The following is a 72,089-nucleotide window of genomic DNA, read 5'->3' as shown; positions in this document are numbered from 1 at the left end:
GCCCTGCTGGCGAGCGGCGCAAGAGGTCCTACACCACCGCGGCAACCGGCGCCAAAAAGACGCCCAAGAAGAGGAGGCAGCTCGCTGTCTCAACTAACGGGGGCAGACGGCGCGCCCTACCAGACGACAGCGGTGCTGGGTCGACGTGGACGACCGTCACGTCGAGACGTGCGGCCAGACCACGGACGACGCCTTCACCACCGCCCACATCGACTGCAAACCGTTTCAAGGCACTTGCGGTCGAAGAGAAGACCGAGCAGCTTACACCCGAGCAGTCGGCGCCCACGGCCGCTGCCCAAGCAGGCCGCTTGAACGATGAAGACGATGAAGAAGCCGTCCCTACCACCGGACGGTCACACCGGAGGCCGCCGCCCATAGTCTTCGAGGTGGCAGAAGACTATAAAGGGTTCCTGCAGCTCGTGAGGCAGTGGACGACTGCCGACTTCACCTTACGAGCTGCAACAGGGAACCTGGTGCGGCTACAAGTCGCCAACACCGAAGACTACATCCGGGTGACGAGTGAGGCATCAAACCAGGGCCTCCACTGGTACACACACGCCGCCGTCCCCGAGCGACTACTGAAGATTGTCTTTAAGGGACTACCCATGGCAGCTCAACCCGAGCTGCTACAAGAGGAACTGACGGAGCTCGACTTCCGCGTGCGCAATGTGACGCGCGTGAAGTCGCACGTCAGCCACAAAGAGTCTCCGTCACTTCTGGTGATCGCCACCGACACACCGGAAAACAGGCGGCTCTACCAGGTGACGAGCGTGGCCAACACAAAGGTCACCGTCGAAAACCTGAAGCAGAAGAGGGGCCTGGTACAATGCTTCCGCTGCCAGGGGTTGGGGCACGTGGCTCGCCACTGCTCCTTCCCCGAGAAGTGCGTGAAGTGTGCCGGGGACCATGCCAGCAGACTGTGTCCGCTACCGAGGTCGCACGCGCCCAAGTGTGCGAACTGCAGCGGCCCACACGTGGCGAGCTACCGCGGCTGCGAAGTCTTCAAAGCCGCAATAGCTCGCCAAAACGGGCAGCAGGCGACGACGTCTGCCGACCGCTCCCTCCGCCGTCCGCGCCCAGGCGCAAAACCGGCGAGGCGGCCGGCACACGCCAGACAGACGCCGGCAGCCAATGCTGCCAACCCCGTCCCCACTGAAGGGGGCGACAGAAGCTGGCGCACCCGCGTCAGAAAACGTGCACGCGAGCGCACACCAGACGACCAGCGCGCCTACCAAGTCCAAGGGAAGGCGCGCAAAGAAGACCACGCATCGACGGGAGGCGAAAGGCGCGGCAACGCGCCAGCCGCCTCACGTCACCCTGCAGCAACCAGCCAAGGCGCCACAACATCAGCACTTGAAGGAGGGCTGGCTGCAGTAATTTCAGCACTCTCTGCGGCAATCGACAAGGTAACACACCTTGCCGACACACTGCAGAGAGTGGCTGAAACAGTGATGACCGCCTCACCGGCGGCTGTTCAACAGCCGTCGAAATGAGGCGCTCCCAACGCCGTCCGCGCCGGGAGCACTGAAGTCGCCCTGACATGGGCCCACCCAGTGTCTGCAGCGCAGACACAGAGAAGTCTTCACAACCTGAGAAGGGCCCAAGAAGACACAGAAACGAGAAGAACCAACCATTCCAAATGAAAGAAGACTTGGAGGCAAAGTAGGGCAAGCCTACTAGGACTCCGCCAACCAGGGGTCGGGGAGCCCCTGCAGAAGCCCGGGTCGTCGTCGCATAGGAGGCTCCAGTTTGGAGTCCCGGCGCTGTCGGCACGAGAAGCGTTCTCGTAGTGTGGAGTGTACTCTATCCCACCCCGTCTTCTTCCCTGCTCCTCCTGGTGGCTCGTCTGTGGTGGACGGGCGGAACAGGCTGCAATCCCCCAGTGTCGTCGGCTCACCCGGTTGTGGCGGCGGATGCACAGGGCCTAGGACCCGCACGATCTCGACGACGGCTCACTGATGTGGTCAGCATTGGCGGCGAGCGAGTCTGCCGCGATGTCTGCTAATCCTTGCTTGATGACTGACAGCGGCAGCAGAGAGGACCAGAGCTGGTACTGTCCCCTCATGCCTGCTGCTGGATGGGCCGCCCTTACTGCAACATCTCCTTAATAAAGATTAACATGTCGATCACCGAGCTGAGCGCTATGCATCGACCCAGTACACATCTAACTGCAAGTCTAAGTGCGAGTGCCTTGTTGCTATCAAAGCTGGCGTATTTAAAGGAAGCACGAGCGACGTCCTGACGTCATGCTCGTTTGTAATGAACGCATTCGTTCCACTTATACTGCTGATTCGTCTGTCGTTCTCGCCCCTACGCGAAGTTGTGAAATACAGTACAGGTGACGCTATACCTCTGTCTTACACTCCACAAAAGTCTCTGTCTAACACAAACCCGCGTGCTAAGCAATTCTCTCTCGCCTGGTGTGTGTAACCAGGTCACTGCCCCTGCGTGACGACACATTCCTATACATGTGCAATACTCTTACCTCTTGTCTAACCTACTGCCTCTGGCTCCCGGCATAGGCAACGAAACTTCGACAATATTCCACGTTTCCAACTCTTTACTATTCCGCGCCACTACACATCTACGAAAAACGAGCGTAAGAGATGAAAGTACACTATCCCACAACGCAAGTTTACACTCCATGGATGCTGACATTTCACCTGACGAAGCCAAAGGGGACTGTCAACAGACCATTAATGCACATATTGGCGGTTTATCTGGTCGTGATTGGTAAATGTGGCTACATCACTAAACAAGATAAACGATGCATTTGTAGTATCCTGTCTTAATGCATATGTACAGAAGGTGACATTAGTCTCATAATCGTTTCCATGCAGTGACTGAGAGAGATATGACAGGGACGGAACCTATGTCGGTGAAGAATGCGTAGGACTTTTGCTCGACTCATGTCACTTCCTAGTGTGATTGCGCGGGTGCTGCAACAATAGCAAGAACAATAATTCCCCCTTTTCCGTCATCGTTTGTTTCCTTCCGTTGCCTAAGTGTTACACCATCATTTTCACGGAACTCGTTGCAGAGATTAATAAAAAACTGCTGAGACGGTTGACGTCTAGTGGGACAGCTTGCCGTGTACACCCTACGCGAATGAACTAAATTTTTGCAAACATTCACCATGTGCTATGAACATGTCGGTTTCTTCGGCATTGGTATATTCTATCGTCCACTCACGACCTGCTGCTTGGAATGTCACGCACTAACTGACTAGCAAGTCACGATGTACTCAAGACACCTTATTAAGTACACTGCAAGCAAACATAACAACGTCTTACCTAACAACTACACAGGCTGAATGACACAAACAAGTGTTGGTGTGGAAATTTTTCACAATACGTTATCTCATAAGCAACTCGCACTACAATCCTGCAACAAACACCAGTGACATTCTAATTTACCCTACGTTTAGTTTGCTAATGTCAACAGGCATTGTTCCATTTAAAAAGTGTAAGTTTACACAAAAAATTCGTTCTCCAAAAATTCGTTATTGATTAACAATACGACCCCCTGACTACCAATCCATTCTGTGAAAACCAAATATTAATAGCGCTTTCCATTTCTTCAATATTTGCGGTGCAACAATTAGGTGATCCACCTTGTATATTTTAATCTGTAGTATGTCACTACTTCTCAGTTTGATGATTCGCAAACATTTAGAAAACCTTCGCTCACTTTCACATGTATAACACTACACACAGATAGTTGGGGTGGACATATTCTATCTCAGTGGAAGAGGGTAGGGATAACCAGATGGCAATAGGAGTGGAATCCGGCTACTCCTTAAACTAACCATGCCAAACCCGTTAATAACCATGCCTACCCTGTACTGACGCGAGACAAACGCACAAGAAAAAGGAATTGTATCGGACGCGGCCTGAGTAGTCATGTCTGCAGGCCACAAAGAAAAAAAAAACGAAAAGAAAAAAGAACTCACTTGAAGTTAACACGCAGCCCCTGACGGCACTATTGTTGTATAGTTTAGTCTGCAGTGATGTCGACGCTTCAGAGGAAACTTTCTGATAAGTGAAACTGTGTGCCTGGCTAGCACCTTCACATTTTACAGGCATCGTTATTACCAACCGAAAACAACGCGGACGCTTCTCGGGCTCGCTTAGAGCTTGAGCAGTCCATACCCCTCTCCTGGTATTCTGCAGATCCCAACTTCGATAAAACGGAACGACGGCAGACTAGAGTTTAGCGTCCCGTCGACATCGAGGTCATTAGAGGCGGAGCACAAGCTCGGAAAGTTTCAGAGACGTTGATGAAACTCGGATGTGCCCTTCAAAACAACCATACCTTCATTTGCCTGGTGCTATTTAGGGCAACTACGGAAAACCTATATCTGGATGATCGGACCTGGATGTGAACCGTCTCACTTCCGATTGCGAGTTCAGTGTGCTAAGCACTGCGCCACCTCACTCGATTCAAGCTTTGAGTCGAGCCAATGGCGGTGCCCGAATGGCTCAGATGGCAATAAAGTTGCAAAGATGCATTTCCCACAACTGCTTTCATAGCTCTGGATGGGTTCCCCAGCATAGATGTGATTGTGTCTCAGTGGTGCAACTCCAGTCTACGGATCAGAGGTCTGTAAGTGAGTTGGTGCTGATGGAACGTTTTACGTTCCCTTCTATACTGCTAAGGGGCACACATGCCTAAGCGGTGTACTTCTTAAGAAAAATGACAATAAAAGACAGGGCGTACGGAAGAGCCGCGCAGGCTGTTTCTAACATACACTGAAGAGTCAAAGAAACTGGTACACCTGCCTAATACCGTGTGGGGCCCCGCGAGCACGCAGAAGTTCCGCATCACATCGTGGCATGGACTCGACTAATGTCTGAAGTAGTGCTGGAGGGAATTGACACCATGAATCGTGCAGGGCTGTCCATAAATTCTGAACGTGAGGGTTGTCGCATTGTCCTGCTGGAATTGCCCGTCGGAATGCACAAGGGATCCAGGTGATTAGACAGGTTGTTTACGTACGTGTCACCTGTCAGAGTCGTATCTAGACGTATCAGGATTCCCATATCACTCCAACTGTACACGTCCCACACTACTACAGAGCCTCCACCAGCTTGAACAATTCCCTGCTGACATGCAGGATCCATGGATTCATGAGCTTGTCTCCATACACGTACACGTACAGCCGCTCGATACAATTTCAAACGAGACTCGTCCGACTAAGCAACATGTTTCCATTCATCAACAGTCCAATGTCGGTGTTGACGGGCCCAGGCGAGGTGTAAAGCTTTGTGTCGTGTGGCCATCAAGGGTACACGAATGGTTCTTTGGCTCCGAAAGCCCATATGGTGTTTTGTTGAATGGTTCGCACGCTGACACTTGCTGATGGCCTACCACTGAAATCTGCAGCAATTTGAGGAAGGGTTGCACTTCTGCCATGTTTAACGATTCTCGTCAGTCGTCGTTGGTTCTGTTCTTACAGGATCTTTTTCCGGCCACAGCGATGTCGGAAATTTGATGTTTTACCGGATTCCTGATATTCACGGTACATTTGTGAAATGGTCGTACTTGAAAATCCCCATTTCATCGCTACCTCATACTGGGTCCCATCGCTCGTGTGCCGACTATAACACCACGTTCAAACTCACTTAAATATTGATAAGCTACCATTGTAGCAGCAGTAACCAATCTAACAACTGCGCCAGATACTTGTTGTCTTATATTGGCGTTGCCGACCGCAGCGCCGTATTCTGCCTGTTTACATATCTCTGTATTTGAATACACATGCCTATACCAGTTTCTTTGCCGCTTCTGTGTATTAATCTAAAAGATAACTACAATAGTAAAATTCAACGAAGTAATACCTCTTAATCAAGGAGGACCCTCGCTCGGGGTGGAGACTGGATCGGGCGGACAGTGAACGGCTTACAGTCTGCGTTCGGCATCGACTGGCGGCGCTGGAAAACCCGCTTCAACGGCGCGCTTGACGGCAAAAGGGTGCTGAATTCGAAAAATGGTTCAAATGGCTCTAAGCACTATGGCACTTAACATCTGAGGTCATCAGTCCCCTAGACTTAGAACTACGTAAACCTAACTAACCTAAGGACATCAGACACATCCATGCCCGAGGCAGGATTCGAACCTGCAACCGTAGCAGCAGCACGGTTCCGGACTGAAAGGCCTACAACCGCTCGGCCACAGCGGCCGGCAGGGTGCCGAAACTGCTGGGGATAGAATAGTAATAAAACCGCCTGATAGTCCTTACTTTACTTTACTTTTTCGTGTACAGAGATTTGTTTCAAAGCCTTTCAGCCCAATGTCGGGTCAAGTCCAATGTTTCTCTCTTCTCAAGCCATAGTTCGTCAAGGGTACACCTAGTGCGGCAGATGGTACACTGTAGAAGGTGTTCCATATCCTGAACTTCACCACAGTCGCATTTGTTGTCTCCTTCGTCCTTGAAGCCCCATTTGACTATGTTTGCTTTAACTGGTGCTACGCCTGTTCTGATGCGGTTCAGTGTTCTCCAAATCTTCCAGATTGATGTACTGCCGCTGGGTATTTTTCGTGAGGCAGGGTAGTCCTTCGGAGGCTCGTTCAATTCACTAGTGAGAAATCTCTTGCGGGATTTAAGTCTGCTACGTCCACATGAAGAACCATGCAGCGGGTGGCGCCCGTCGAAAATCTGTTTAAATTTTTCTGTATGTTCATGCGCGATTCTTCGGGATTCAGGAGATGAGAATCCAACTGCTTTGTATATTTTCCCAAGTGGAGTGGGTTTCATGCATCCTGTTGTTAGCCTGCATGTTTCATTAAGGACTGTAGTGACTTTTTTGGCATGCGTGGATCGGGACCATACAGGGCATGCATATTCTGCCGTGGAGAAGCAAAGTGCTTGAGCAGTTGTTCGTAATACAGTTGGACTAGCTCCCTATTTACTATTCGTCAGTTTTCTTAAAATATTGTTCCTGGCAGCAACTTTTTGGCAGGTTTTTTCACAGTGATATCTGTACGTCAGCGATCTATCCAGCACGACACCAAGGTATGTTGGTTTGTCCGTATGGTCCAGTTTGATGCCATTCCAGGTGACGTTCAGCTTCCTGTTTGCCTGTTTTGTGCGGAGGTGGAAAGCGCTAACCTGTGTCTTAGATGGATTTGGTTTGAGGGAGTTCTCTTTATAGTATTCAGACATTACGTGTAGCGAGCTTTCTAATTTCCCTTCTACTTCCTCGAAGGTATTTCCTTGCGCTGTAATGGCCAGATCATCGTCATACAAGAAGTGGGTAGCACGTTCCGGTGTCGGTTGATCATTGGTGTATAGGTTAAATAGTAGGGGGGCCAGCACACTGCCCTGGGCGAGACCGTTCCTTTGTCGACGCCATCGGCTTTTTTTTCCGCCCAGCATTACATAGAACAGTCTGTTTTGCAGCAGAGATTCAATGATTTTTGTGAACTGATGATCCTTAAATGTACAGTACAGTTTTTCCATGAGCTTTCTGTGGTTGACGGTGTCGTATGCAGAACTTAAGTCCACCAATGCTGCACCTGTTATTTGTTTGTTTTCAAACCCTTCCTCTATGTGTTCTGTGAGTGCTAGGATTTGACTGGTGCATGATTTCCCGGGTCTGAATCCAGCCTGTTGGGGAATGAGCTTTTGGTCTGCGATATTTGCTATGCGGTTTAGGATTATTCGTTCGTACAGTTTGTACAGATGGCACAGGAGTGCTATTGGACGGTAGTTCTTCGGTTGGCCTGCGTCTTTCCCAGGTTTTAGTAGCGCCACTACCTTTGATTTCCTCCACATCTTTGGGATCTTACACGTTTTTAAGCAATGATTAAAGAACTGCAGGATCCATTGCTTGGCACTAGGTCCGAGCTGCTTGATCTGTTCCACGCACATATCGTCGACTCCCGCTGCTTTCCCGTTTTTCATTGAGTTCATTCCATGATTAAGATCTTTCATGGTAAATGGTATTTCGAACATGCTTGACTCTATGAATTCCGCTGATTTTTATCTTCCGATACTCCTGGCGCGCACCGCACTTCACTGCACTGTTTGCGCTACACTGCGCGCAGTAATCCAATTGCTGATGCCGGGAGGAGGAACCGGGCGCCCAGCATCAGGCTTTGTACACCCGCAGTCAATAGAAGCACCTCGAGGAGACACAACTCGAGAAGGCGGCGTGCAAAAACATGGTAGCACTCCTCTTCTTCACGAACTGCGACAGAACACTGACACCGAGCGCGGGATAAGAGTTCTGCAGCTTGCGTATACCACGGCAAAACGCGGCAGACGACGACTCGGGTCATACGGCGTTGAGGGGGCGAGTTGCCGAGAGCACGGCAGGGGGTGGGCGCAAGAGGCTGCCCGAGCGACGGTTCGGCGTGCCTCGCGTCCGGAAAACCTGGCCACCTAAGTTCTCCCTCCGGCGGAAGGGACCCACGAGGGTGTTGGGGGGCTGGTTTCCGGTCTACACAGCCCGTCATCTGCTGCTACAGATGGAGGCGATGGAAGGAGTCGCCACAGTGCTTCTCGGTAATGTCCTTGACGCCGATGTGACGCTGACTCTAACTTCGTTTTCTTCTCTTTATCTTAAACTAGAAATCTGTATTTGCCGGTGTTCTTGAAGAAAGGAGAGACACGCAAACCGTAGCTCAAGGAGTGTAAGTAATGAGACCATTTTACAGAAAACAGGATCACCTTTATCACTGTTCTCTCACAATTCGGAAATATTAAAAAAATTGGCCTACGTAAAGTAGTGGACACTATGCTCACTGGACAAGCTGTTAGCCATCCCTAAGAGACATCGCGCTAATACCCACCTCCGTGGCCGACGTCGCTAACGAACACCAGTGCGTTGACTTTCGACTCGGAGATACGCCTGTTCGAATCCTGGGATAGGTGAAATTTTCAGTGCCAGTGTTTGGCCAGCCAGAGCAGGAGAGGTGGTGGCATAAGGTTGCCGATAGTCGGACTTGGCGCCAATGTCCTGGATTAAACTCCAAACCTCTCCACAGTGTCTCATGAAATGAGGGTGTGTGGCATTGTTGATGGTGAACCGTGTGTCGGGTGGAGACGTGAAGTTCGGCGGTTCCCTTGGTGGCATTCGAGAGGATTGGGATACGTGACCCCGCTGAGTTGCACCCTCTCCCTTCTTCCATGAAACAAGTGAGTAATGTTGATTTTATTATTAATTGTTCAATATGAGCACCGGAGACGTCGACGATATACTGTACAGCGCCAGATTTGCACCTGGTGTCCAAAATTGGAATCAATTTTGTTTTCCAGAGTAAGTCGGCTCCGCATTACTGCATTAGCGTATCTACTAAGTTTCGCTGCCATACGATAATTACAATCTACACTGGACAACCGTCAATAGCTGCACTTCAGTTACGACGAAATACGACATAATTAAGTTTATATGGTAACCCTATACCATTGCTTCCCAACCTTTCCGAGACCATTACCACTTAGTGCAATCAGATATTAGCTAGAACCGCCCTTTCCATTCTTGTCCACCTTACCACCAATATCAACCATCTACATTAGCGCCTAACTAATCTTCCTTTGAGCAATTCCACTTCTAAATGACGAAATATAAAAGGTATTTAGTGTTTGTAACTGTTTCATTAAACCATGACCTAACGAGCCGTTGAGACAATTGATACTTCTTATTCCTAACACCGCTTTTTTATAGAACGGTGAAGCAATTTTCACTGTATCGCGATTGCTACCTACAACACCATCTCGGTAAAGAAAGTTAACTACCCACATTGAGGGTAGACACTTGTTATAAAACATGCTTGCTGTGCACTACTTCTCTCCCTAGCGACACTTCCTTTATCCACACCCTGCACCCCCATTTAAAACCAACCAAATTAAAATACGAGCGTAAACTTCTTGCTTGAAAACAATTTGTTTGTTGGATTCTTTACTTCTGAATAGGCAAAAATTGGAGAGCTTCAGGCTGTGAGTGTATTGTGTATGAAGACTAAAGCTAAAAATAATAGAATTAATAACAGTAATACAGGGTAGGCCCTACAGCAGAGTCAGCCGGCCGGTGTGGCCGAGCGGTTCTAGGCGCTACAGTCTGGAACCGCGCGACCGCTACGCTCGCAGGTTCGAATCTTGCCTCGGGCATGGATGTGTATGGTGTCCTTAGGTTAGTTACGTTGAAGTAGTTCTAAGTTCTAGGGGACTGATGACCCCAGATGTTAAGTCCCATAGTGCTCAGAGCCAGCCCTACAGCAGAGGAGTAGCCATTATATACACACATCAAAAAAAGTTTTGCGTCACCTCGGTTCCGAGAGTTCCGGAACCTGTACAGAAAATTGGAATGGAGATCAACATAAACATCATTTCCGCCCTTTTTATTGCTCATGAAAATCACACATTGCATGTTGTACCACCATACAGCGAGACCTTCAAAGTTGGTGGTCCAGATTGCTGTACACACTGGTACCTTTAATACCCAGTAGCACGTCCTCTTGCATTGGTGCGTGCCTGTATTCGTCGTGGCATACTATCCACAAGTTCATCAAGGCACTGTTGGTCCAGATTGTCCCACTCCTCAACGGCGACTCGGCGTAGATCCCTCAGAGTGGTTCGTGGCTCACGTCGTCCATAAACAGCTCTTTTCAATCTGTCCCAGGCATGTTCGATAGGGTTCATGTCTGGAGAACATGTTGGCCTCTCTAGTCGAGCGATGTCGTTATCCTGAAGGAATACATTCGCAAGATGTGCACGATGGGGGCGCGAATTGTCGCCCATGAAGACGAATGCCTCGCCAATATGCTGCCGATATGGTTGCACTATCGGTCGGAGGACGGCATTCGCGTATCGTACAGCCGTTACGGTGCCTTACATGACCACCAGCGGCGTACGTCGGCCCCACATAATGCCATCCCAAAACAGCAGGGAACCTCCACCTTGCTGCACTCGCTCGGCAGTGTCTAAGGCGTCCAACCTGACCGGGTTGCCGCCAAACACGTCGCCGACAAGTGTCTGGTTGAAGGCATATGCGAGACTCATCGGTGAAGATAACGTGATGCCAATCCTGAGTGGTCCATTCGGCATGTTGTTGGGCCCATCTGTAGCGCGGTGCATGGTGACGTGGTTGCAAAGTTGGACCTCGCCATGGATGTCGGGAGTGAAGTTGCGTATCATGCAGCCTATTGCGCACAATTTGAGTCGTAACACGACGTATTGTGGCTGCACGAAAATCATTATTCAACATGGTGGCGTTGCTCTCAGGGTTCCTCCGAGGCATAATACGTAGGTAGTGGTCATACACTGCAGTAGTAGCCCTTGGGCGCCCTGAGCGAGGAATGTCATCGACAGTTCCTGTCTCTCTGTATCTCCTCCATGTCCGAACAACATGGTTTTGGTTCACTCCGAGACGCCTGGACATTTCCCTTGTTGAGAGCCCTTCCTGGCCCAAGTAATAATGCGGACGCTATCGAACCGCGGTATTTAGCGTCTAGGCATGGTTGAACCGCATACAACACGAGCCGTGTACCTCCTTCCTCGTGGAATGACTGTAACTGACCGGCTGCCTGACCCCTTCGTCTAACAGGCGCTCCTCATGCATGGTTGTTTACATCTTTGGGCGGGTTTAGTGAAATCTCTGAACATTCAAAGGGACTGTGTCTGTAATACAATATCCACAGTCAACGTCTATCTTCAGGAGTTCTGGGAACCGGGCTGCTGCAAAACTTTTTTTGATGTGTGTAGTTAATGTTGTGTTGCGCTGTCAGTTACTTCTTTTATTGTTGCGAAACGAATAATGAAAGAATTTCAGGTCTATTGTAGGAACTATATACATATCAGAAAAGACATTTTAATGAGATATTTATGTATATGAGATATGTAAGTCTCCATTTTACTGTTGTAGATGCATAGTAAGAAATATATAGAGGGTGAAAAATTATTGAACTATATGAAATAAAATTGTCATAACTTCTGAACGGTTTGCTTTAAGACGTTCAAATTGCGCGGTTGACCGCAGGGCATGATGGGAATTAGTATGCGCATGCGAACGCGCCTTGTTGCTGTAAACCGACTTCCATTTGAATGTGTTCGTCAATAAGCAAAACTGGCGCATTTGGGGACTGAAAATCCGCATTTCGCACTCGAAAAGTCTCTTCGCCTTCAACGGGTGACTGTATGGTGTGGAGCGTCCAATCACGCGACAATTTGAGCGACATTCCTTGATGGCACGGTGACTATCGAACGGTACCTGAAGGTTTTGGAAGATGATTTGGTTCCCATTATCCAAAGTGCCACTGATTTCCACACGATGTGGTTCATGCAAGACAGAGCTCAATCACATCGAAGTAGGAGAGTGTTCGGTGTCCTGGAAGAGCACTTTGGGGACCGCATTCTGGCTGTGGGGTACCCAGGCCATTTTCTCCGGATCTGAACACATGCGACTCCTTTTTGAGGGACTATAGTAAAGACAATGTGTACAGCACTAACCCCAAAACCATTGCTGAACTGAAAACAGCCATTTAGGAGGTCATCGACAACATCGATGTTCCGACACTTCAGTGGGTCGTGCAGAATTTCGCTCTTTGTCTGCACCACATCATCGCCAATGATGGCTGGCATATCGAAAATGCCATAACCTAAATCCGGAAACCTGTAGTGATGTTTACATGTAAAGTGTGTCGACGCCGTAGTTTGTAACTAATTTACTTTTTTTTATAGTTCAGTAATTGTCACCCTGTGTGTAGTGGATGGACTATGTGAGGAAAATGTTGTTCACAAATTCGTTTCAGAAGCTGTATTCTCAACCACAATGCTTCTCACGTTAATGCTAGTATTTAAAAAAATGTATATTTGGTAATTTATGTAATCAGTATTACAAAAAAATGGTTCAAATGGCTCTGAGCACTATGGGACTCAACTGCTGTGGTCATTAGTCCCCTAGAACTTAGAACTACTTAAACCTAACTAACCTAAGGACATCACACACATCCATGCCCGAGGCAGGATTCGAACCTGCGACCGTAGCAGTCGCATGGTTCCGGACTGCGCACCTAGAACTGCTAGACCACCACGGCCGGCTCAGTATTAGTCTCACGTATTAGCGATTACAGAAATAGCTTTTAAAGATTATTTGGGTTTCGTGACCGAAACTCCATATCCCTTAGAAGTTTTCGTTTTACGCCTCAGGAGGTAATTATCCCCAGGTAAGGGACTAGTGCCTTAGACCGTGAGTCCTACTAGCACCTTCCGGCTTTTTGAGGACGATGAAGACTTAAGCAACTATTGTCCTTTTAACACTTGCCTTAGGATGTGTTGATGTGTCTTGATACAATTACGTAGTTCTTCATACATGTCTCGCCGTCGTCTGTCACGGCTGAATGGCCGCTTTTGCGGATTGACAAATCCCCGCATAATCTGGCGATCCAATACAGCTCCGTAGTCGTCATGTGGTGGATCTTCACCTAAATTAGATAGGCGTTCATTGAGGATTTTGAGCTGCGCAGCCACGTGAACCATGCTCGTGACGAAGAACATGTCCAGCCCGACGCTGATAATATTCCAGAAGAACATGCAGTAAACTTGCACCACGTAGATGGCAACATACAGAGGAAAAATATTCGTCACACTCTCGCGCAAGTTGACGAACGGAAGTAGGCGTTCCTCTGAACCGAAGGCCCGAAGAATGAGAGGCATGAAGAACCAAGTGGGGCCCAATATATTGAGGTACACGAGGGGGCCGAACGTCAGCCACAAGCCCTTCCGGTACGCGCCGGTGAAGATCGCCATCAGCTTAGCGTCGTTCTCGCAGTACGGCCATTGTTCCCTGGCGACGTCCCGCAGGATCGAGACGAGCTCGCGGTAGCCCCGCACGTCACGGGAGAAGTAGATCAGCTTGATGTAGCCACCGAGCAGCGTGAACGTGTTGACGTACGTGAGCATGATCTCGTCGACGTCGCCCCACAGGTCGTACGTGAGCCAGATGCCCATGGCGATGGTGGCGCTCTGGCAGAAGTAGATGGTGGCGGTGTAGAGCGGGAACAGCCGGCGCAGACCGCGCCGCTCGCTTGGGGGCCACGCCCCGCCCAGCGTCAGCAACTTCACGTTGTGGCGCAGCACGTCGTCCGCGCACACTCCTGTTGTCGTGGCACGTCCGGTCTTCAGTTCTGCCATTGGCATGCTCTGCTCCCTATACAGAAAAGGAAGGGTCACCGGATACAGATCTGTATTATCTGTGCAGTCAACATCAAACGTCTACAAGAAGGGTAGTACACTACTGGCCATTAGAGTTGCTACACCGAGAAGAAATGCAGATGATAAACGGGTATTCATTGGACAAATATATTATACTAGAACTGACATGTGATTACATTTTCACGCAATTTGTGTGCATAGATCCTGAGAAATCAGTACCCAGAACAACCACCTCTGGCCGTAATAACGGCCTTGATAAACCTGGGCATTGAGTCAAACAAAGCTTGGATGATGTACAGGTACAGCTGCCCATGCAGCTTCAACATGATACCACAGTTAATCAAGAGTAGTGACTGGCGTATTGTGACGAGCCAGTTGCTCAGCCATTATTGACCAGACGTTTTCATTTGGTGAGAGATCTGGAGAATGTGTTGGCCAGGGCAGCAGTCAAAGATTTTCAGTATCCAGAAAGGCCCGTACACGACCTGCAACAGGTGGTCGTGCATTATCCTGCTGAAATGTAGGGTTTCGCAGGGATCGAATGAAGGGTAGAGCCACGGGTGGTAACACATCTGAAATGTAACGTCCACTATTCAAAGTGCCGTCAATGCGAACAAGAGGTGACCGAGAGGTCTAACCAATGGCACTCCATACCATCACGCCGGGTGATAGACAAGTATGGTGATGACGAATACATGCTTCCAATGTGCGTTCACAGCAATGTCGCCAAACACGGATGCGACCATTATGATGCTGTAAACAGAAGCTGGATTCATCCGAAAAAAGACGTTTTGCCATTCGTGCACCCAGGTTCGTCGTTGAGTACACTATCGCAGGCGCTCCTGTCTGTGATGCAGCGTCAAGGGTACCTGCAGCCATGGTCTCCGAGCTGATAGTCCATTTTGCTGCAAACGTCGTCGAACTGTTCGGGCAGATGATTGTTGTCTTGCAAACGTCCCCATCTGTTGACTCAGGGATCGAGACGTGGCTGCACGATCCGTTACAGCCATGTGGATAAGATGCCTGGTAATTGGATCTCGACCAACGCGAGCAGCAATGTCGCGATACGATAAACCGCAATCGCGATAGGCTACAATCCGACTTTTATCATAGTCGGAAACGTGATGGTACACATTTCTCCTCCTTACACGAGGCATCACAACAACGTTTCACCAGGCAACGCCGGTCAACCGCTGTTTGTGTATGAGAAATCGGTAGGAAACTTTCCTCACGTCAGCACGTTATAGGTGTCGCCACCAGCGCCAACCTTGTGTGAATGCTCTGAAAAGCTAATCATTTGCATATCACAGCATCTTATTCCTGACGGTTCGATTTCGCGTCTGTAGCACGTCATCTTCGTGGTTTAGCAATTTTAATGGCCAGTAGTGTAGATGTGATCCACAAAACTACCGTCCAACATCCGCGACATCGAATTATTGTAGAATCTTAAAACATATTCTGATCTCATATGTAATGAGGTATCTCGAACAGAATGACATCCGTCATGCCAATCACGACGGAATTCCAAAAGCCCAACTCGCACTTTTCTCACATGACATACTGAAAGTCTTGGATCAAGGCAGTGAGATAGATGGTGTATTTCTCGATTTCCGAAAAGCATTTGACTCAGGACCACATCTACGGTTATTATCAAACGTACGCTCGTATGAGGCATCAAGCGACATTTGTGGCTAGATTGAAAATTTAATTACGGGTACGACTCAACAGGTTATCATGGATGGAGGGTCATCGACAGATGTATTAGGTTGGTGCCTAAGTTCGTAGTGCTTTTATTTTGCGTGCTGGTATTTCGGTTAATATGGATTTACTTATCGATTGTCATTTTTTAACTGTAGTTCACTGTTGCTATCTAAATTTACATATTGTCATTTTGTCGTTTAGACGTAGTGATAGGAAACATAGACGCTAGAAAATGCAGTTCAAGTGGAGAAATCGGAACGTTTCCGACACATTCTTCTGTTTGAGTTCTATAGATGTATGACAGCAGCGTAGGCAGCCAGAAACATTTGTGTTTTTGTGGGGATAATGCCATTAGGTTGGTGAGCAAAATAACTGATGATGGTCGAAAAAGAGAGGATATAAAATGTAGGCTGGCAATGGCAAGGAAAGCATTTCTGAAGAAGAGAAATTTGTTAACATCGAGTGTAGATTTAAGTGTCAGGAAGTCTTTTCTGAAAGTATTTGTATGGAGTGTAGCCATGTATGGAAGTGAAACGTGGACGATAAATAGTTTAGACAAAAAGAGAATAGAAACTTTCGAAATGTGGTGCTACGGAAGAATGTTGAAGATTAGATGGGTAGATCACATAACTAATGAGGAGGTATTGACTAAAATTGGAGAGAAGAGAAATTTGTGGCACAACTTGACTAGAAGGAGGGATCGGTTGGTAGGACATGTTCTGAGGCATCAAGGGATCACCAGTTTAGTATTGGAGGGCAGCGTGGAGGGTAAAAATCGTAGAGGGAGACCAAGAGATGAATACATTAAACGGATTCAGAAGGATGTAGGTTGCAGTAGGTACTGAGAGATGAAGAAGCTTACATGGAGAGCTGCATCAAACCAGTCTCTGGACTGAAGTCCACAACAACAACAACAACAATGCCATTAGGCAGAGCACACCTTGAAAACGATGTTCTGTTTTTAAGAAGGGTCGTTTTGACATTAGTGTCTCCCCACGTTCAAGAAGACCTTCGGAGTTTGATGAAAATCTTTTAACGCATTAATCCACTATTTTCCATGTCATTGTACTCGAGAACTGGCAGATGTGATGAGCTTTGAGTACATCATCGAGCGACATTTGCATTTCAAAATTCCGGTGTATGGGAACTCCATGCTCTAAGCAAAAATCACATAAATCATCGAGTGCCCATACGTGCAGCTCTGCTTCCTTGTCATCAACTGCCTCGTGAACAGCACCGAGCATTCCTATCCTGTGCCGTTATTGGTGACGAGAAATGGTGTCTGTATGCTAACGTAAGGAAAAGAAAGGAATGGCTGAGCCCAATCAAATCAGCAAGTACCCATAGAAAGACCTGCGGGCATCCACAAAAGATAATGTTATGCGTCTGGTGGAACAGCGACGGTGCCGTGTAGTACGAATTCTTCCCTGAGGTGTAACATCACTGCTGAGATTTATTGTCAACAACTGAGAAGTTTTCAAACCCGGTCCAAGAACAACGGCCAGGAAGATTGCGTGAAGTGATGCTACACCACAGTAATGTGCGCCCACATTGTGCTAGACAGCCAAGAAACACTATACAGAAGATGACTTGAGAAGTCATTGCACACCCACCTTATTCATCTGCTCTTGCGCCCTCAGAGTTTCACCTTTTCCCCTCTCTATCGAACAACCTTCAAGGAATTTCCTTTCCGGATGAAACTGAGCGCCGAAAATGGCTGGACGAGTTCCTAGCCTCAGAACTACGTGATTTCTCCTGTCGCGGAATCGAAAAGTTACCTCAGCATTGGCAGACTGTTGTAAATAGTGAAGGAGAATATATTATTGATGACTAAAGTCTCCGTTTTTTTTTTTTTTTTCAAAGACAATTCCGCACTGTTTGTATGAATGATTTTTATTAAATCTGCGACCGGTTTCGCACCACTTATCGGTGAATCCTCAGGCAATCTGTTCAAAAAATAATATAATAAGAGCTCATATAAATTATTCTGAGGTATAAATTAAACTTCTAAACAACCAGTTTTTTGAATGAAACAAAAAAGTTGTCACATACGCTATTTATAACATAGTAACGTTGAACATTGCCCTGTAGCCACTCCCCACCATTCACGTCCAATATACCGTCATCTGGTGAAAGCGGTAGTTAAAATATAAAAATCTTATTTAAAATTTTTTTAAATGATGGGAGCGGCAATGACGTAGAAAATAAAAATAAAATACGATGCTGATAAAACTGCCCTAAACATTAACGACGAAGAGCGGAACATTAGCACGAACAAACAGCGGAATTAGGGTCATGTAAACAAATCAGAACGTACCGTGCAAGTTGAGAGGAGCCGCGCGGCAGCGGACAGGGCCGACTGGCCGAAACCCGGAGAGCGCTCACGCAGTGGCGCGAGAATCGCCAGAGGCCGGATGACGTGTGCAAGGTGTGAAGAGTGGGGGGTGCTCAACATTTGATAAACAGTTCCTTATGTCGATTTTTTTCTAAAGTCTAATACCATACTAGGTGGCCAATATAAAACATGGCAGTTAGTTAAAACCACAAGAATAATAAATGTGGTGGTTCTGAATGCGTAAGGCCCGTAGTATGCATAAAAAATATATAGGACAAAACCTACTAACAAGTAATCTATAGGGGTAAGGCTACCTGTTTAAGTAATCAAACTTTTCTAAAAGACCCTTGTGCCTCAGGTCGGTCTGTGCATTGAGTAAGGAGCGAGGGCATTTCTTCAGAACTCTGATGATTTCAACCTGTTCCAAAACATTAAGGGTGTTGCCCTTATTTTCCAAGTGTAACACCCGCATGTTGTTCTGAATACCGGTGATATGGCGACCCGTTTCCCGCAAATGCGCACCTACGGCCGATTTTGAGCCGGGTTCGCTGATGTGCTCCTTAAAGCGGGTGTGAAAACTTCTTCCTGTCTGGCCTATGTACTCCGCATCACAATCATCACGGGCGATACTAAATACCCCCTACGACTTGAAACTATTCCATGTTGCAGCCTCCTTTTGCCTTGTTTTTAGGAATACAAAAAGCCGGTCGCAGAGTTAATAAAAATCATTCATACAGCCAGTGCGCAATTTTCTTTGGAAAAATGTCGAAGTTTGGCTGTGCTTGCCCGCCCTACAAAACAACATGTTTAAGTCTCTGTTATGGCCGGCCGGAGTGGCCGAGCGGTTATAGGCGCTACAGTCTGGAACCGCGCGACCGCTACGGTCGCAGGTTCGAATCCTGCCTCGGGCATGAATGTGTGTGATATCCTTAGGTTAGTTAGGTCTAAGTAGTTCTAAGTTCTAGGGGACTGATGACCTCAGCAGTTAATTCCCATAGGGCTCAGAGCCATTTGAACCATTTCTCTGTTATGTGTATCTGTTGTGTCTATTAAACTTACGGAAAAGGCTAGGAACTCATGCACCAACCCAATACGAATGACTTCTGGTGTGCTCCAGGTAAGTGTGTTGCAACCCGCGCTGTTCTTTTTGTATATAAACCCTGTTAATACCCGAGCGAGGTGGGGCAGTGGGTAGACACTGGATTCGCATTCGGGAGGACGACAGTTCAATCCCGCGTCCGGCCATCCTGATTTAAGTTTCCCGTGATTTCCCTAAATCGCTCCAAGTAAATGCCGGGATGGTTCCTTTGAAAGGGCACGGCCGACTTCCTTTCCCATCCTTCCCTAATCCGATGAGACCGATGACCTCGCTGTCCCGTCTCCTTCCCCACACAACCCAACCCAACCCCTGTTAATGATCGCTTCTTCAGCGTTTTCAATCATTCCTGAGGCTGCAAATCACGCAGGACAGAGCACCAGTAGGGAGTATACACTGAAGTGGACGGCGTGCATTTGCAGTTTCAGGACTAATTGAAAACGTCGAAGAAGAGACAGCTGTGCACCACAGTGGACATGTGCACCAGAGGGTTAATGGCCTCGAGGACAATATTAATAGTAACTTCAGACATTTCGCAGGCGATGCAGGTATGATGAAGTACTGTGTGAAACAAGCACCATAATTATACTGCCAGATCTTCATAAGATTTCAAAGTGGTGCAAAGATTAGCAACTTGTATTAAATGTTAGTAACTGTAAAACTGTGCACGTGACAAAATGAAAAAAAAAAGTTAGTAGCCTATCGCTATAATATCAATGAATGACATTTGCAATCGGCCAGCTCATACAAATACCTGGGTGTTACACTTTGTAGGCATACGAAATCGAATGATCACATAGGCTCAGTCGTGGGTAAAGCTAGTGACCGACTTCCGTTTGTTGCTAGAATACTGGGGAAATGCAATCGGTTTCCAAACAAGGTTGCTTACAAATCACTCGTGCGACCCATCCTAGGATGTCGCTTAAGTGTGTGAGACCTGTACCAAATAGCACTAACACAGGATACTGAGCGTATTCAAATGTGCACAGTATGAAAGGTCACAGGTTTGTTTCACCCCTCACAGACTATTACGGAGATGCTGAAGAAACTGGATTGGCAGACTCTTGAAAAGAGACGTAAACTATCCCGAAAAAGTCGACTTATGAAGTTTCAAGAACCGGCTTGGAATGAAGGCTTTAGTAATGTACTACAATCCGCTATGTCTCATTCCCGTATGGATCATGAGGACAAGGTTACATTAGCTGCAGCACGGTTGGAGGCATATAAACATTCTTCCAGTGCTCCATCGTAAACGGAACAAGAAAAAGCCCTAGGAACTGACAAAATTGAACATGCCCTCCGTCTGTAAGGTGTCAGGCAAATTCAACACCTTCCATGAAAACCCTGACATGATAAGCAAATCCAGTAGTTTGTCACATAGCTCCGAATAAATCGTGACATTAAATTAACCAAAGTAATACGAGTAACGAGTGAGCAAATGGAATACCACAGACTAACACAAGCATGCCTAAATGCATGTCATACCTTCCCACCGTGAGACAGACGCAGTTCCGAGGGGAGAAACGAGAACAGAAGCCGAGAGCAGAACCGTGTTAGGCGAGAAGGCCCTACGATAAGGGACGGACACCCACGTCGCCAGCTAACCGCTAGGACCACCCCAGACGCAAGTTTTAGCGTGAGACTTTTTCGCGTCTCTGTTACGTCAGGACCACCCCCCAGCCCATGTTAAAAGATAGAGCCCTCCAGAAGAACAGTATAGATCTTACGATAACGCTAAAAGGACCACACCAGCTGCAAGTTTTAGCGTGAGACTTTTTCGCGTCTCTGTTACGTTGCAAACTTTAAAAACATTGCCCCACCACGAAAAGTATAACGTTTCTCATTGGATAGACAGAATTTTTGTAGGCGGAGCTGAAGGTTAACATTGAGACCCTGATTGGTCAGATGAAAACATAGCCAGATAGTTTTTTTTAAAACCAACTTCGGTAAATTGTAGTAAGGAGAAGTTAGGACAGAGTTGCTTCCGAGATGGCGAGGTGAGCGGAGCTGTGCTGTCCGCCGCCCCCTGACGAACACCGACAAGGTAATGAAAGCACGCGATGCCGCATAACAGCGCATAAAGCTTCACTCAGAACTGCAGAAGTCTCATCTGTTACACCCCCTTTTTGTGTAATACTAGTGTCGATCGTCAATTAAAGCTCATGGTGTTCACATTTGCCACTTGAAGTAAAAATCTGAAACGCGATGATTTTTCCGTTATATAGTTTGTAAGGTGTATGCTTCGCCGGCGATGGGCAAGGCATGACAGAATCTCTGACCAGAGAGTAGTTTATTGTAAGTTGTTGCTTGTCGCGAGTCTGCGCTAGTCTGCGTGAGTCGACAGTAGTAGTCAGTCAGATACGGTAGTAGTCGGTCGGCTTTAGTAGCGAGTGGACAGTAATAGTCTGCGGGAGTCGGCATGCGTCGGCTGTGTGATCTGCTCGCGACTCTGGTCAGGACTCTGGAGGATGAGTATTGTTGTAGAAGGTAAAGAAGCAGCATTGCGCATATTTAATAATGTATGTTAATTGTAATTAATTTGTTAAAAAATGCCCCAATAATAATTTTTTATAAAGTAACTCTTTTAAAGAAAAACATTCATTTCAATTTAAAGAACATTTCCAATGGATCGTCACTCCTTCCAAGAATCCAAAAAAAATATATAGGCCAGCATTGCACGAAGCTGTGTCGAAGTATATATAATTAAGAGCAGATATAATTGCAGTTTTTATTGAGGTAAGAATTTGTCTTTTTTATTCAGAATTCAGGGCCGAAGGTCAGCGCTGCTGTCCTTATAAAATTTACTAGATACACTCCTGGAAATGGAAAAAAGAACACATTGACACCGGTGTGTCAGACCCACCATACTTGCTCCGGACACTGCGAGAGGGCTGTACAAGCAATGATCACACGCACGGCACAGCGGACACACCAGGGACCGCGGTGTTGGTCGTCGAATGGCGCTAGCTGCGCAGCATTTGTGCACCGCCGCCGTCAGTGTCAGCCAGTTTGCCGTGGCATACGGAGCTCCATCGCAGTCTTTAACACTGGTAGCATGCCGCGACAGCGTGGACGTGAACCGTATGTGCAGTTGACGGACTTCGAGCGAGGGCGTATAGTGGGCATTCGGGAGGCCGGGTGGACGTACCGCCGAATTGCTCAACACGTGGGGCGTGAGGTCTCCACAGTACATCGATGTTGTTGCCAGTGGTCGGCGGAAGGTGCACGTGCCCGTCGACCTGGGACCGGACCGCAGCGACGCACGGATGCACGCCAAGACCGTAGGATCCTACGCAGTGCCGTAGGGGACCGCACCGCCACTTCCCAGCAAAAAAAAATGGTTCAAATGGCTCTGAGCACTATGGGACTCAACATCTTAGGTCATAAGTCCCCTAGAACTTAGAACTACTTAAACCTAACTAACCTAAGGACATCACACACACCCATGCCCGAGGCAGGATTCGAACCTGCGACCGTAGCAGTCCCGCGGTTCCGGACTGCAGCGCCAGAACCGCTAGACCACCGCGGCCGGCGCTTCCCAGCAAATTAGGGACACTGTTGCTCCTGGGGTATCGGCGAGGACCATTCGCAACCGTCTCCATGAAGCTGGGCTACGGTCCCGCACACCGTTAGGCCGTCTTCCGCTCACGCCCCAACATCGTGCAGCCCGCCTCCAGTGGTGTCGCTACAGGCGTGAATGGAGGGACGAATGGAGACGTGTCGTCTTCAGCGATGAGAGTCGCTTCTGCCTTGGTGCCAATGATGGTCGTATGCGTGTTTGGCGCTGTGCAGGTGAGCGCCACAATCAGGACTGCATACGACCGAGGCACACAGGGCCAACACCCGGCATCATGGTGTGGGGAGCGATCTCCTACACTGGCCGTACACCACTGGTGATCGTCGAGGGGACACTGAATAGTGCACAGTACATCCAAACCGTCATCGAACCCATCGTTCTACCATTCCTAGACCGGCAAGGGAACTTGCTGTTCCAACAGGACAATGCACGTCCGAATGTATCCCGTGCCACCCAACGTGCTCTAGAAGGTGTAAGTCAACTACCCTGGCCAGCAAGATCTCCGGATCTGTCCCCCATTGAGCATGTTTGGGACTGGATGAAGCGTCGTCTCACGCGGTCTGCACGTCCGGCACGAACGCTGGTCCAACTGAGGCGCCAGGTGGAAATGGCATGGCAAGCCGTTCCACAGGACTACATCCAGCATCTCTACGATCGTCTCCATGGGAGAATAGCAGCCTGCATTGCTGCGAAAGGTGGATATACACTGTACTAGTGCCGACATTGTGCATGCTCTGTTGCCTGTGTCTACGTGCCTGTGGTTCTGTCAGTGTGATCATGTGATGTATCTGACACCAGGAATGTGTCAATAAAGTTTCCTTCCTGGGACAATGAATTCACAGTGTTCTTATTTCAATTTCCAGGAGTGTATTATTATTTCTGTTGGGAGGTTACATTTGGTATATTGCGGCACCATTTCAAATTTTCATTTATTAATTTTTGCGGGGAGGTTACACTTGGCGACATCCGGCCAGGATCGTATTTCTTTGTGAATCTTCTGAGAAGTAGTCATATATCTGCTCTTAATTACTTAAACGTAGTTTGCATCTGGCGCAACGCATTTACTAATTTGTCACTCTTTCTTCCACAGATCATTGGCAATTTTTTGCTCTTTGTTGTATTTGTGTTTGTTGCATTTTGCATTGTCTTTGTTACATTTGTGAATAATTTTGATTTGTGTAAAAATGCCGCGAAAAACTGTTAATAGTACATCGCGATGTATAATGAGTGAAATAGCCGACTTAAATAACTTGACCGATAGTACTTGCGACACGCAGTGTAATAATGACAATTCCCCATTTACAGACAATCAGTGCGTACTGATCACCGGTAATGATTTTATTGCTAATGATGAGCAAACAAATTCAATTGTGTCCTCTGTTAATTTGACGACTAATGATGACGCGGGACATTCTGTTACAATGAACGCTGCCCAGCTTGACACACCCGGTTTGCAAAATTTACGTAACGAACAGACAAATTTTTCTAACGAAAATGAACAGTGTAATCAGAGTACGACAGATTTATTTAATTCCAGTGACGACAGATTTATTTAATTCTAGTGTAGTGACTAACAGTGCACATCCGATTAGCAAACAATTTCAAGAATCACAAAATGACCGAATGGTTACACAAAACGTGACAATTGCAGGTACGCCATTAAACAGCATAGAGAATAGAGTAGGTAATATTGGGTTGGATCAAATTATTGCACTATTGCTATAACAGAGTGAAGATAACAAACAATTTAGTGAAAATTTTAAACAACTTAATGAAAAACAGGACAACCTTAATGAAAATTTCAAACAACTTAGTGAACAGAATAAACAACTTAATGAAAAACAAGACAACCTTAATGAAAAATTAGACAACAATTCCAGACAGCTTGGTGAGCAGCTTGCAGCTGTTGCCACGCAGTGTCATGATACTAAAGAACAGTTACGTAAGGAAATTGTGGCTTGTGCTTGGAAAAGTAGTGAAGAAATTAGATCTGTTGCTCAAGAATTAAGGGATATGCAAACTGCTACAACAGAATCACTTAGAGGCGAAATTAGTGCAGTCGGTAAACAATGCTCTGAAAAAGCAACACAGTTACGCGACGAGTTTAAATTAATGACAGTAGAACTTTCGTGCACACTGGATGCAAAAATAGACGCGAAATTCGACCAACAGAACAGTCAAATGGACGAACGTTTTAATCACCACCTACAAAACAGTGAAACGCGTTACTGTAAGTTCATACAGGAACAAAACAAAGTGAAACGACAAGTCATGGAAACTATTACCGCACAGAGACAGGAAGATAAACGTAAATTGTTTACGAAAGCAAAAACATATGTAGACAACAATATTGCTACAGTATCGGACGAAATTAATACTATCAAACAGTTGAACACAGAATTGCGTGATGAAATTTCCGATCTTAAAACAAAAACAGACACATACACAGTAGATTTTCAGACAGTGACCGACAGACTTGAACAATTAGAACTAATTCAGGATCACGATGTCATCAAAGCTGACGTTAAAAATTTGAACGAAACCACACATAAATTACAAAAACAGATTAATGCTTCTGACACTAAAAACGATGATAGGTAAAAATACTGACTAAAAAATATGATGAATTGGCCAGTCGTATTGACGTTATTGAAAGTAATAATGACAACAAATCAGACGATACTTCACCGATTTTGTTTAACCAAACACCTGAATTCCAAAATTTACAGCAGACAATCAGTGAGATAGGTTCGTCTAATAATACATTGCGTAGAAAATTGTCAACTTTACAACAAGAAGTGACAGAGATAAAAAATATTTCAGTTAATAACACGTCACAGCATACGCCACGTTGCGAACATTGGTCACACTCACACAGCCAGTGTAACTTAGGTAATTTACAGAGAGTACGTGACTTAAAATCCGAAAAGACACAGACAAACAGATTCTTATGCAATCCTGAACCTGTTCACACATTCAGTGACGAGAACGTTGATTATAAGCAATTTGTATTTGTAAAAAAACCTAAGGTATTTGAAAATGATAGAGCACAGGTGCACGATTTGAACTGGATACGACAATTTGCTCTTGAATTTTTACCAACATTTCGTGTAATGCAGAAACTAGAATTAGCATGGATACAGCAATTTGCTTCTGAATTTTTAACGCCATTGCCTGTAACCCAAAAACTAAAATTTATTTGCAGCGCGTAATTGAACTCAGGGGATTCATTACGCTTTAATGAATATGTGCCGTAGCGTGCACAGGGCCCCGAGCCATAGTAGTGCTGTTTCATCTTTAGTTTTCTGCACTGCTGCCTTCTCTTCTACTATCCTTTATATCTATCAAAACAGCTCTTTAACTATTGCTCTACCTAGGATTAAGAAATGAGTAAAGAAAACCTGATACGACAAGTTTTAACGAAAGTGACAATTTTTTATTAGACGCTCAAGAAATGACAACTATCGGCGAAACTTTAATAACAGATGAAATTGTAATTATCAGTATCGACAAAATAGTCAGCAACAGGAAACACATTTTGGTAGCAATAGAGGTTTTTCTCCGCAATAGCAACAAAACCAGCCGGTTAGCATACCTAACCAACAATGTAATGTTAAGGTCAACCAGGCTTTAATGTTTCGCCGCGTACGTGTATAGCGTCAGCTCCAACAAATAGTAACGCACAGCAACAAGGAAACCAGTACGTACAGAAGACACACTACTTCAATTCCTATCGCAATGCGCCGTATGGAAATGACTATCACGACAAACGTAAAAGTAATGAGCACAATTTTCAGCGTACATTTAATAACAGTCGATCTTATCAGCAGCAAGAACATCAGCCACAACAAATAATCATGAATGAACCAGACAGTAGGTATCATCCAGAACGTAATACGTCAGGAAGAAATAACAGAACAGTACAAATAGTGGAAATGCCACAGCATCCTCCCGAAAATAATAACACGTCAGATAGAATTTGACCAAATACAGTACAGGTTGCATATTCCAGTAACGCAAGCAATACTTTTGACACGCAGACTCTTGTTCACGAGAATGTTATTTGAAACATGCTTTGTTGAATGCACCACTTTTATCGCACCCAGATCTTACCAGAAATGTTTCCATTGCCACCGACAGTTCTAACACCGCTTTAGGCGTACATACTTTTCAGGAAATTGAAGAAGATGGTTGTACAGTAATTAAAAACATCGCTTTTGCAAGTCGCATTCTGTCATCTGCTGAACGAAATTATTCTCTTACAGAACTTGAAACATTATGTGTTGTATGGGCTTTTACTAGATTTAGGCATTTTCTTTATGGAAGACATACGACCGTTTACACAGACCACAGAGCGATACAATTTTTACTTTCTGCTAAATTTACACACGACAGATTAAGCAGATGGAAACTTTAACTACAGGAACTTTACAAAATATTGTAGCAGACGCACTATCCCGTTCTCTCAGCAACAATCAGCAAGACATCGCAACCAACTTCTGCAAAGCAAATTTCTGCGTCATGTACATTCAACAAGTTGCATTTGAAAATTTCATTTCGTCGTCATTACAAGACATAGCACAAGAGCAGAATAAAGACAACGTATGGAAAGAGATTAAACACCTTTGGCAAGATAGGAATAATGTTACCATTAGAAACCATTACACTGTACGCAATTACATTCTTTTTCGCCGCTCTCATCCTGACAGCAACAATTGGTTATTATGCATTCCTGACGAACTTGTTAACAAATTAATCTGGTATACTCATTTAAGTTATGCACATTACGGACCCAGAAAATGTTTTTTTATACTGAGACAGAACTGTTATTTTGCCAACATGGAGAAACGTATACGACGAGTTTTAGCGTCATGTAAAATCTGCCAGAAAGCTAAATCAGACACGACTTCACATATTCCTCCAGTACATCCCATTATACCTGTTAAATTGAGACATATGGCCGCTGTAGACATTTTTGGTCCGATTCGAGAACTAATAGAGGTTTTTGCTACATCTTTGTCGCTGTTGAACTCACTTCAAAATTTGCTACCTTCACTCCGTTACGCAAAGCTACTGCTAAAACTGTTTCGAAAGTATTTGTAAAACATTTTCTATTTCATGTAGGGCATGTGTTGAAAGTAATTTCCGACAATGGATCACAGTTTCGATCTGCTATATGGACACGTATGTTACGAGCTAGAAACATTTCTCCGGTCTATATATCTAGGTACCATGCTTCTTCGAACCCTTGTGAACGATTAATGAAAGAAATTGGTAAACTGTGTAGAATATACTGTCATAAAAGACATACTGATTGGGACACACAAATACTCTCATTCCAAGATGTAATTAATTCCATACCGAATGAATCTACTATGCTATCTCCGTCTGTTATACTGAAAAATGTTGAACCACCTAACAAAATTAAAGAATTAGTAACATTTCCTACATCTCGTCGACTACGACACCATGAAATAATTGACATTGCGCTGAACAACATCAAACGTGTCGCAGAGCGCCGGAGAAGACAGCAAAAACAGGTTAGTATACGCCGTGACTTTCACATTGGACAGAAGATATTAGTACGTACACACTATTTATCCAATAGAGGAAAAGGTAGGTGCAGTAAATTTGAACTTCTATACGCAGGCCCATATCGGATTCGCAGCATTCCTCACCCCAATGTAGTACACGTCGAAACTTTGAGAACCAGAAAAACCAAAGGGAACCACCACGTATCCAACATCAAACGTTTTATTGAATGAACATAGTTTATGATTTATCAGGCTGTAATGCCATTTCATAAATTTTTTATGACCGCTTATGAAATTATATTCACATGAACACCTACTGATGGTTATCGTATTTTTTCTTGGCAAGTACCCGACAAGGTAAGGTTAGCAGGTCGCTTTTCTTGTCGTTATACATCAGACCGTGCATATTTTTCCAGATGAACTTACACATTTTTTGACCACTTATGCAATTATATTTATGTGACTACTTACTGATGATTGTCGTATTTTTTCTTGGCAAGTGCCCGGCAAGGTAAGGTTAGCAGGTCGCTTTTGTTGTCGTTACACATCAGACCGTGCATATTTTCCATTTTTTATGTACGTATGATTGTTTTCCTGTTTTATTTGTATGTACTATGAAATATTTAAGATATAACAAACACCAGTTGACTTTAACATTTTGCCTTATGATATCTCAACATCGTGACTACTTTACTTTTTTTTGCTGCTACATTGTGTAAACTGTGTACATTTTTGCTTCTGAACACTGTCGATGTTTTTGACATATTACGTTTTTTGTCATGCTATGCTGTATGCTCGATTATGTTACTATAAACCAGTTTTTATCTAATGGGTATATGAATTAAATGCAAGACATTAATCTTTGTTCATCTTTTTCAGAAAGAAATAACGTGTAAACGAAATAAATTAAACAGAAATGGGAATTTCACCTTCGGAATGAACGAAAGAGGATGCAATACCTCGTGATGAAGAGTAAATGGATCAGAATTAACAAGCATTAACAAGAATATACTATACACATCGTATGATAGCTGTCTTAACTAATTTTTTCTTTCAGAAAACGAGGCGATTGATGCAGGCTGTCAGACAGAACTACACATCTTAGTTTTAGTGATGAAATATGCTAGAAATAAGGAATAGTTGTTTAATGAATAATGAAGTGATTTTTTTGCAGATGATAATGAATGGTGATGAATAACGATGAAGAATATGCTGCTATGGATAACGAAGTTTTCCTTTTCAGGTGATGATAATAATGGAGTTATGGTGATATGGATAATGAAGTTTTTCTTTGCAGATGAAAATAATGATGAAGTTTATATATTTGCTGTTAGTTAAGAGATGCTATGTAGTTATTTAAGTATTTGTTGCAGTTCGTTTTGACAGTATGTCTTATATCGCATGGGATGATGACTGAAGGTTTTGGAAAGGACAGCTAGAGAACATATATATTTTTTATACACATTTCACTACCTGTTAATTCGAAGTTCACTACTTTTCAGCATAATATGCGTTTCTTCTTTCCGTTTCATAATCCATTTTTGTATATTTTGCAGGAGAAATTATTCATGAAATTAATGTGGTATAAATAGTTGTTTATTAAACCTATGTCGTTTATGAATGTGATCACATATACTCTACTTGTTTCATAACCTTGCTACAGCTGACTCATGACGAATGACGTTACACATCTTCATTTGCAGCAATAACTCAAAAACAAACAAAGGAATTACCAGTCCCAAATAATGCTACTAGTTTAAGAGAGTTCTGAGTAATACTGGTCAGCTCTGAATAGTATGTCACTTCAATAATGACTTCTGAATAATGCATAAAAAAATGCTTTGTAACTGGCCAATGAATGCCATTGATTATTGTAACAAGATGATCTATGATGCCAATGATTACTATAATTAGATTAATTATGTATCAATGCTATGCCAATAATTAACTCATTTTGAATGATGACTTCTGAAGAATACAAAAAAATGCTTTGTAACTGGCCAATGAATGCCACTGATTATTATAATAAGATGACCTATGATGCCAATGATTACTATAATTAGATTAATTATGTATAAATGCTATGCCAATAATTAACTCATTTTGAATGCCACTGATTACTGTAATAAGATGACCTATGATGCCAATATGATTACTATAATTAGGTTAATTATGTATAAATGGTATGCCAATAATTAACTCATTTTGAATAATGACTTCTGAATAATGCAAAAAAAAAATGCTTTGTAGCTGGCCAATGAATGCCACTGATTACTGTAATAAGATGACCTATGATGCCATTGATTACTATAATTAAGTGAATTATGTTAATACTATGCCATTCATTAGCTTCTGTTTTGAATCATGACTTCTGATGGTTTGTAACTGGGCAATGAGTGCCAATAATTACTATATTCAGATAATTTATGAACATTATTCTGTAATAATACATACATGGTACAGAAATGTTCAGTAACTGGGCGATGAGTGCCACCAATTACTCAAATCAGTTGTTAGACTAGTGTAATTCTCAATGAAGACTACTGTTGTTGTTGTTGTGGTCTTCAGTCCTGAGACTGGTTTGATGCAGCTCTCCATGCTACTCTATCCTGTGCAAGCTTCTTCATCTCCCAGTACCTACCGCAACCTACATCCTTCTGAATCTGCTTAGTGTATTCATCTCTTGGTCTCCCTCTACGATTTTTACCCTCCACGCTGCCCTCCAATACTAAGTTGGTGATCCCTTGATGCCTCAGAACATGTCCTACCAACCGATCCCTTCTTCTGGTCAAGTTGTGCCATAAACTCCTCTTCTCCCCAATCCTATTCAGTACCTCCTCATTAGTTATGTGATCTACCCATCTAATCTTCAGCATTCTTCTGTAGCACCACATTTCGAAAGCTTCTATTCTCTTCTTGTCCAAACTATTTACCGTCCATGTTTCACTTCCATACATGGCTACACTCCATACAAATACTTTCAGAAATGACTTCCTGACACTTAAATCTATACTCGATGTTAACAAATTTTTCTTCTTCAGAAACGCTTTCCTTGCCATTGCCAGTCTACATTTTATATCCTCTCTACTTCTACCATCATCAGTTATTTTGCTCCCCAAATAGCAAAACTCCTTTACTACTTTAAGTGTCTCATTTCCTAATCTAATTCCCTCTGCATCACCTGATTTAATTTGACTACATTCCATTATCCTCGTTTTGCTTTTGTTGATGTTCATCTTATATCCTCCCTTCAAGACACCATCCATTCCGTTCAACTGCTCTTCCAAGTCCTTTGCTGTCTCTGACAGAATTACAATGTCATCGGCGAACCTCAAAGTTTTTATTTCTTCTCCATGAATTTTAATACCTACTCCGAATTTTTCTTTTGTTTCCTTTACTGCTTGCTCAATATGCAGATTGAATAACATCGGGGAGAGGCTACAACCCTGTCTTACTCCCTTCCCAACCACTGCTTCCCTTTCATGTCCCTCGACTCTTATAACTGCCATCTGGTTTCTGTACAAATTGTAAATAGCCTTTCGCTCCCTGTATTTTACCCCTGCCACCTTTAGAATTTGAAAGAGAGTATTCCAGTCAACATTGTCAAAAGCTTTCTCTAAGTCTACAAATGCTAGAAACGTAGGTTTGCCTTTCCTTAATCTTTCTTCTAAGATAAGTCGTAAGGTTAGTATTGCCTCACGTGTTCCAGTATTTCTACGGAATCCAAACTGATCTTCCCCGAGGTCGGCTTCTACTAGTTTTTCCATTCGTCTGTAAAGAATTCGTGTTAGTATTTTGCAGCTGTGGCTTATTAAACTGATTGTTCGGTAATTCTCACATCTGTCAACACCTGCTTTCTTTGGGATTGGAATTATTATATTCTTCTTGAAGTCTGAGGGTATTTCGCCTGTTTCATACATCTTGCTCACCAGATGGTAGAGTTTTGTCATGACTGGCTCTCCCAAGGCCGTCAGTAGTTCCAATGGAATGTTGTCTACTCCGGAGGCCTTGTTTCGACTCAGGTCTTTCAGTGCTCTGTCAAACTCTTCACGCAGTATCGTATCTCCCATTTCATCTTCATCTACATCCTCTTCCTTTTCCATAATATTGTCCTCAAGTACATCGCCCTTGTATAGACCCTCTATATACTCCTTCCACCTTTCTGCTTTCCCTTCTTTGCTTAGAATTGGGTTTCCATCTGAGCTCTTGATGTTCATACAAGTGGTTCTCTTTTCTCCAAAGGTCTCTTTAATTTTCCTGTAGGCAGTATCTATCTTACCCCTAGTGAGATAAGCCTCTACATCCTTACATTTGTCCTCTAGCCATCCCTGCTTAGCCATTTTGCACTTCCTGTCGATCTCATTTTTGAGACGTTTGTATTCCTTTTTGCCTGCTTCATTTACTGCATTTTTATATTTTCTTCTTTCATCAATTAAATTCAATATTTCTTTTGTTACCCAAGGATTTCTACTAGCCCTCGTCTTTTTACCTACCTGATCCTCTGCTGCCTTCACTACTTCATCCCTCAGAGCTATCCATTCTTCTTCTACTGTATTTCTTTCCCCCATTCCTGTCAATTGTTCCCTTATGCTCTCCCTGAAACTCTGTACAACCTCTGGTTCTTTCAGTTTATCCAGGTCCCATCTCCTTAAATTCCCACCTTTTTGCAGTTTCTTCAGTTTTAATCTACGGGTCATAACCAATAGATTGTGGTCAGAGTACACATCTGCCCCTGGAAATGTCTTACAATTTAAAACCTGGTTCCTAAATCTCTGTCTTACCATTATATAATCTATCTGATACCTTTTAGTATCTCCAGGGTTCTTCCATGTATACAACCTTCTATCATGATTCTTAAACCAAGTGTTAGCTATGATTAAGTTGTGCTCTGTGCAAAATTCTACCAGGCGGCTTCCTCTTTCATTTCTTAGCCCCAATCCATATTCTCCTACTACGTTTCCTTCTCTCCCTTTTCCTACACTCGAATTCCAGTCACCCATGACTATTAAATTTTCGTCTCCCTTCACTATTTGAATAATTTCTTTTATTTCATCATACATTTCTTCAATTTCTTCGTCATCTGCAGAGCTAGTTGGCATATAAACTTGTACTACTGTAGTAGGTGTGGGCTTCGTATCTATCTTGGCCACAATAATGCGTTCACTAAGCTGTTTGTAGTAGCTTACCCGTGTTCCTATTTTCCTATTCATTATTAAACCTACTCCTGCATTACCCCTATTTGACTTTGTGTTTATAACCCTGTAGTCACCTGACCAGAAGTCTTGTTCCTCCTGCCACCGAACTTCACTAATTCCCACTATATCTAACTTTAACCTATCCATTTCTCTTTTCAAATTTTCTAACCTACCTGCCCGATTAAGGGACCTGACATTCCACGCTCCGATCCGTAGAACGCCAGTTTTCTTTCTCCTGATAACGCCGTCCTCTTCAGTAGTCCCCGCCCGGAGATCCGAATGGGGGACTATTTTACCTCCGGAATATTTTACCCAAGAGGACGCCATCATCATTTAATCATACAGTAAAGCTGCATGCCCTCGGGAAAAATTACGGCCGTAGTTTCCCCTTGCTTTCAGCCGTTCGCAGTACCAGCACAGCAAGGCCGTTTTGGTTATTGTTACAAGGCCAGATCAGTCAATCATCCAGACTGTTGCCCTTGCAACTACTGAAAAGGCTGCTGCCCCTCTTCAGGAACCACACGTTTGTCTGGCCTCTCAACAGATACCCCTCCGTTGTGGTTGTACCTACGGTACGGCTATCTGTATCGCTGAGGCACGCAAGCCTCCCCACCAACGGCAAGGTCCATGGTTCATGGGGGGGATGAAGACTACTATGTGACTTAATGAAGACTACTTAATGAATGAAGACTACTTAATGAAGACTACTATGTGACTTAATGTCCTTCACCTTCTGACCTAATTACCAGAAATTACTGCAATATCCATTTGTCCTGTCTAGCCTCATGATCATGGAGCACTATATTTGGTTTTTGCACTAATTCTACGTTGGTCTACTTTACAAGAACATGGTGTTGACACGACATGCTGTCCACCACATTGAGCGATGGAGATGTTATTATGGTCCCACTGTTTGGTGTACCTAGTGTGCTGCCAAAATGATAGCATGGAATATTATTACGACATTTCAGTGTCTTGGCTACACTGATTAATACTTCAAGGAAAAGAGCTTCAGATTGTCTCACTTGGTGTTGTGCTTCTGTAGAAAGATATGGACTTTCAGTGCAGCTGTGTGCAAACTAAAGTGCTACAACCATGACGCAATCCTTCCCATTCCTTTCATAATTCTTGTAAAATGATAAAGACATATACAGTGCGTGTGCACTTCATTTCATTTGTTAACAAGATCAGTTGTCCTAAAAATACTAAAGACTTCTATAGTGCATGTGCACTTTATTTCACTCCTTGATATGTTTATTTGTTGTAAAAAAAATGCTAGAGAGTTTTACAGTGCGTGTGCACTTTTGCCATTTGTTAATATATTTTGTACTCATTCTGTATACATTTTGTCTTTACTTGATATGTTCTGAACTTCAGTGCGTGTGCGCTTTTGTCATTTGTCGATACGATTTGTACTCATTATGTTTATTTGTTGTAAAAATATTAGAGTTTTACAGTGCGTGTGCACTTTATGCCATTTGTACTCATTACGTATACATTTTTTGTGATTCCCAGATATGTTCTGTATTACAGTGCGTGTGCACTTTCGTCATTTTGTTAACATGATTTGTATTCATTGCATATACATTTTGTGATTTGCTGATATATTCTGAACCACAGTGCGTGTGCACTTATGTCCATTGCGTATACATTTTGTGATTTCCGGATATGTTCAGTACTACAGTACGTAAGCACTTTATACCATTTGTTAATATGATTTGTACTCGTTGCCTATACATTTGTGATTTCCTGATATGTTCTGTACTCAGTGCATGTGCACTATATTTTATGTTCTGCACACACACACACACACACACACACACACACATATATATATATATATATATATATATATATATATATATATATATTCTGTGATTGTAAAGTTAATTAATTATGAAACATTTGTTGCTCATGGCAAGTCCAATTGACTCACCATCGCTGCCAAATTTTTGCCCCCCCAGTGGAGGGTTATGTAAGGTGTATGCTTCGCCGGCGATGGGCGAGGCATGACAGAATCTCTGACCAGAGAGTAGTTTATTGTAATTTGTTGCTCGTCGCTAGTCTGCGCGAGTCGACAGTAGTAGTCAGTCAGATACGGTAGTAGTCGGTCGGCTTTAGTAGCGAGTGGACAGTAATAGTCTGCGGGAGTCGGCATGCGTCGGCTGTGTGATCTGCTCGCGACTCTGGTCAGGACTCTGGAGGATGAGTATTGTTGTAGAAGGTAAAGAAGCAGCATTGCGCATATTTAATAATGTATGTTAATTGTAATTAATTTGTTAAAAAATTGCCCCAATAATATTTTTTTTATAAAGTAACTCTTTTAAAGAAAAACATTCATTTCAATTTAAAGAACATTTCCAATGGATCGTCACTCCTTCCAAGAATCCAAAAAAAAATATATAGGCCAGCATTGAACGAAGCTGTGTCGAAGAAGGTATAATTAAGAGCAGATATAATTGCAGTTTTTATTGAGGTAAGAATTTTTGCTTTTTTATTCAGAATTCAGGGCCGAAGGTCAGCGCTGCTGTCCTTATAAAATTTACCAGATATTATTATTTCTGTTGGGAGGTTACATTTGGTATATTGTGGCACCATTTCAAATTTTCATTTATTAATTTTTGCGGGGAGGTTACAATTTATTAAGACCCCAACCCATGAACCATAGACCTTGCCGTTGGTGGAGGGGCTTGCGTGCCTCAGCGATACAGATAGCCGTACCGTAGGTGCAACCACAACGGATAGGTATCTGTTGAGGGGCCAGACAAACGTATGGTTCCTGAAGAGGGGCAGCAGCCTTTTCAGTAGTTGCAGGGGTAACAGTCTGGATGATTGACTGATCTGGCCTTGTGACACTAACCAAAACGGCCTTGCTGTGCTGGTACTGCGAACGGCTGAAAGCAAGGGGAAACTACGGCCGTAATTTTTCCCGAGGGCATTCAGCTTTACTGTATGAATAAATGATGATGTCGTCCTCTTGGGTAAAATATTCCGGAGGTAAAATAGTCCCCCATTCGGATCTCCGGGCGGGGACTACTCAGGAGGACGTCGTTATCAGGAGAAAGAAAACTGGCATTCTACGGATCGGAGCGTGGAATGTCAGATCCCTTAATCGGGCAGGTAGGTTAGAAAATTTAAAAAGGGAAATGGGTAGGTTAAAGCTGGATATAGTGGGAATTAGTGAAGTTCGGTGGCAGGAGGAACAAGACTTTTGGTCAGGTGAATACAGGGTTATAAATACAAAATCAAATAGGGGTAATGCAGGAGTAGGTTTAATAATAAATAAAACAATAGGAATGCGGGTAAGCTACTACAAACAGCACAGCGAACGCATTTTTGTGGCCAAGATAGACACGAAGCCCACGCCTACGACAGTAGTACAAGTCTATATGCCAACTAGCTCTGCAGATGACAAAGAAATTGAAGAAATATATGATGAAATAAAAGAAATTATTCAGATAGTGAAGGGAGACGAAAATTTAATAGTCATGGGTGACTGGAATTCGGTAGTAGGAAAAGGGAGAGAAGGAAACGTAGTAGGTGAATATGGATTGGGGGTAAGAAATGAAAGAGGCAGCCGCCTGGTAGAATTTTGCGCAGAGCATAACTTAATCATAGCTAACACTTGGTTCAAGAATCGTTAAAGAAGGTTGTATACATGGAAGAACCCTGGAGATACTAAAAGGTATCAGATAGATTATATAATGGTAAGACAGAGATTTAAGAACCAGGTTTTAAATTGTAAGACATTTCCAGGGGCAGATGTGGACTCTGACCACAATCTATTGGTTATGAACTGTAGATTAAAACTGAAGAAATTGCAAAAAGGTGGGAATTTAAGGAGATGGGAACTGGATAAACTGACTAAACCAGAGGTTGTACAGTGTTTCAGGGAGAACATAAGGGCGATGTACTTGAGGACAATATTATGGAAATGGAAGAGGATGTAGATGAAGATGAAATGGGAAATATAATACTGCATGGAGAGTTTGACAGAGCACTGAAAGACCTGAGTCGAAACAAGGCCCCGGGAGTAGACAACATTCAATTAGAACAACTGACGGCCTTGGGAGAGCCAGTCCTGACAAAACTCTACCATCTGGTGAGCAAAATGTATGAGACGGCGAAATACCCTCAGACTTCAAGAAGAATATATTAATTCCAATCCCAAAAAAAGCAGGCGTTGACAGATGTGAAAATTACCGAACTATCAGTTTAATAAGTCACGGCTGCAAAATACTAACGCGAATTCTTTACAAACGAATGGAAAAACTGGTAGAAGCCGACCTTGGGGAAGATCAGTTTGGATTCGGTAGAAATATGGGGACACGTGAGGCAATACTGACCCTACGACTTATTTTAGAAGCTAGATTAAGAAAAGGCAAACCTACGTTTCTAGCATTTGTAGACTTAGAGAAAGCTTTTGACAATGTTGACTGGAATACTCTCTTTCAAATTCTAAAGGTGGCAGGGGTAAAATACAGGGAGCGAAATGCTATTTACAATTTGTACAGAAACCAGATGGCAGTTATAAGAGTCGAGGGGCATGAAAGGGAAGCAGGGGTTGGGAAGGGAGTGAGACAGGGTTGTAGCCTGTCCCCGATGTTATTCAATCTGTATATTGAGCAAGCAGTAAAGGAAACAAAAGAAAAATTCGGACTAGGTATTAAAATCCATGGAGAAGAAATAAAAACTTTGAGGTTCGCCGATGACATTGTAATTCTGTCAGAGACAGCAAAGGACTTGGAAGAGCAGTTGAATGGAATGGATAGCGTCTTGAAAGGAGGATATAAGATGAACATCAACAAAAGCAAAACGAGAATAATGGAATGTAGTCGAATTAAGTCTGGTGATGCTGAGGGAATTAGATCAGAAAATGAGACACTTAAAGCAGTAAAGGAGTTTTGCTATTTGGGGAGCAAAATAACTGATGATGGTCGAAGTTGAAAGGATATAAAATGTAGACTGGCAATGGCAATGAAAGCGTTTCTGAAGAAGAGAAATTTGTTAACATCGAGTATAGATTTAAGTGTCAGAAAGTCGTTTCTGAAAGTATATGTATGGAGTGTAGCCATGTATGGAAGTGAAACATGGACGATAAATAGTTTGGACAAGAAGAGAATAGAAGCTTTCGAAATGTGGTGGTAGAGAAGAATGTTGAAGATTAGATGGGTAGATCACATAACGAATGAGGAGGTGTTGAATAGGATTGGGGAGAAGAGAAGTTTGTGGCACAACTTGACTAGAAGAAGGGATCGGTTGGTAGGACATGTTTTGAGGCATCAAGGGATCACAAATTTAGTATTGGAGGGCAGTGTGGAGGGTAAAAATCGTAGAGGGAGACCAAGAGATGAATACACTAAGCAGATTCAGAAGGATGTAGGTTGCAGTAGGTACTGGGAGATGAAGAAGCTTGCACAGGATAGAGTAGCGTGGAGAGCTGCATCAAACCAGTCTCAAGACTGAAGACCACAACAACAACAACAACAGTTATTGAGAAGCCACATCAGCCACTGTAATTTACGACAAGTTAGATAAGTAATTAAAGAGAATTGAGGGTCACTGTAGACCATTTTGATAGTTTTCTCTTTTGTGAAACTTAATTTAAACCTAGATTATAGATGTGATATGGCATAGGTCATCCTTCGATCTATTGTAGGACTTGGAAACCCGCTCAGGGAATATTCGTTCACATTTTTGTTGAACGCAGTTGGTTTTTAACATCCTGTGTTAAAACATTTCCTTTTATCAATAGTGCAATTTATAAACGATGTTTTGTGAGTAGAATAAAATTTCCAATGGTAAACTTAACTGCTTTTTCGACGTTACTTTAGCAGCTAACTAAAAATAGGAAAACCTTGAACCCCTTCCACTAAATTTAGTTAGAAGTAAGATTGTTTTACAGGGAGTGCAGTGGAGCTAACGCTGAAATCATTAAGTATTTGGTTATATCATCGCTAGTCTCACTGAACTCTTCTGAATTCTACATGTCATGTGTGGTCTGGCGTCTCCTTACCAGCAATAGGTCCCAGGTTCAAACTAGTCAATTCCCTAAAAAACACGCTCAGAGCGTCGTTGCGCGAAAGTGGTAGGGAGACACGATATAGAGCAAACAGACACCACGCAGAATGTTACAGTCATGCGCTTGACAGTGGTTTGTAGAGTGCAGATGCAGAAATGGCACGGATACGTGGTTTGGTCCTGGTGGGTCACAGTGTGTTACTGCCTCCTCCTCCTCCCTAAACACAACTTGTGACACCACCACTTTCTAGCGTACCACCGTTGCTCACTATCTGAATGATTATAACAATAAACTGTCTTAAAATAATAATTGTTTAGTTACAACAAAATACAGTGTCAAGACACACTAAATTAATGGCATTAGCTGCCGGTGAACATTGACTTCAATCAATGGAGAAATTTGAAAATTTGGGTCAGACTGGGATTCATACCCAGGTCTCCTGCTTACTAGGCAGATACGTTGTTCACTCCGCCATCCGGACACACACATCGTGACAAGCACACGAACTACCCAGCACGGCTTACATCAGACCCAAATTCTCAACTTATCCACACTCTATTGATGCTGTGCGTCTTCCCCGTTATCCTCACCACGTGTGGCATTTCGCCGATTCCTGTAAGAGTTAGAGCGTGGTGTGCATCTGCACTGAAGTCACCAATTGATGGTTCAAATGGCTCTGAGCACTATGGGACTCAACTGCTGAGGTCATTAGTCCCCTAGAACTTAGAACTAGTTAAACCTAACTAACCTAAGGACATCACACACATCCATGCCCGAGGCAGGATTCGAACCTGCGACCGTAGCGGTCTCGCGGTTCCAGACTGCAGCGCCAGAACCGCGCGGCCACTTCGGCCGGCCACCAATTGATCAGCCTCCCCTAAAATTATACAGGGTGAAGCGAAATTCGCGCACTGGGGCTTCGCAGCGCGACTCCTCACAGGCCAGCGATAAAAGTGCCTGTCACAAAATTTCGTCTGGCGAGTGCATCCGGCAGAAAAAGGACATTAAAGGGTGGCAATCTGGCAACACTGTAACCACATGTATGGTAACTATCTTTGTCAGTACATATCAATCGTGCTGTACAGTTGGTGCAGTGGATAGAGTTTTGGGTTAGCATACAGGATGTTATGGGTTCGGTCCTCGGTTGAGGTTCAAATGGCTCTGAGCACTATGGGACTTAGCATCTGTGGTCATCAGTCCCCTAGAACTTAGAACTACTTAAATCTAACTAACCTAAGGACCTCACACACATCCATGCCCGAGGCAGGATTCGAACCTGTGACCGTAGCAGTCGCGCGGTTCCGGAATGCGCGCCTAGAACCGCTAGACCACCGCGGCCGGCTCTGTTGAGGCACATTGTTTTTATTTGATTATTTCATTCTGACACTTCATACTGTAAAATACGCCGTTTCTTAGGTCACATGTATCCTAAATTAACAACATTTTGTAAATCTGAACGTAACAAATACATGGTTAGACAAATAAGAAATACGAGGCTAATCGTAAAAGTGAGGTCTCCAATTTTTTATAACTACATAGACCTGTTTATTTCTAGAATGGTTTACATCAGTTTACAGCTTGAACATTTGGCTATTTTTCGACATAATCACTATTTCTGTCGATGCATTTTTGTAGACGCTGTGGCAGTTTTTGTATGCCCATGTCATACGGCTCGCCGCCGTGCTGTTCATGTTAACTCTAAAAAGCAAAGTGTTTGCTGACAGTCCTCGCACAACAGACGATCGTAAACGGAACATTACTGAGAAATTAACAATATCACGGCTGCAGAATTACAGCGTATTGCTGGCAACGTCATCACACGAAGTCAGCGATGCTTGGATACATATTGTCACCACTTCCAGCATCTCTTATAAACAATTAACTACATGTTTTTTAACGTTGCTATTATCTGTTCCTTTTTAGTTAATTCATTGTTACTTGAATCTCGGGCGCGAGGTGTACCGGATTTTGTGTGGGACACCCTCTGTATTAACAGTTTATTTATATCAGTGCTAAGTAAATAGCTTCAGCATAATTTCCAATGAATTGCCATTTAGATAAATATAGATTTTGAAATCTTTCATCCAAAAATTTGGGAAGTACAAATGTCGTGCAATTAACTCAAGTACTACAGGGTGAACTTTCAGGTGTTGTCCAGGGCTACCTTATGTGTGATTTTAGTATGAGGAAGCCACTTTCTTCAGCGGCACACTGCAGAGTAATGATGAACTTATAATTTATTCGATTTGTTAACGCAATGTCCCCTGTTTTTGTGAAAACAGTGAAACGCCTGTAACATGCCATCACAAAAACTTGCAAGAAATAAACAGAGGAATGGATCAACGCAGTCGCTAACAGCCCTCACTGAACGACCGAGGGCAGAAGTGTTTGTGTAGAGTTGTCAGTACTAACAGACAAGCAACACTGCGTGAAATAACCGTAGAAATAAATGTGGGGCGTACGACGAGCGTATCCGTTAGGACAGAGAGGCGAAGTTTGGCGTTACTGGACTACGGCAGCAGACAACCGTCGCCCAAGTTGTCAACAAGGCACTGTGCGAGCTGGTGGTGACTCCATAGTGGTGTGGGTTATGTTTATTTGGAACGGAATGGGTCTTCTTGTGCAAGTGGACCGATCATTGACTGGAAATGGTACTTGGAAGCCAGTTGCAGCCACTCATGGACTTCATGTTCCCAAATAATGATGGAATTTTTATGGATGACAATGCGCCATGCTACAATAGTTTGCGATTGGTTTGAAGAAACTCTACACATTACGAGTGAATGATTTGGCCGCACAGATTGCCCGACATGAATCGCATCCAACAAAATGGTTCAAATGAGCTCTATGGGACTTAACTGCTGAGGTCATCAGTCCCCTAGAACTTAGAACTAACCTAAGGACATCACACACATCCATGCCCGAGGCAGGATTCGAACCTGCGACCGTAGCGGTCGCGCGATTCCAGACTGTATCGCCTAGAACCGCTCGGCCAGACCGGCCGGCCGCATCGAACATTGTCGGGCATAATCGAGAGGTCAGTCCGTGCACAAAATCTTGCACTGAAAATACTTTCACAATTATGGGCGGCTATAGAGGCAACATGGCTCAATATTTCTGCAGTGGACCTCCAACGACTTGTCGAGTCCATGCCACGTCGGGCTGCAGCACCACACCGGCCAAAAGGAGGTCCGACACGATACTGGAGGTAGCCCATGACTCAATCTGTGCTGCTTTCGTCGCTGTCGGAGCAGCTCTACACAACGTAGCCATGCCGCTCTTCTACAGTGCGTTCAGTGAAAACATGAAAAAAAAAAAAAAAAGAATCGAGGCAGAGCCGAAAACGGTAGTGAGTGCCAGCCTGAAGCCGTTAAATAACGAGAACATTACCATTGCAAGCAGCATGTACGCTTGGTGTATGGAACAAGTTAGTTTCCAAAGACGCACAGTGCATACCCTCGACATTTACACTTCTGTGCAATATTTTCACTGCTATACGGATACAACGCTAATTGGGACAAGAAATCGAACGAAATGCAATTACTCTGAAACGAGTCACTGGGAACCTAGGGTCCCTTGTAACAAATAATCTGCCAAGAAGTTTCAATACTCAAAAGGTTTACCTGAGCAACCTCCGAAATTTTGTCCGTCGCGTTCTGGTTCATCCTATACAAGGTGTTCGGAAATTCCCGTTACAAGCTTCTAGGACAAGTAGAGGGGAGTCAGTACATAATTTTTGAATAGAAGCCCATGTCCGCAAATGTACCGTTTCTGTTCAACGATGGTTTCAATTCAGATGATTAACTCATCCACTTCTACTCGAAGAACAGAATTAGGCGTGATGCAGTCAGAATGTCTGGTTGATCAGTGTATAATTTAACGACCTACCTCCTCCCCCATTCTCTACCCCAAGCATACATTATTCACCGTTTCTTCGGCTCTTAGCAAGACCTGTGAAAATGGATCTAAATCTATTGAGTATTGAAACGGGTTATTTTTGGTACTAATTATGATTCGCTCTGTGTACAAATTTTTGACCAGAGACAGCATCTGGCTCCCCTCTCAGCTTGGGCGTTAAAGCGGCCCTGTGTAGATACAGAAATACTCGTCTCCGAGAACGAAGGAGTGCACTACCAGAATTTAGAGACCTGTAGTACGCTTTTTGCGTGTCCGTACCAAACAAGTTTGTGAGCGGTGTGAAAAATTCACCGTTACAAAGTTGCTACTAGAACAGAAACTGCTTCATCACACATTTAAACGAAAACAAATCTCTTTATGCTACTAGTGAACGTCTTTACTGAACGAAGTGAAACAGAATAACAATTAATGCTTTAGTGTACAAGAATTCATCAGTAACACAACAGTAAGTCCAATCAGATTCAACCACAAACACAATACCATTCCATGGCTTGATCAGATTCCTGGGTCTGCAAACATATGCAATAGGGCAAACATGGCTGGCAGCTGAATTGGGGATTCTGTTCACAGTTTTCCGCTGGTTTCCTGTGGACCACAGGTAAATGCCAGTACGTGAGCCATCCCAGCGCGAATACGAATTAGGCAATCAAATGGTTCAATTGGCTCTGAGCACTATGGGACTTAACATCTTAGGTCATTAGTCCCCTAGAACTTAGAACTACTTAAACCTAACTAACCTAAGGACATCACACACATCCATGCCCGAGCCAGGATTCGAACCTGCGACCGTAGCAGTCCCACGGTTCCGGACTGCAGCCGCTAGAACCGCTCGGCCACCGCGGCCGGCAATTAGGCAATCCATCCGAGGTGTGCGACCCGAGAAAATTTGAAAGTAACCTCCAAGACACGTGTGGAAATAAAATAAAAAATTGTAATAAAATCTGCTGATGTTCCCTGAGTAATGTTACGGTTTCTCAACACACGTATAAATGTTATTATAGCAATGGTTAAGATTTTTGTTCGAAGAAATATGCTGATCAAACATTATCTGTATATGTAATATACGTATGTTACAAATGTGTAGTGGACATATGTGTATAATTTATTATGCTTTCAGTTGATTATTCAGTTAAATGTGCTACTGCCACACACACTTCCCACATCTTTGGTTATTTGTTTCTGTAACGACGTACACTTGCCAGTACGAAGAGTGTATGAGGGGGAGTTGGAAAATAAGTTTCCCCTATCGACTGTGGTCAGAGTTGTGTGTGAAAGGAATTAAAAAAAAAAGAGAATAAGACATTAAAAATAAGACATATCTTTATTTTTCTACATAATTTCCAAGTACATTGAGACATTTGTCGTACCGCTTCATAGGCTTCAAAAAGCCTTCCGGGATGAAACCAGGGCGTTGCATAAGGAAGAAGCGTTGAACGGCTTGTTTGACGTCAGCATTGCTGCCAAAGCGCCTTCCGCCGAGAGTCTTCTTCAATGCTGGAAACAGATGGAAGTCACTTGGTGCGAGATCCGGACTGTAAGGCGAATGGTGTAGGCGTCCCAACCAAGAGTTGCAATATGGTTTTGCGTTGCCGGCTGGCCGGTGTGGCCGAGCAGTTCTAGGCGCTTAAGTCTGGAACCGCGCGACCGCTACGGTCGCAGGTTCGAATCCTGCCTCGGGCATGGATGCGTGTGATGTCCTTAGGTTAGTTAGGTTTAAGTAGTTCTAAGTTCTAGGGGACTGATGACCTCAGATGTTGAGTCCCATAGTGCTCAGAGCCATTTGAACCTTTTTTTGCGTTGCCGTCGCCGTGTGTGGTTTCGCATTGTCATCCAACAGCAGAACGCCAGATCTGAGAAGGCCAGGCAGCTTTTTCCGAATCAGCTCTTTCAATTTCGTCAGAGTGGCACAGTACCGCGCAGCATTGATGGTCGCATCCTCCAGAAAGTCCAGCAGAAAAACTCTGGCGTCCCAGAAAACGGTGAGAGCACTTTACCTGTAGACGGAGTGCTTTTGAACTTCTTTCGGACAGGTGATGACGAATGTTTCCTCTCCATGGATGCGGCCTTCGATTCGGGCACGTAATGGTGGACCCACGTTTCATCCCCCGTCACAATCCGAAACAGAAGGTCGTTGCCAGATTCATGGTAACGCACGAGCTGTTCCAGGCTGAACGCCATGCGTTGTTCCACGTGTGTCGGGGTCAGTTGGCGGGGCACCCATCGTGCTGACACTTTCCTGTATCGAAGAATATCGTGGATCATCTTGTGAGCTCGCCCATGTCCGATTCCAAGTTCTGCCGCTACTCCATCGATGGTGACACGCCGGTTCGCTTTAATCATGTCATCCACCTTCCTGACATCTGTAGTGGCCGTGCGCGTCCGTCCAGGTTTCGGTATGTCCTCCACTTGCTGACGTCCATCACTGAATTGCTGGCACCATCCCTGCACCATTTGCCTCGACATCACATCTGACCCATACACCTCAACAAGGCGGTTATGAATTTCTGTGCCTGATACTCCACGTGCCCATTCATAGCGGATAACAGCTCTCACTTCCACCTGTAACCCGACTCCAAAACGCACCTTCTCTCCACAGCTCCTGGAAAAGACTGAGCGGCTGGCCTCCGCTTTGCGCAGTCACTGCGACAGCGCCATCTGCTTGATCGCGGTCGACCTCTACCCAATGGTGTATCGGTGTCTTGCACGTATACGTTCACCTGCCGTGTCGTCTTTCGCCCATACCACACAACCCTGCCAACAATCGACACGGGAAACTTATTTTCCAACTCCCCCTCGTATAAAAGAAAAACGATCGCTAAGAGCCAGCCACTGTTGCCGTGCGGTTCTAGGCGCTACAGTCTGGATCCGCGCGACCGCTACGGTCGCAGGTTCGAATCCTGCCTCGGGCATGGATGTGTGTGATGTCCTTAGGTTAGTTAGGTTTAAGTAGTTCCAAGTTCTAGGGGACTGATGACCTCAAAAGTTGTCCCATAGTGCTCAGAGCTATTTGAACCATATTTTTGATCGCTAAGAGTGAATTTGATTAAATTTTAGTCTTTTGCATTTCTTCTCTTTTTATTGACTATTTAGTTGTGAATGTTGGCACTGCCAAATTTATTTCGTTATAGAAACATTTACGACGTATGTAACGACTCCATCAATAATAATACTTCCTATGATCTATGTCGCCATTATCGCTATCATAACTTTAACACCGGTTTGCTGCATTCTTCTTGAACATATTCTTAGTTCCAACGTAACAAATTTTCTTGAGATGGAAAAGTTTCTATCCAAAGCTCAGCTCGTACGGAATTCCCCTTCCCCTATTCTCACGTGATACCCTGCAAACTATGGATGAAGGGCAACAGGCGGATTCCATATTCCTGGATTTGCGAAAAGTGTTTGACACAGTGCTCGGTGCTCCAGTGCAGACCACCAACGAAGGTACGAGCGTGCGGAATAGGTCCCCAGATATGTGAGTGGCTCGAAGACTTCTTAAATAATAGAGCCCAGTACGTTGTCCTCGACGGCGAGTATTCACCAGAGACAAGGGTATCACCAGGAGTGTCTCGCGGGGTGTGGTGCGACCGCTATAATTCTCTATACATAGAGGTCCAGAAAAAAGGTAGACAGTCTTTGATGGTCAATATTAATGGACCAAAATGACATACCGTAACAATCCTTTCTCGGGGGAAGGTTATTTTGTGTGTTCAAAGTGTCCCCATTAGCAGCCAAACAACGTCGATGCCGCTGAACTGTTGAGCGAGCTACGGCTGTCATTGTTACGGGTGTGATAGCCACGCAGGGCGCCTCCATGGTTTCTCGAAGCTCGTTCAGTGTAGCTGGCTTCTGTTGATAAACTTCATTTTTCAAGGCCCCGATAGGTTGAAGTCAAGAGCTGTAAGGTCTGCAGATTGTGGTGAGTGCTCAACAGCTCCTTTTTGACCTATTCATCGTCCAGGTAAATTTTCATCCAAGTGGGCTCTAACATCTCTGTGGTAGTGAGGCGGAGCGCCATCTTGTTCTAGATAAAATCTTTTATTTCCAAATACCTCTCGGATGGCAGATAAAATCAGTATTTGCAGCTTATGAATATACACCTCACCAGTTACTGTACCTTCAAAGAAGAATGAACCAGTCAAACTGCACGATGACAGGCCACACCATACACACACCCAGTGGATTAACATGTTTGTCCACTTGAGGATTTTCAGGAGCCCAGTGCACGCAGATGTGGCGGTTTACAGTACCGTTGAGTTTCAGCTGGTCCTCGTCAGACCAGATAACCATCCCTGGAAATCGTTCATCCTTGCAAAGCATGCCTTCAAACCACTCGCAGTCTCCATCCTTCGATCCTTGATTGGCTTATCCCGCTTTCAAGTGCACACTGCTTCACAGATATTTGAGGTGGCCTAGTAAAATGTTGTAGCACAACAGCGCTATGAGCTGACCTTGTTGATGTTTATGGTTGGCCAGACCTTCCCTTTTGCGGGGGGGGGGGGGCTGAGAGGACAAAGTTATAGGCTTAGAATTTAAGTGATAGCGTTTTAAAGACGTAGCAGCGCTATTGATATTTATAATTTTTCATGAATAACTAATATATAATTAAATAATATGTAGGTTAAGTACTAAGCTGTTAGGCTAAGCCTAAGTTAATTATATTAAATAATAAAATAATTTTATTGCATGCAAAAAAAACTCACATTTACATCAAACTAATACGTCGAGGCTTTTTTACAGCATATCTCTTGATGACGTCATCAATAAAGCTTTCTGTTGTCTCGTCGTCCCCTTCAGTTGAAATCTTCTCACAAACTTGGACCGTTTCCTAACCCATCCTATTCCTTAATTTTGTCATCACGCTGTTCATTGTACTAAATGACGTTTCCACACTGCAAGTCGAAACGGGAATGCACAGTACACATTCAGCGAGCGTCCGTAGTGCTTCGTAGCCGATGTCGGCTCTCAGAATGAAAGAAGCAACATCAGAAGACGTGTCGTCTAATTTATTACTAACAACGTACCTAAAAGAATGCAAGTTTGCAATAACAGCGTCGACGTTTGTAAGTCCCAAAATCAAGCACAGTTCTTTACAATCATTATCACTAAACTCTAGAAATTTTTTAAAACTTTCAAAATATGCACTTACTTCTATCACTTATTGCCTTCTCATCAAACTTTTGCTCAATTTCATCAATCATACTTTTAACAAATTTCCTAGCGCTTTTCATAGATTGAATCTGCTCCTCTACGTTCGTGAATAGCACACCTTTAACTTCTGTTGCGTCCTCCTGCAGTTTTTTAATTTTATTAAGAGTTTCATTTTCTGCACTATGTCCATCGCAGTCACAAAGACAGTCGATGTGTCTTAAATGTTCCAGAGTTCCAGAAACAAATAGAGGGATTTGCGAAATTTTAAGTGATTGTCTCTGCAAAACTTTACATAAGTTTGAGACTGCATTTAACGTATCGTCTAAAATCACTAAACCTACAATGAAATTGGAATTCATCATTTCTAACAAGATTCCTGCAGCTAAACTCGTTAGATCCGCGCCGTCCTTGTGTATATGTTCACATGCCATTATAATGGACTTGTAGGTTAGGAAAATAGCATGAACTGTGCGATAGGTACTTAACCATCGGATGTCAACAGCTTCGGGTATTTTTAAAACAGTTTGCTCTAAAGCACACTGAATTTCATGCAAAACATTTTCTCGTTTGGAAGAACCATGAAAAAGTTTGTAAATGTCTTTAACAACATGTAATGTGCGTTTCATAATGGGATGTTTATTCCTAGAGTTGGTGGCAGCAATTGACAAAACATGTGCTCTACAGTGAATGTGTGGCAGCTTATGGCCCTTCCTTTCTGACAACCGAACACGGACTCCTGAGATAGAACCACTAAAATTAGCAGCACCGTCGAAAGAACAAGATAATAATCTGTCGTAAGAAAGTTTTCTTTTCTTTAGTTCAGTATCAATTGCTGTAATTATGGATTCCGCTGAAGTGCTTTTCAACTCAACAAGACATAAAAACCTTTCCCTCACTGCAAACGATGGAGACGGTGCAACATATCGAACTACTAAAGATAATTCACTTTGGTTGGAAACATTTGTAGATTCGTCTGCCATTAATGAAAAATATTTGTCATGGAGAAGTGTTTCATCTTGAAAGCCTAAAGACTCTCCCAAACAAGTCAACAATTCTGACGCAGTATACTTACTAAGATATATGGACCTTTCGCTCTGAAATTTTAACCACTTTTCAAGATTAATGTCGCTTTTTAGTACTACCTTACGAATTAGAGGTTCATATTTTGTTGTGTGGGGTATTTCTTCCTTACTAAGGAAATACAGACTTCGAATTAACGATGACACTGCTTGGCGGTTTAAAACTTTTTCATTTTGTTGAAATATCTGTGTATGAACTGGAGCGTTTAATCCCTGTAATCTACAATTTTCAAGTGCAACGGCTCTTGCATGTTTTTCTGAGTTGGCGTGCTTTTCTATTTTTCCCGTGCTTCCGGTAGATTTTCTAAATTTAGTGAAAGGTACAGAAATGAAAACTCCTCCTGTTATCTGTAGAGCTTCGATACCGTTTTCTAAATGCATTTCACACGATTTGCAGAAAGCCCCACCAAGCTCATGATCAAAGTACAACCAATTGTACTTACACTCCCATTTTTGCTGATACTTAATCTCGCGTTCAATACTTTGTTTAGAATTGCAATTTAAGGATAGGCCAGAAATAGCATATTTATCGTTTGAAAACTGTGGAAAGGAAACTGAAGACTTGGTAGACCTACGCAATTCATCGTCACAATCACTAGCACTTCTTTCAGTAGACTCACACTCGTCTTTGTCTTTTGCAATACACTGTCTTTTATTAGAAAAGAAAGACATTAAAGTTTGTTGTTTCGACATTGTATTTCGGCACTAACACTTCTTTTTATGTTATAAACTGACGAAGACTGCACGTAGTACACTACATAATCACATCACACTTCCATAGTAACCTGTCGACTGACTGTTCCAACCTTACAGCAGTTTCAACAATGCATTGAGTTTTTATACAACAATGAAAACTTAGATTAAACTCGTAGAGCAGCGTTGTCAAACGTCCCACTCATGGTGGAATGTACCGCTTCTTTAGGAAAAAATTGTGTATCCCCATTGACACTGCGAAAATCATTGTCAAGTGTACACAAATATCTGGTTTGAGCTTTGGACTCATCGACCAGGAAGAATCTATATGGCTATTAAATCTTTGAAATATTCCCAGTTACGCAATAAAAAAATTAAAACAATCTTTTATAATGTCAGATGCTACTTCCAATTCCGTAGTAATACCCGGGGACGAGTTTTGTGACATCAGGATTATTCTAAGGGCAAATAAAGTATAGATACGAGTGGCGGATAAGAATAAGGTTCGCAGCGAGGGTGTGCTGCGTAGCTGAGGGATTAGCTTACACGTTAGGCCGACTGGTGGTGCGGTGAGGGAAGACGTGAGAGAGGAAAGTCTGACTTATTCCACAATTGGCGTTGCCAACACACCTTGCAACGCTTAGCTTTATCGCACACTTATTATACAGCAACTGCTAATTTGTTGGCGTTGGCAATAATATTAATTATAGTAACAATAAAAACAGAACAATCGACGCTAAGTGTTCCAAACCGAACCGATAAGTAACGAAACCAAACTATAGGGATCCAGCCGCCACCTATTGTGCTACACATTCATTTTGCTTGTAAAAACTGCATGTCAACACGACCTCTCCATAACTGACTCCAAACTTCTTTAGCAACAGCAGTTAGTTTAAATTTTGTCACAACGGTACAAGTTAACAGACCAGGTGATAATTTTTATGTTGCACCACAACTATAGATATGAATTTCTCGGGGGACAATTTCCAATTTCTGGGTTCTGGGGGGAGGGGACTATCCCCCCCCCCACCACCCCACCCCGGGCCACCCCCTAAATTCATCACTGACGTCGGCTTCAGATTTATGTCGAATTCTAAAAATTATGTTTTCGTACTTCCAGTACCACTGCAATACGACCTTGCGTTGCTCAAACAACAACCTTACTTCATTCATTGCTGCACAGTCATCTGCTGGAAAACGCGGGCCAAGATCTGTTCAGAAAACAATGACCTATCTACCGCGTGAAATTGGAACGATGTCACTTTTTTCGAAAGATATTAACTACCAAAGAGTGTCTACATTTTTCTGGGCCCACCAGTATACATAAAAAACAGAGTGACTAAGACACAATTTGCAGTTGGTGTGATGAATGACAGCTACCTCTAAACGTAGATAAATGTAGGTTAATGCAGGTAAGTTGGAAAAACAAAACAAATCTGTAATGTTTGAGCCGGCCGGTGTGGCCGAGCGGTTCTAGGCGCTTCAGTATGGAACCGCGCGACAGCTAAGGTCGCAAGTTCGAATCCTGCCTCGGGCGTGGATGTGTGTGATGTCCTTAGGTTAGTTAGGTTTAAGTAGTTCTAAGTTCTAGGGGACTGATGACCTTAGATGGTAAGTCCCATAGTGCTCAGAGCCATTTTTTTGTAATGTTCGAATACAGCATTATCAGTGTGCTGCTTTATCCAGTCGCATCGATTAAATGTTTAGGCGTGACGTTGCAAAGCAATATGAAATGTAATCAGCATGTGAGGATCGTAGCAGGAAAGGCGAATCCGGGACCTCGGTTTATTAGGAGAATTGCTGGGAAATGTAGGTCATCTGTGAAGGAGACCGCATATAGGACACTAATGCGACCCACTCTTGAGTACTACAGGAGTGTTTGGCATTCCCACCAAGTCAGACAGAAGGAAGACATCAAAGCATTTCAGAAGCAGGCTGTTAGATTTGTTACCGATAGGTTCGAACAACACGAAAGTATTGCGGAGATGCTTTGGGAACTCAGATGGCTATCTCTGGAGGGAATGTGAAGTTCTTTTCGAGGAACACTGCTGTGAAAATTTAAGGAACTGCCTTTTGAAGCTGCCTGCGATAAGATGAGAGCGATTTGCTCTTTTACAGAGGCTTATAGGCAGTCGTTTTCCCTCGCTTTGTTTGCGAGTGGAACAGGAAAGGAAATGACTAGTAGTGGTACAGGGTACCTTCCGGTGGCTTGCGGAGTATGTTTATATATGTAGAAACCGTCTATCTTATACATAATTTGCCGGCCGAAGTGGCCGTGCGGTTCTAGGCGCTACAGTCTGGAACCGAGCGACCGCTACGGTCGCAGGTTCGAATCCTGCCTCGGGCATGGATGTGTGTGATGTCCTTAGGTTAGTTAGGTTTAATTAGTTCTAAGTTCTAGGCGACTGATGACCTCAGAAGTTAAGTCGCATAGTGCTCAGAGCCATTTGAACCATTATACATAATTTTGGGTAAATAAATTTTTTTTTACTTTAAATGAATTAATAAATGATAGAAAGATTGCCACTGTACAGATAATATTAAATCGCTGTAAGCGTCCGTCGCCTAGCCCTTGTTTTACGAGACGGGATTTTTTCGCCTTTCTGTAGTCATCTTCTTGCCTTACTAGAGCGGGTCACGTATTTCGATTGCTGTTAGTATTCTCAAAAATAAGTGGAATTGTAGAAAAAGATATATGCTACAGAACTGACTTAGGAACACGTCATTCATGTAATACTGACGTTCATCATACGGTAGATTAAAGAAAGATAAAAATTTATTACTAGTGTACTTAATTGCAGTTAACCTTTTTTACTGTTATTACTAATATACCATATACTCATGTCTGAGAGAGTCCTCTCGTATTTATCATTAATATCCATTGAACATAACAACATTATCATTATTATTCAGTAATTCTCCACAGATCTCATCGCTTCATTTTTTACAGGACGCCTCAACAGAACAGCAACATTCCATCCTGGCAGAACAACTTCCATTGTTAAAAGTAACGTGGCTGCAACACACACGGTTAGAGAGATACTGATTTCTACATTATATATATTATTAGTATCCATTGAACTTAATAAAATTGTTATTATTATTATTATTAATGTTATTTAGTAATTTTCGTCAGATCTCATCACATTATTTTTACGGGACGTCACAATAGCAGATTTAGATGACGACCTTATTCCCTCAGGTCCATTATCTTGAGCTTCAGCAGCATCTAAAATAAGGAGACACTACATACGAATCCTTCAGATACAGAACTCTGACAGAATGCAGCTGACTTGACGCCTACATTTATCTGAACGCATCTCTTGTTAAGTTGGCAACACTGTTTCATTGTCTGAGTTTATTTCAAGCATTTGTGGGGATAAAACTGATAAAAACACCATCAAATCTATATGGTAGTTCTGTCATTACGCCCTAAAAATTAAACTAAAGGTGAATAGCGTTTATAGGATATGTCAATGACTCATTTTTGCGGCAGTTCTTTACAAGTGCATCGTGAAAGAGCAGAAGTTGGATAATTTCTGGTCAAACAATATCTCCTGTCTCACTCTTCTTGCTACATTTACTATGTATTACGGTAGGTTCAAGGCAAATTTATAAAACACGTTACAGTTTGCAATGTTTAGTTCGATATCTCATAAAATATTTAATGTTGGACACAAATGAAACGTTTAGGGCTGTGATATAATTGCATGTCAATGATTGGGACATTTCTAGACAAGATATTCAGATATTGTGAATAGACATGTTAAGCTGCTAGGAAATTCTATGGTTACAAAATCAAAGAAATAATATCAGCTATGGAGGCTCGGTATTCTCAGATTGCCTGAACAGATTGTGTTGCGTTGATTTGGGGAAGGAGAGCAAACTGCGAGGTCACTGGTCTCATCGGTTTAGGTAAGAATTGGGAAGGAAGTCTGCCGTGTCCTTTCAAAGGACACATCCCGGCATTTGCCTGAAGCGATTTAGGGAAATCATGGAAAACCTAAATCAGGTTGGCTGGACGCGGGAGTGAAACGTCGTCCTCCCGAATGCGCGTGAACGGAGACGATAGGGTTTGCAGATATGTCAGATGTGGATTTAGGGCTTTGAGTGTCCTGCAGATAAGTTTCTCTCAAGAGTCCTATGATGTGATAGCAGTGCGTTACATCTGCCACTGTGGTAGGACACCGTCTTTGGCTGGTGGCAACTGAGCATTGTGGGGTATCTGTGTCCCTCTGGTAAGACTGAGCCTATGAGACAGACTGTCTTCTCCTATTCTGGTAGCGGATGAGCATTAGAGAGAGCTGGTAACAGCTGAGAAAGTGAGAGAGGTTGTCTACCTCTCGCAGCGGTCGAGCACATGGGGGAAACGGTCTCACCGTGTTAGCAGAGAAAGGCTGTTTTGCGTCCATCTGGTAGTGGTTGAGAATACGAGAGGGTCTTTTTTCCCTCTGGTACTGGATGAGCATATGGGAGAGGCTGTCTCCCTATGGTAGCGTGAGCATATGAGATGTACTGTCTCTCTCTCTGGTAGTGACTTGAATGTGAGACTATCGTGCCAATTACAGACTTCAGTTGAACTAGGCAGAATGAGAAGGAACTTTAGTATGTATGAGAACAATAGAGGATTCTGCAAAGTAGGTGAGGTGTCACATAAATTGCACCTGTCCAATTTGTCTCTGCAGTACCCAGGCGTTGGATTTTTGGAACGAGTGTGGACTTTCTCGACGGTTCGTCCATGCTTTTTAATGGCACGCACAGTCTTTGACACAAAACCGCCGCTGCTGAGAGTCGTCCACTTACGAACTCAATAAAACTTGCCACTTATCAAAATTGTAAGTCTGGCCATTTCACGATCTGTACGACAAGGAGGTTTCTGGAGGAAATGTTAGTTTCGGCTCAAGTTGCCAGAGTGCTGTATCTGCTTGTGATATAGTGGTAAACATCGCGCAATGTAGACACAGACTCAGAAGTTCGAATCTACTTCTTCTTTTATTGTTTAAACTGCATTTCTGATGTCTGCTTAAGGTATTGATCCGTTGAACCTCAAAGATAATCTGTTATACTTTATAACCCATCAGTAACAGCAAAACCTTTCCAGAAAGAGCTCGTGGCTACATCAAGATCATGCTCGAGAGTTTCGTCTCCCTGCAGGCGCCACTAATCATTAGGCACCAGTCACCTTTACCTTATAAATACTGTCATCCGATCAGATGATCATGACACTGTGCATCTTGGGCACTTTTCTGCTCTCACAACGATAAGCGTAAATTTATTTCTTATTGTAGTTAGATTTTCTGTGCGAAATAGTTTTGATAAATCGACTAAAAACACTGCGCAGTTACACAATACATGTAGGTAGCTATGGCTGTATTTCTCCATTGTTCATTTTCTTAGTTGGAGTTCTACTATTTGTCTTGCAGTTACATATTGATCTGTACATACTGGACTCGTGTGAAGGTTGTTTAAGCATTATAAAATAGAGTCCCAACGGAGAAAAGGTCCAACATTTTCGACATGTTGTTTACTTTAGGTTTAATAGAGGGGTACAGGTAGTGCAGGCAGCTCAAAATATTGGTGTCAGGTGTGATGCGAGTGCTATATGGCGACAGGTCACTTAAGAATTTTCTGGCATGAATGATTTTTCACATTCGTTGAGTCTCAATAACTGCCGTATGTGGTGAACTGTGACCATCTAACCTTCGTGCAACATCTGCTTCCAACAGGCAAAGCACCATAACGAAAAATCACTCAGGAAAGGATGCCCTTAAAAAACTACTACACAGATAGCTCAAGGAACACATTGGTTGGCGAAGTATATTCTCCCTGCTGGTATTATAACTGAATATTAGCAACAATGCAGAATATGTTTGGCAATTCTGTGACCATCAAGTACTTTCTGAGTGGTACAGAAATATCATGCCGAATTCACTTGATAAGGAAGAATTTCCACAAAATCCTCTCGTTAAACGAGAAATTACAGATATGAGAAATGGCTATGGTTAGCAAGAATTTTTTTGTCTTACTTAGTTTTAGAGTAATTAAATAAACTTTGCAATCGTATGTAGCAAGTGTGTACGTAAATAAGCCCAACGATGAACAAAACATGCTTGAGTCACGTCATAATACTTTACATTAAAAATAGAATAAACTGAAAGTAACTGATAGCAGAGAAAATAAAAACATTTTAGTAAATTAAATTCTGTATCTTGTGTTCTTTCTGTGGAAATGCATCGGATCTTATGTCCTTTTCATTAAATAAGATTATTCTTTAATGAGACATAAACTTCAGTGTATTTTTTCGTAAAGACTCTCCACTGTGGCTGAGATTAGTGATTTGGTTAGTTGTTGGTAAGCACTTTCTAACATCGTGTTTCCGTAAATTTGTGGCTTTGCGAAGACTTACTTAAAAGTGGAGCGTTTCTACAAATAGTTTTGTTCTGAGTTAGGAAAACTGCTGCAGTAACGCATCAAAAGTTGAAGAAAGCGTTTGGAGACAGCATATTAGGTCAGACAGAAACCTAGGACTGGTATAAGAGGTTCAAAAACGGAGCAACGTCGGCTGATAATGACGACCGTTCTGGTCGGTCGTCAGCTGCCATACCATCATGACATGTTCAGAAAGTTTGGAGTCTAATTCTGCAAGATTGTAGACAGCTTTCTGAGGCCTCTACAACACCTTGGGAATAAGTTAAGATAAATCTCTGCGTATTCTGTCAGAAAGATTGAGTATTAACATTTCTATGAAGCTAACTTTTGTGCAGTTTTATAAGAGAGAGGGGAAGTGTAAAAAATGCGAATGCAGCGAAAGAAAAAGCGGTATCCTAAAAGCCGGAAAATCGTTAAGGGTGAAAGGGCAACCACGTTCCCTCCGATTTCAGCCTCCGCTAACAGTGAGGATATAATCTGCCGACTTCAGAACATGTAAAAAAGAGGAATAAACATCACTGACAACTGATGAAGCTTTGGAAATAAAAGCGAAATGCGTCTGGTGTAAAACACTCTTAAATTGCAGTTAGCTTGCATCGGAAAAAATAAGTAATAATAGATAGAAATGTTTATTTTCCGATTCCTCAAAATAGAAAACTTCCTGAAGAACGGTTTAATGGACGATGGGTTGATGACAGCAAACAGCCAAGGCCAACTTGGATATGTAGAGCAGAAGCTTGTGATGTTTGACTGGTGTAGGGATGATGATAATTGTTCCTTATCAGATGTATTGATAACGATTTTACTTTTTTAATTTAAGGTTGAATAACAAGCAAACTGTTTTTGTTCTACTGATTTTTGTTTATTTCAAATTAACTTGAACAACTGACTAGTATCCACATGGGACACCAGGTCTTACATAACCAAACATTATAAGTAAAGATAAAATACACTTGCACAGAATGTTGTGCACTAAACTTGGTTTTGGACGTTGTAAATTACACTTTGCACCATGAACAATATTAAATGCGATAAATAATTAAACTACACAACATTACAGTAGTACAGGTTATATGGTTATAAAGCTAAAGTTTATGAGGTCTTGAGATAAGTTGAGAAACTGTCGAACTGAGCACTCATTTATCTTGTGTATCCAACATATTTTTTAATATCGTGAATTAAACTTTACATAACAGACAATATTAAACACAGTAACTAATAAAATACACAATATTGCAGTATTACAAGTTATATGGTTATGATGCTCATAACCTCTCAAAAACTATACCATCTTAACTATATAACATTTGGCACTGTAATATTGTGTATTTTATTATTTACTGTGTTTAATATTGTCTGTTACATAAAGTTTAATTCATAGTGTTAAAAAATATGTTTGGTGGCCAACATAAATGAAGAGTACTTAGTTATACAGTTTCTAAGCCAACGTCATGAGCTCGTGAACTTAAGCATTATATCCACATAACCTATTACACTATAATATTGTGTAGTTTAATTTTTGTTGCATCTAATATTATCCATTGCATAAAGTCTAATTTACAATGTTAAATAAACAAGTTTGGCTGACAACATTCTGTACAAGTGAATTGCTTCTTTACTTATAATGTTTGGTTATGTAAGAACTAGCGTCCCATGTGGACGCTGATCAGTTGTTTCTTGAAGATGATTCAATAAGCCAAAAACTAATTTGAAATAACCAAAAATCAGACGAACAAAGACAGTTTATTCGTTATTTGGCATTTATTATGGAATACTTCTATCAAGAAGTGACAAATAATTCATAAATAAGATTTTGGTTTTATTTCCAAGCGTTTATAGTTCAGGCTTATCGTTAAATTCTAGAGAAAAGGTTAGTCAATTCAGTAATGAGGCACATGAAGCAATGGAGAGTAATATTCACAGAACAACTTATTTCACATTTCATTACTGTTATTCACAGAACTCCTATTTCGATTTATTAAAGTGTCTTTGAATTCTAGCCATGTCCCATCGTATCATGGTTTGTATTGTTTTGGTCTTCGTAATTTGTTTCACCTACATCAAATCCAGCAGTAGAAGGCACAAACACCATGTGGTTCACCTGTAAGTGAGAAATGGAGTGAAATTTCGAAGATGAAACGACCAGAACAATGCAATGCTGTGAAATTTCCTGACTTTATCGACAGTCATGGTCTCTCACAATAATCTTGCCTCTGATTTTTATCAAATAAGCTAGCTGGACACAACCAAAGATCTGTTTCACAGCTTCCACCTGACAGAACTTTATTCGTACCTTCCAGACTTTTCGTAAGCCCTCCTTTACACCTTGCACGACTAGTACTACTGAAGATGTTGCGTTGGACTGATGGAGAACTATTTAGAGCTCCTGGATGTGCTATTCTGTTATATCAAAGACCAGTATCTGAGCAGGCACACTTTTGCACTGTAATTTAGGTCGCTTCTCCTTCTGTGCATTTTATAAGCAGTCCAATAAAATTCCATAATGAGAGACAGCCACCAGTTTACTAAATCATCATTCAAATGATTCCCGGAAAGTCACGAAAAGATTCGCTACACTCTTTCCACCAGCAAAAGGATTTTCTATTATTTCAGTGTCCTTCCCTGTTCTGATCTCTCAGGTTTACTCGGCACGATCAACGAATGGTGTGCCTTGCACGTACAGCCGAGTTACGTCCGCGTCAATCGTTCAAATATTCGTGCATAAAATTGAATCAACAACTCGACTGTACATCAGAAAGCTACATCAGTAACTTTCTGATTACTTCAATTCCCTGCACTGTATTTCTTGCTTAAATTCATACTGTAGTGGTTATTCGCAATAATTTAACAATCAAATCTTTGTTTAGTTTATCTGTTTGGATGTTTGGTGGATCACACTTGCTAAAGCTCGGCATGATATGGAATACGCCAGTAGTCTTACAAGTACCATTCATTTTCTCCGTGGAACAATTGTCACAAAAATAGGTTCAAATGGCTCTGAGCACTATGGGACTTAACATCTGTGGTCATCAGTCCCCTAGAACTTAGAACTACTTAAACCTAACTAACCTAAGGACATCACACACATCCATGCCCGAGGCAGGATTTGAACCTGCGACCGTAGCAGTCGTGCGGTTCCGGACTGAGCGCCTAGAACCGCTAGACCACCGCGGCCGGCGAACAATTGTCACAAGCCGACCACTTACAGAATTGGTGTTTTACTTTAATCTTGATTTTCAATAATCAAACCATGTAGAGGTGTTATTTACTCAGATATTCATCTGCGGAACGAAGAGGCTGACAACTAGGAAGCTCGGTAGGATCATTTTTCTGATAGCATGAAGAAGTCATAAAGATTCAGGCCTGATCCAGAAAATTGTGTAAATTCTGTGGTGCTAGTAAAGAGTATCTATCGTAAACACATCCCAAGAGGCTATAGAAAAATGTATTTGCATGAACTTGCCGAAGACTCGAAGTGCTCTTTAAGATGTTCGAAAATGATCCATTCTCAGAAGAAATAATACAGACAGAAGAACAACTTGTTCAAGCCATATCAACATCACGAACAGAAAAGATGGTGTAATGTCATCGAAAGTTTGGATATGAAACGTGATAGTAGACAAGCCTTGAAATTATTAAGAATTCTCAACGGTGATCCTACAGTTTTCACCCTCAGGAGCGAATAAGGTCACTCCCGACCAAATAGCACACCAACTGCTGTTGAATGACAAAAGCTCGAGAAGATCAAAAGTAACGAAACTTGAACGGTGTGAAAAGGAGAATGATCATCTTAGCACTTCATCCACAGATAAACAACAGAGAACTGCTATTCATCTGATGATAAGTAACAGAGCTGCATGCTTAGATGACTTGAGATAGGAACGAATAAAGAACTTAGTCTCTGTATTTATCCGTCGGACCCTGGAATATGCTAGAATGATAATGCGGAAGTTATGGAGCAAGACAAAAGTTGTGGTGTTGTTTAAATCAGGCAAAGAACCGAATAACGGCAAGATCTTCAGACGTTTACCAGTCCTGTGCCATATATTTGAAAATATGGAGATAAAGGTCTAAAATAGATGACATACTGGACAGATTCATAAGTTAACCCAACACATCGAGGAAGGGTCTGAAAGAAAGCATATTACAGAAATTGCTTTTATTGATCTTACAGCTGCTTATGACTCCGTGAATCATAACGAACTAACAAAGTAGCTGTATACAGCAACTAAGGAGTACCGATTGACGCAGTTTATCTTGTATCTGCTTAAGAACAGACAATTTTTTGTGGCCCTAAATGATAAAAAGAGTCGATGAAGAAAGCAAAAATTGTCAATACCCAGAGAAATATAGGGGCTCCGATATTATCCATATCATGTATTATATATATTATCCATATAACGTATATACCAATTACCAGTCATTCAGCACTGGATATTACAGCTGTCGCAGCTCAAAGAGTGACATTTGAAGAACCCAAGCTAACGTCTTACTATGTACTACGATAACAGCTACTTCATACCTAAGGCGGATGAAACTCAAGTGTTTGCATTGACCTAAGCAATAAGGAGGCAAGAAGACAGCTGCACATCACCTGGAAAGGAGGCAATTTTAACCACTATGTTCACTTCCAATACGTAGGGTTAAAATTTGATCATGCCTGGACTTAGAGCAACACTTTACAGACACCAAGCAGAAGGTATGAACCAGGAACAATCTCGTCCACAAGCTGACAAAGACTACGTGTGGAGCGCGGTCCAGCGCCCTCCCACATCCGCTCTTTCTCTGTTTTCCTCTACTGCGGGATAAGCCGCTTCAGTCTGGAGGAACTCTTCACATGCTAATCAAGTTGATGTGGCACTTCGTGAGAGAGGCCGCTTAGTCACACGGTGCCTAAAACCAACTCTAGTCTTTAATATCCTTCCAGTCTCGCGAGTGGCAACTCCAGGTGTAAGAAGACAGGTAGCGGCAGAGACTGAAAAGAAGAAACGGGAAACAGACCCAACGCATCCATTGTTTGGAGCTCATGCTGATCCATCAAGACAAATCCAGAAAAAGATTCCTCCTTACAACAGCACAAATTCGAACGTCAACAGAAACACGCCGAATTGAGCTACGGGGAACAACGTTCCCTGAAGGATTACGGACAGCAGAAGAGAAGCTACCATCAGGCTGCCATCTCCAACACGAAACTTAAATGACCCTCAGTGGATTGAGAACAGGTGCGACAAGGTACAAGACTGCTTCGGAGAAGGAAAATATCAGTGATGATGATCTTTGTGAACGGGGGCAAGGCAGAACTCTGAACACTTGTTGGTTTGCAGTAACCTGAGCGAACCCTGTGGTATGGAAGACTTGATTGCAGCGAATGTCCCTGCGTTCTGACTGCTGAACGTTGCACTCAAAACACGTGAAACTCTCTCTGTCATTAATGTTAGACTGTAATTTCAGGTTATACTGTGTTTTAGTGTTTTTCTGCACTCGTATAAGTAAAAAGCAGAAATAATTTCAATTTGTTTTAAAAACTGTTTTCACTACCTGCTTTGCTTCGCAAAAATTCCTTGCCGCTTTCTGTGATGGAGAAAAGTTAAACTGTTTACGGAGGGTGCCATTTTTTCCCCAATTCTGATATTTACTAATGTTAACTACTTTACAAATTGTGACCGGTTCTCCATAACAGAGTATGTGTATTGTGAGGCTGTTGTTAATATAAACAATGTCTTGAATCAATCGTCTATATGATATTCGAGAATGTAAACAAGAAATTATCCTTACAGGCCGCCGCCGTGCAATGAATACTTTGTGTCTATGTATGGAATTGCCTCATAAAATTATTTCTTCTTAAGTAGGACGCTATTGATGCTGTTGCACTTCCGAACTGTGGCCTCTAATATTACCTGCTGCAGACAGTAAATTTCTGCGTTCTTCTGACTTACAGCGTCATCAGACTACTATTTCGTTAAGTCACGATTTGTGAATCCATTTCATGAGACAATTATCTGCCAATGTTTCGTACATTATAGTACAGGCTCAGAAAGAGTTGCTGTGCAGTACTAGAAGCACCTGTCAGCCAACCAATTAATTTGTTGTCACGAACGGCTTCGCTGCATAAATGGCAACAGAATTTAATACAATATCTGGTGTATCAAACAGAATCGAGTGGGATACTTGTAAAAAAATTAATAAATAAAAAGTAAAAGAATATAAAAACTTTTTTGTCTTTAGTGCAACTCTACCTCACACTTCGTAAAAAGCAGATCTGCGAGATATCAGTGGGAAGTTATAACAATAAACGAGTAACTTAAGTTCTACGAGGGTCTGATTTCTTACTGTGAAATGTGAGAGCAGCAGGAGAGACAAGCGAGATGAGATACGTAGGTCACTTCGAGGCGTTCGGGCGCCAAATGGCTGTCAGCTTGCGCACACAGGGCTCTTGTCTTTAAACAATGGAAGCTTTGCTGTCTCGTATTATTCTTCTTGTGTCCACAATCCGATCAAAGCAGTAATGAGAATATTTTCTGGACTGTGATTGATCTCCTATTAGTCAGCGGCGACAAACGATTTTCTTCACTGCACAGCCGCTCAGGCGCCGAAATTTCCCTCGCCTTCCTATCGCGTGACACTTTCGCCGAATCCCTTCACAGCAGATATGGCATTCTCTTTTAAACACAAAAGGCAGAAATAGAGCGCCCGCAATGCTCTGGATGTGAAGTCATCTGTAATTAAATTGAAAATTTCTGGAGAAATGCTCTGCGTTTGATTTATTCACGTCAGGATCCAAATTAGCTGTTTCTATTCGTTCATCACGAAAACGTCGACAGTTTCGGTTCTACACCCAAGAGAAATTTTATCTAAATGAATAAAATATTCTGTCTCCGATTCTAAGCACGTCTGAGTGTGGTTGTTGTGGTGCAGGTTTAACTGTATTAAGTTTCAAATATGAAATTTGTTTTCAATATCAAACAAGAAAAATTGTTTCACAAAAATAAAAATTACTTTCTGGAGTTATTATCACGAGTTGTCAAAATCTTTATTGTTCTCGGGATACTGTAAGCCTCCAGAGAGTACGGAACACATTTGGATAACACGAAAGAAGATCCATTACATTTCGGGTGCGTAGCCGCAGAAACTTCATTTCTCTACAGCTGTTTCGGCCATCTTCCGAATGAGCTGATGGACTGAACGAAGGACTGAAACTCATATAGGCACTTCCAGTAAGACGACTTTGGTTCGCTGCGATGCCACTCGGAGCGCTGCGTGTTTATCAACCCTTCATAATCTCGTTTAAATATGTTGCTAGTATTCTGCTCGTTGTTCGCTCGCATCCGTTACATTGGATGGAGTAAACAATTCCCTATTCGTTCTTGTTTCATAAAAGACAGACTCTGGTTTCACTGCATGGTGTTCTGTGGATTAAAATACATTTCTTCCTGCTTCCTGAACTGCTCGACTGAATTGTGTTGTAAGTATACTGCGTGGATCCTACTTTATCTTTCTCCACATCCGTTTCTCGTACTTTCTCGCATTTAATGGACAGCTCCATGTTAGCAGCTTTGGACCGAATTGTATTCAATAAATAACAAGACGTCTTGTCGCAGAATGAGTGTGTATTTCTGCTTTGAATGATTTTGGTTCTTGCCAGTGAATATGGTCTGTAGGCTTAGTGACTGAAGCATCCACCCTTGCAAATGCTAAAAATCCAACAGTAGTTACACAAATGTGTCCACGCATTATTAATAGGTACTATGAACAATACATTTCAGAAGAAATCAGTGTACTAGAGTCATCCTCCCACTCCAATGAAAATTTCGAAGCAAATATACACAAACTACTCAAATTTTAAAAAATTATACAAAAACCTTTCACTGCCTAGACTGTTAATTTATATTAAACCGTTAAAACATGATCACTAGTTTCGATTGTGTGTAACAATCATCTTCAGATAGTTCAAATCGTAAATGCAGGTGAATATGTATTGAAAAGTATCAATAGTGTACATCATGCAAAAATATGCTTCCTTATTAAAAAAGCAACCAGACTAAGACTATACTGGTATTTTTCTGCATCTGAGAGATGACGCAGGTTCAAATTTCGCGTCAATCTCATCGCATAAGAGTGGCGCTAGTAGTGCCACCATGAGGATGCAGATCAGGTTTGTTTTAAATACACGCTGTAGCGGCCTTGAGCGTTAGTTACCTTTGAGATTGGAGGTGGTTAGTTGATGGTGGTCAATAATGCTTTTAAGGTGCCAAAGACCCCATTATCAACATCTCACTGAGTTTGAATGGGGTCGTGCCATAATAGGGCTACGAGAAGCTGGAAGTTCCTTCTGCAACACCACAGAAAGGTTTCTTAGGAATGTAGCCACTCTGCATGGTTGCTGGCTATAGCTGTTGTCAAGAGAATGTACGGTCGCAAAAAGACCGGGCTCCGGACGGCCATGTTGCACTATCGAGGGGGAAGGCCATCGCGTTCGGCATGGGTCTATGGCTCTGGTGCATCGTACTGCATCTGCAGCAGCAATTGGCACCACAGTGACACAATGAACTGTTACAAATCGCTTACTTAATGACAGCTCCTAGCCAGACGCCATATAGTGTGCACTCCACTGACCCCATATCACCGCCAATTGTGACGTCAGTGGTCTCAAGCGAGAATTCATTGGAGGGCAGGGCTGTACGGAGGATGTGGTAGAGTCCCAACCAAATCGCTGAAGCGTAGCCTTCGTTGGATTGGCAGGGTGGGGGTGGGCATTATCGTGCAATGGGATGATTCCATTCGACAGCATTCCGACAGCTCGAGGGCAAACGGCGAAGCTAACTGTGGAAACATTCCACATCTTCCACTCTAAAGATATCCAAGCTGGAAGTACCCAGGCCCGGATCTAGGGGGAAGAGGTGAGAGGGTGGGGGGGGGGGGAGGGAACCCGGGCGCCAAATTCGTATTCTTAAAGAAAAAAACTTTGTTTCACAAGGCGTCTAGCATCCAGCGCACGTTGGTCTATCGATTGTTCATGTGATTTTGAAAGGCACCCCTGCTGGCTTTTTAACATTTGTTAACACATTCTAAGTTGATATCTGAACAAATCGTACATTGATTTTTGAAAGCGTGCATAGTGTACATGATGTCTCTGCCAGGGGAATCCCCGTCGCATCTAGAAATAAAAAGCTTTCCCGCAGACAGAAGGGACGGTGCTGTACGAGCTGGGCCCAATAAACCCGGATGGATGAACGGGAATCACTGCGTTTTTATGTTGTTGATTGGGTATGTGAATGATAAGCGTTGTTATAATTATTAAGGAAATCCATAGATTCATGCTACGAGAGTGGAAGTAAACGACTAACAGGAATAAAAGGTATGAAAGATTACATATTATCTTATCAGTGTATCCAAGAAAATAAAATGTTGAGAGAAATTTTTTGCCAGATCGCTACACTACCAAGGGCCAGCTGTACAGTCCCCAGTTAGCAGTCGCTTGATTCTGTTCAAGAAATAGCGCGGAAAACACGTTGTATGAACACGTAATAACGCCTAACCGGAGAATAAACGCGGGATAACTAAACTGGTGATTCTGACAGGGTTAGTTAACTGGAGAATAAGCTTTGACAGTGGGAGGAATAGTTACAGAATTAGTGATGACAAGATTGTTTGTTAGAACGGGGAAGGAGAAGAAACGGGGACATTAAACAAATTATTTGGAATAATATGACGATTCCAAAATTGTGTGAAAATTTCATGCAAGTTTTCGATCTCATGCTTGAGAAAATGGAGCATGTGAATCAAATGTGAAACTATTTCCTAACTTAAAACTTTATGCTAAGAGGCCTAATAGCCGTTTGATGTTGTTACTTCGTGAATTATATTCTGTAGTTTTATTTATGTAAATGAGGCAGATAAAAATGACAATTTGTGCCAAAACAAACTCGCTTATTTGGCGCGTATTACAATTGGTGCAATATTAGAAAGGCATATTTCGTTTTATCTAGCAGACAGTGACAGAATAAACGTAATCAAATCGAGAAACTACACCAGTCTTGGGTACTATTCGTATTAAAAGCTTTTTCAGTATTAGACAACAACATTTTGATTTTTCATTTAGCAAAACGTTTGGCGAACTTTGATGAGATAATAGATTCTTTCGCAGAAAGGAAAGCATGCTGCGCAGAGCTGTAGCAAGGTTAGAGAGAAAAAAAAATGCTGTGACCTACGGATTGAAGAAATATGTACTGTCTTGCTTGTATCTTGTATTTACTGCTATTATGTTTCCTATATTTAATTTTATGTCACACAAAAGAGAAAGTTATTAGCTAATAGGCAATACAGAGTGCAGATTTTCTGAAGACTTCTTATTCTCCCAGTTACGAATAATCCCCACCCCCCCCAGTATTAACTGTGAGCTTTTTTTAAGCGGGGTAGAAAGTCAAACTACCCGACTGGCAGCAGGAGAGGCACTACAGGATATTTCAATTTCCACTGCCCTGAATATAGGTTTGATGGCTTCCTTTACAGAATATACACGTTTGTTTTCCACAGAGCGAGATACAGTGACGAACGATAGAAGAATGCTGTGCCAAGAGGCGTGGCACTGCATTGTGGCTCACTGAAGACCACATGACATGTCTTACATTTCGTCGACGTGTATGTCTTATACATAAAATTCTTCAGAAAGATGTGCGCTACAAAGTGAACATATTTTTGAATTTTTTTTTTAAATTTTTGACTATTTCAAACGCTCGACGGAGACGGAGAGGGATGGGAGTGGTGGGATGGGAGCGCCACTATCAAGCTTTTGCCTCGTTTCAGAAATATCGTGGATCTGGGGGTGAAACTACCTAGCAGATTAAAACCTCGTACCAGACCGAGACTCAACTCGGACCTTTGCGTTTCATAGGGGCAAGTGTTCTACCGACTGAACTACCCAAGCACACCTCAAGACCCGTCGTCACAGTTTTACTTCTGCCGGTTCCTCGTCTCCTACCTTCCAAACTTCACAGAAGTTCTGCGAAACTTGCAACACTAGCGCTCCTAGAAGATAGGGTAGTGCGGAGACATGGCTTAGCCACAGTCTGCGGGGTGTTTCCAGAATAAAATTTTCAGTCCGCAGCAGAGTGTGCGCTGATATGAAACTTCCTGGTAGATCAAAACTGTCCCGAATTCGAGTCTCTGTCCGGTACACAGCTTTAATTTGCCAAGAAGTTTCATATCAGCGCACACTCCACTGCAGAGTGAAAATTTCATTCAGAAATACCGAGTTGTTCACACAAGTTCCGGTAAGGTCACGATGATCTCCGTCGACTGCACAGGAGACGTCCGCTCGTCGAGATTCTCCAGAGGTGGAACCACAATCAATGCGCAGTGTTACGAAGACACTGCAGAAACTCCCAGAAAAGCTGTGGAACGGAATTATTCTGCCGCACGATAACACCTGCTCCCACACTGCCAACCGGACGAAGGCTGCGCTTCAGCGATTTGTTTGTAGAAATGTTACAACATCCTCCACACAGCCCGGATCTTTCTCCGTGTGATTTTGACACCTTTGGCGACTTGAAAAAAGCCGTGCGTGGACTTCAGTTTTGGACGGACGAGGAAGTGCGAGAGTGGGTGGTGTTGTGCATCCGTCAGCGGCCGATCGCGTTTACGGGACAGGAATTGCTCGCCTTGTCTCTCAGCAGGAATAGTGTCTTAATGCGTATGGTGATTACTTTTGAATGGAGCCATTCCAAGGCCCAGTTGTGGTGGATATTCGGTTTTCATTTGACTGTCCCTTATACGTATCATTCCCTCTCTGGAAAAGTGGAATGGGCTGTCCAAGAGCCGACTCATTGTAGAGAGCAAGACCGCTTATTTTCTGAGAAATATAGGCGAGCTGCAAATAGTGCAGAGGAAGTCATAATAGAGAAGATTTTGGAAGAAATTTCTGGTTTCAGCGATCATGTTACATGTTACATCCAAGGGAAAAATCCCGAAAACCATCGTCGGAACAGGGGAACTGGAGCTCATTTTAATTAATTTCTTGGACGATACCTTACCGATAAAATAGTGATGACATAGTGCATATTTCAGTACCGGTATCTGTATTTGTGTGTATTTATCTGTTCATGATGCCGAGAATACAGTTCATTGTAAGTGAAAGCGATGTTAAAATCATTTTGTTTTATAAACATAACATTTGATTACTCCTGTTCAATATAGATTATATCACAATGAATCTGCAGTGATACGTAGTGAAAATGTAGTGATTTATTATTTGTGTGTATATATTTAGGCTTGTGATATGTTTATATGTGTCGATTATTTGTTTGGTGTGTTATGATAGGCAGTGGTATTCAGCAGCTAACTCGTCCAATGGAGAGTGGCTATACTCTTCGGGCAAGTGACTGGAATCTACTGAGGAGACACTGTTCAATGCAGATCGAAAACTGTTATGAGACCTTTCAATTAATCTGTATCAGCGATCTCAATTAGTGCTGTGTGAGCATACTGGTGTTTTATGATATAAATTGGTAAATATACAACACAGTTTACATTAGCTAAGTGTGCAAAACTGTTAGTGGTTTATTAGGTTATCAGCATTAGAAATGGGCTGCGGCATTCATGTATAATTTGAGCACCATTTCAGACTATGCATTATACTATTACTCACAACAAATAATAACAACAGTTATTATTGTACAGAAGAAAACACTTTAGCACCATTTGACTGTGCAATTTTTCAACTACATAAATGACTAGCGGCCGCGCGCAGTGGACGCGTGGTTCGATGCGTCATGTCACGGATTGCGCGGCCTCTCCCGCCGGAGGTTCGAGTCCTCCCTTAGGCATGGGTGTGTGTGTTGTCCTTAACATAAGTTAGTTTAAGTAGTGTGTAAGACTAGGGACCGCTGACTTCAGCAATTTGGTCCCACAGAATTCACACACATTTGAACATTTTTAAATGACTTTCGAGGACGATTGACAACTACATAACGATACTGATACGACTACCGAAGTTTTTCGAACTCCACCACTATGATTCAGACTACACACTGCCGGAATGTTCCAGTCAATACTTCCTTTTATAATGAAATAGCATGACTTAAAAATTCCTAGGCAGACCAAATCAAAAATAAAAGAAAGGAGTTATTAATGGAGTTCAGCACAAGGTGGATGAAAATCCCATAACTCAGTGATGGACAAAAACTCTGAAATAAAATACTGACTCATACATTCTCTGCCATCACATTTGTAAGTTCATTTCCACTACACAGAAAAAATTATAATGCAAAATAAATAAAATAAACGAACTTGATGTTTTGCAGTTGCAGTTGACGAACTGCAATGTCGAAAAATATGTAATGACTGCTAAAAGCTACAAAATTACCTAGCAGCTGTTTAAATCGAAGAATTTCGAAAAAAAATATAGCGATTGCTTTGTGGATGTTATCTAGAATATTGTCAACAGTAAGCTAGTTATTGTTGTGACATAAAGAGACATGAGTAATCGGCACAGGAAATTGACTTCAACTATGGACAATGAATACACGAGACACATCTTCAATTTCATTATGCTGTATTTGAAATGAAACTACTTTCAGTGAGTGCCAGAAGTATACAATCTTAAAAGCTAGAATTCACTATTCCTATCCTAATCTCATCGTTATGTAGTTCGACACTTATATCTTGTGTTGGTGAAAATGTCCAGACCCAGCTGGCCACATGGATATAGGGATTATTAGACCCTTGCATGATGATCACTATACGAGTACAGGGCCAACTGAAACCTGTGTTTGCTTCACATCTGAAAATGGCGAGCCCAGTTTTGTGCGCACACGAACCCTCTGTCTATGGTAGGATTAGTCAACTTCCTACATCCTCTCTCTTGATGCACGCATATCTTTTTAAGACAGGATATGTCTGCAACTGATAATCGTGGCCACGCTCTTATGCTTTGTAAAGATAATTTATGCATAATATAAACTGTTTCAGTTTCATTGTTCAAAAATGGTTCAAATGGCTCTGAGCACTATAGGACTTAACAAAAAAATGGTTCAAATGGCTCTGAGCACTATGGGACTTAACAAAAAAATGGTTCAAATGGCTCTGAGCACTATGGGACTCAACATCTTAGGTCATAAGTCCCCTAGAACTCAGAACTACTTAAACCTAACTAACCTAAGGACATCACACACACCCATGCCCGAGGCAGGATTCGAACCTGCGACCGTAGCAGTCCCGCGGTTCCGGACTGCAGCGCCAGAACCGCTAGACCACCGGGGACTTAGCATCTGAGGTCATCAGTCCCCTAGAACTTAGAACTATTTAAACCTAACTAACCTAAGGACATCACACACATCCATGCCCGAGGCAGTATTCGAACCTGCGACCGTAGCAGTCGCGCGGTTCCAGACTGAAGCGCCTAGAACCGCTCGGCCACACCGGCCGGCAGTTTCATTGTGCAATGCAACTTAGTTATTAATTTAAATGGTAGTTTACAACAAACAATCATGTTCCTTCTGTAGGATAATGCCTGTAAAACACGAAAGTTCCGACAGTGGTGTTTCAGTTCATATCTAGGCTCTAACACCAATGGAGTTTGAATTTACAGCCAATAATACAGCCTTAATGAATCATCGAAAAAGAATTAAAATTTCGTCGTGGGTAATATCACTACTCGTCTGCTGGATTTTATCTTGTGAATTCGTTGGAAATTACAAGGCGAAATATCCTTAGCAGATGCACGATTTGTGTATTTATTATATTTGTGAAGCAAAGTTAACGACAATTTTCCAAAATTATTATTCATGAATGTGCGTCCAAGTTCTGTTGCTGCAAAATGCGTCGTTCATGTAGAATATCAATTATACACGCAGGAAAGCACTCAATACTGACTGCATTACGTGAGATTTAGTTTGCATCATATTGTCATCCACTACGTGTGAGGAGTGATCAAAAGCTTCTGTGCGAAAGCAGCCAGGCCCAGAATCGCCATGCCAATCAGACAATATCGCCGTTAGCACTGAGGCAAACACATCACGGAGGCACCACGTTGAAAGATACCCGTTTGGCAAAACACCCTGTTTGGAAAAGTTCGTAACTGCCTGCTGCACATCCTTGTCCGACAGAAATTGTCTACCATTCAAGGCCTATTCCAGGGACCGAAGGAGTGATAATCGCATGGGAAGAGACCAGGGATACAGGGCGGGTGCTCGAGTAGCTCTCACTTGA

At 42.9% G+C, this 72,089-nt stretch overlaps 1 protein-coding gene across 1 annotated transcript; it reads right to left on the bottom strand.

The window, feature by feature from the left end:
- Positions 1-13,243: 13,243 nt before the first annotated feature.
- Positions 13,244-63,277, bottom strand: LOC126235004 (uncharacterized). Its single transcript, XM_049943741.1, has 2 exons — positions 63,216-63,277; positions 13,244-14,150 (listed from the first exon to the last, which is right to left on the bottom strand). The coding sequence occupies exon 2, from the start codon at positions 14,138-14,140 to the stop codon at positions 13,244-13,246; it is 897 nt and encodes a 298-aa protein (XP_049799698.1). The 5' UTR covers positions 14,141-14,150; positions 63,216-63,277.
- Between the last annotated feature and the right edge of the window lie 8,812 nt (positions 63,278-72,089).

This window comes from Schistocerca nitens, chromosome 2 (genome assembly GCF_023898315.1).
Source record: "Schistocerca nitens isolate TAMUIC-IGC-003100 chromosome 2, iqSchNite1.1, whole genome shotgun sequence".
Taxonomy (NCBI): Eukaryota; Metazoa; Arthropoda; class Insecta; order Orthoptera; family Acrididae; genus Schistocerca; species Schistocerca nitens.
Note: the sequence above shows the minus strand (reverse complement) of the source record. Positions and strands in the feature narration are given on the sequence as shown.

Coding starts and splice junctions, on each gene's coding strand:
- LOC126235004 (XM_049943741.1), bottom strand. CDS start 14,140: ATGCCAATGGCAGAACTGAAGACCGGACGTGCCACGACAACAGGAGTG.